Genomic DNA, 72,089 nt, shown 5'->3' with positions numbered 1-72,089 from the left:
TCGGCCCGTCTATGGGCTGCCAAACATGGTCTTCTCACCTGCCTGATTTGGAAATGGTTCGCAAGATACCGAAACATGAATGCTCCCAATTTTGCTGAACGCCTAAAAGTGACAAAAACATCAAGAACGGCTTCAGCCATCCCAGCTCAGAAACAGAGAAGATATGGAGAGAGCGAGCCCAAATGTCGTAAATTGAATTATTCGGTATTTGGCTAATTGGCTTATTTTCCGATGAATGCGGGTTTTCGCTGGAATTTGAATGGAAAAAGCGCTAACCGGAGCGAATGCGTAAGTACGATGACAAACTGAACAAGAACGTTTTGCAAACTGCTTCTCGTATTGAGTCTGCTTTGTTTCACAATCTCACTTCACCCAGTTCCAGATCCAGTTCGGACCACCGTTCAGACCCCCAGACAGTTGTTTTTGTTTTAGTCTTATGTGTCCGTCCGTACATCCCACGACCGGACGAACTCCATTTTGATTTGTCCAATTTCCGTGGAAGATGCTCTGCCGGTTTGTACTGTGGAAGCCTTATAGGTTATTATAGTCCTGACGTTGCTATCTAACAATTATGTAAATATGTGCAAAAAAAATACAGCCGAAACAAAGGGCATCCTGACTGGACAAAAAAACGAAAGACACACGGATTGGGGAACTCAGCGTTAAATCCGTGTGTAATCTTCATTTGTTCTCTCGGCTTTCGGCCTTTCCCCGGGTTTCTTCATGGCGGTTTCCCGAAACGTGAAGCAAAATCGTGTGTACGGGTAGATGAGATATCGTGAGTTGTGCCTCTGTTTTTTTTTGCTCAAGGAACACAGGAACGGATAGCGCGAAATTTTTGGCTGCTACAGGATGCGATAATAAAATCTAAGCCATAGTAAATTTTAAATAGTAGGGGAACAGACGGCTTTGGCAGCTTTTGTTCTATTATTGGCTGGGGGGTTTTTGTCGACCGAATTTTATTAAATTTGGCCACAATATTCTTTGATATGCAAAGAATGTTTGGGCCAAATTTGAGCATAATCAGTCATAAAAAACCCTCTGCCAATAATAGAACAAAACCTGCCAAAGCCGTCATTACCCCTACCTAACTTGTGCAACTAATTGCAAAAATATGATTTTTTCAGCACGAGTTTTACGTGATAAAAAATTGAATTACACGTTGCACATACTATTTCTTGCAATTACGAAAAATGAGCTTTATTTCGTGCTTACCATTATCCGATTTTCTCGCAACAGGTTGCATTCAACGTGGAACGCGACCTAGTTTTTTGCTTTTAAAAATTGGCCACATTGCAATCGGGTCGGAAGTTTTTAAAAAACAATTCCGAAATCGATTTTGTTTTTTTTCATAATTTGCTACAAGACATTCAAATGGACGCAAATGGATGTATATTGATAGGATAAGTGAAATCTATCCTCCTAAAGAATATGTTGACCTCTCCAATCTGTTTTTCCTTCTCATTTTTTAATAACGTGTGAGTGGATTAATCTGTTTTTTTCCTACAGCAACCATTTTGTCTAGCCATTGTACTTATTGTCCTTAAACATAATGTAACTGGTTTCAACAAAACATATTTTATTTACAAGATAAAGATTGTCGCTGTCGTTGCTGTCCGGAACATCTTTTGCTGGCGAAGACAGGGCACTAAATATAAATATTTCGGACAGCAGAACAAAGTGAACCGTATCGACAATCTTTATCTTGTAACTAAAATATCTTTTGTTTCAACAAATAAATATTAGAATTCTTAATGACGCACTCTGTACGATGGAGCCAATCTTCAATATTGACTGCATTTATAAGGAAGGAAGCATTTTCGAACCAACGTGGCTGGGATACCCATAATTCTCTATTGTCTGGAAATTCGTGGGCATGTTATTGTTGTTGGGTTGGAAAAGGCTGCTGTTAGTTTTACCCGATAGGAAGTTTATTTGGCAAGAAGGGCCCGAACCAGCCCCAAATATTCCTTAATTGGATGCAAATTCCATTTTGAATTTTTAGGCACGAGGGATACTTGGCTCTTGGTAATCGATCGATTCAGTTATGACGATAACAGTAGCACAATCCGAAGTTTTTTTCGCGGCTTTGCCTGGGTGAGATGTATGTAACATTCTTTTCCTGGAAGGGCAAGCCGTTGCAGTAGAACGTTTCCCATGCATTCAGTAGGATAATTTGAAATTGTTTATGATGCATGCTACCTTGTGACATTTTTAAAGGTAAATGGGAGAATAACACTTTCTGAGAGTCCCCAGTTAGCCTTGCAAGCAAAGCGTAGGATTGCCAATCGGGAGTTCCTTAAGTGACGTAAATATTATTTATGTAAGTTACAACGGACACCAACGTCAAGAATTACGCCACCATCATCAAGTTTCCTCGCAGCCTAAGTCTCCACCAGAACGCATAGCATGAGTCCAAAGTACGATAACCCGAATGATGAGACCAGCAAATAGAGGACGTTAGCAACAACCTACCAATCGGACGACGGAAGTGCGGACATAAACAAAACTTACTTTTAGCTAGGTCAGGCAATCAGTGCAACTCATTAAGGTTTGATGTAAGCAATTAATAAATAAAATTCATTCTGTGTTCAATCGTGTTAGGTGAAGGTAGTTATCTTTTTTAAAAACGCTGCTCCGAAGCCCCGTAACTTAACTGGCGCAGTCGGTAGGATTAGGGAATTCAAAAGTAATAAGTGCAGTGCAAAGGTGCTAGTAGTGCAGCGATCAACCCCGGCAGAATACCGAGGAGGACCTGGAGGAAACCAACACGAACGCAGGATCCCCGAGAGGATATCGGGCCAAAATTTAAAAGTAAGTAAACATTTTTTATCAAACAAATACTAAAGAAATAAAGTGCAATTATAAGTGAATTTTTCAAAGTAGCGAATTAGTGAGATACATAGCAAATTGAGTAATTTAAAAGTGAATTTTATAGTGACTATAGAAATATAATAAAATGAGCCAACAGGACGAAGCAGCCATCGCTCAACAGGAGCAAATGATGGCCAATGCGGAAAAAATTGTTAAAACCCTACAAACGCCACAAGGAATCAATATTTTACAACCTTTCGACGGCAATCCCGTCAAATTGCACTCCTTCATACGGAGTGTAGAAAATGTAATTCCATTCATTGATGCATTAGAGAACACACCGTATCATAGTGTGTGGCTCCAAGCAATTAGAAACAAAATTGTCGGTGACGCCGATACCGTTTTAGAGGTATACGGCACCGAACTGAAATGGGAAACCATAAAAGCAAACTTGATCGCGCATTACAATGACAAACGCGATTCAACAACATTAACCCGAGAACTGTTTATGGCTCATCAAATTTCATCCATTGAAGATTTTTACGCTAGGGTACAACATTTATTGTCGTTGTTAGTCAACCATGCCAATATTCAAATTACAGATTCTGCAATTAGAACGGATAGAATTAAAACATACAACGATAACGCCCTGCAAGTGTTTTTAGCCGGTTTGAAAGAACCGATTGGCGGAAATATTAGAGCACGTCAACCAAAAACTCTTAAAGAGGCTTTCGATGCTTGTATTGAGGAACAGAACTTTTTAAGCAAAACAGGATGGGTGAGAGATGTCCCACAAAAACATCAAAAGAATACCTTTATACTTCCGGAAAAACCAAATTATGCATTTCCTAGAATGCCGTTTGCTAATCGCATTCCACTACCTCCCAGACAACCGGCCTTTTACCCTCCAAATATTCCCTTTAGAAACCATGCGTACAGACCACCTAATCCAAATTTTCAAAAGCCCACTCCAATGGAAGTTGATAAATCATTAATAAGCAAACGAATTAATTACATGAATAGGCCTCAACCCAGTCGTTTTTCACATTTCGGGAACCAACAACCACCGCGACAATTTGGAAACCAATCGTTTGTTCCTCGGCAACCTTTCCTGCAGCGTATCCTAGACCTTTCGGAAATCCCGCGTTTCCACCACAGCAATTCAGGCAAACTCAACCTCCCAAATTTCTTGTAGAAGAATTGACGAACTTAGAACACGATCCACACTACCAGTTTTATCCAGAATGCAATCAATTTTATGCCGATTACTATCATTACTATCCACCCTATGATTACAGTGATACCCAGGAAGCAGTGGGTAAACCAGAAATAGTAGAATCTGCTGAATCAGAAACGCAAGAAGAAACTTCTCATGACGAGATAAATTTTCCGATGGATTCAGAAACCAATCCAGAAACATAGAATCTAATAATTACATACCATACATTGAAGTGAACACGACCTTTGGTAATCTGAAGCTCCTTATTGACACAGGGCCAACAAAAACTATTTAAACCCCGAAGTAATAAAAATCATTCCATGGTTATTCATGAAACTCCTTCAATTGTCAAAAAACGTATCTGGTATGCACAAAGTTCAACATTCAATCAGTTTCTCTCCTTTTAAAGGCAAACCATCGATAACATTTTTCCTTTTCAAATTTCATTCCTTTTTCGACGGATTGATAGGATATGAGTCTCTATCTCAACTTCAAGCCAATATCATCACCTCATCCAACACACTAGAACTCTCCAATGAAATTTTTCCCATGAAAAGGCTATATCCAGAATCCTTCTCAGTCCAAATCAACGCACATGAACAAGTGAAAATTGAATTACCCACAACCGTTAGCAATGGTGACTTTTTAATTGAAGATAGGTTCCCACTGACCGAAGATGTAGTTGTTTTTCCCGTAACTTAACTGGCGCAGTCGGAATATATAAAGCAGAAAATAATAAAGCAGTCATACTCACTTCCAATACTTCGAACACATCCGTCAAAATGAACCCCAATAGGCAGCTTATCGCTGAAATGAATAATTTCGAAGTAAAATCGCCAAATGTAGTGAAAGCGCGTAGTAATAAATGCAAATTACGAAAACATTTAAGATTGGAACACCTTAACGAGGAAGAACGTCCAAAATTATTGAAAATTATTGATAAATATGAATCTATTTTCCATCAAGAAAAAACCCCTTTAACATTTACTAGCGCAATCAAACATCAAATTAAAACCAAGGATGATAATCCTGTTTATTCTAAATCTTATAGGTATCCTTTCTGTCACAAGGAAGAGGTACAAAGACAAATTTTCGATATGTTGGAACAGGGAATTATCAGACACTCCGACAGCCCATGGTCGTCACCTGTTTGGGTGGTACCAAAAAAAAATAGACGCATCAGGAAAGCAAAAGTGGAGACTTGTCATAGACTATAGAAAGTTGAATGACAAGACTGTCGAAGATCGCTATCCAATACCTAATATATCAGATATTTTAGACAAGTTAGGAAGGTGCATGTATTTTTCTACATTGGATCTCGCCTCTGGATTTCACCAGATCGAGGTCAATAATGAAGATATTCCCAAAACTGCATTTAGTGTCGAGCATGGACACTACGAGTTTGTGAGAATGCCGTTTGGCTTAAAAAACGCTCCATCAACCTTTCAAAGAGTGATGGACAATATTTTAAGAGAGCACATTGGGGTCCGTTGTCTTGTGTACATGGACGATATAATTGTGTATTCAACAAGTTTGCAAGAGCACATAGAGAATCTCGCAAAAATTTTTGAATGCCTTCGTAAATACAATATGAAAGTACAACTCGACAAATGCGAATTCTTGAAGAAAGAAGTCGCTTTCTTAGGACATATCGTTACACCGGATGGTGTCAAACCGAATCCTAACAAAATAGAAGCCATACGTGAATGGCCGATTCCCAAAACAGAAAAGGAGCTACGAAGCTTCCTTGGTGTACTAGGCTACTACAGGAAGTTTATTAAAGATTTCGCGAGAATCGCAAAACCTTTAACAAACTGTCTCAGAAAGGGGGAGAGGATCCATCACTCGAAAGAGTTCATAGATGCTTTTAATAAATTCAAAAATATTCTAACTAGCAGCAGCATATTGCAATATCCGGATTTCACCCAACAGTTCATTGTCACTACAGACGCATCCAACCATGCAATTGGTGCGGTACTGTCTCAAGGGATTGTTGGCAGCGATAAACCAGTAGCATATGCATCTCGGACACTCACAAAACATGAAGAACGACTGCCAGCAATTGAAAAAGAATTGCTCGCAATACACTGGGGATGTAAATATTTCAGGCCTTACATATTTGGCCGGAAGTTTGTTCTTTATACTGACCACAAGCCTTTGACGTATGGTCTACATTTGAAGAACCCTAACAATAAAGTTTTGAAATGGATGGTAGATCTCCGTGAATTTGATTTTGAGGTGAGATATAAACCAGGCAAGCAGAACGTAGTCGCTGATGCATTGTCTCGTATCCCCCACGAGATTAATGTAAATGAAGTTGACAGCGATGATAGTTCATCCGATTCGACCAGACACTCTGCCGAAAATGACGATAGTGAGTACATTCCAATGACTCTAAAACCTATCAATCATTTTTCAAATCAAATAATTTTAAAGATAGGAGAAATCGATGATGAACAACTTGAAGAGGTTTTTCCACGCGTATTTAGGAGAACTATTACACGATTACATTTTGGAATAGGATTGATAACTCGCATCTTGAAAGAATATTGTAACCCGGTAAAAATTAATTGCATACATTGCCCAGAGCCACTTATTATGAGTTTACAGACAGTTTATAGGAACCATTTTGGTCACACCAAAAGTTTGAAGGTTCGAATCTCGCAAATAATTTTACAAGATCTTAGAACGGAAGAAGATCAAAATTTAATTATTCGAAAGATCCACGAGGCTTCCCATAGAGGTATTTGGGAGAATCATAAGCAAATTTCACGCAAATACTTCTTCCCAAAAATGAAAATCAAAATTAGGCAGTTTATCAAGTTATGCGAAACATGTAGTAAAAACAAATACGAGAGGAAACCTTATCAAATCAAACTAGGAGAAACTCCAATTCCAAAACGGCCCTTAGAGATTATCCATGTAGATTAGACTGGCCCAGATTACTATGGGGAGAAAAAAATGTTGTCGAATTCCACGGGGCACCCCCCAGAATTGTGTCTTTGGGTGAGAAAATCAATCTCTGAAAATTTCAGCTCAATCGCTTGTTGCATAAGCTGGCGCATTTGATTTTAAGTTTGTATGGGGATTTCAGCCAAAATGTATAGGAAAATACACCTCCGTCACTCATTCGATCTGGAAATTGGTTCTGATTGCTCGATTGACCTCAGAATTGCAAAAACGGCAGTTGGTATGTTACAGAACAATTTCACAGAACATTGCAAGATGATCAAATGAACTTTTATATAATTTTCGGCTTATTTATTAGGAGCGGATTTGTGTTGTTTTGGGTGTGTTGATCTAAGCGCAGCAGCCGAAACCTATATAAAAGTTCTTTTAATCATCATACAATGTTCTGTGAAATTGTTCTGTAGCATACCAACTGCCCTTTTTGCAATTCTGAGGTCAATCGAGCAATCAGAACCAATTTCCAGATCGAATGAGTGACGGAGGTGTATTTTTCTATACATTTTGGCAGAAATCCCCATACAAACTTCAAATCAAATGCGCCAGCTTATGCAACAAGCGATTGAGCTGAAATTTTCAGAGATTGATTTTCTCACCCAAAGACACAATCCTGGGGGGTGCCCCGTTGAATTAGACAACTTTTTGTTTCCTGGGCCAGTCTAATGTAGATATCTTTATTGCACAACCAGACCTTTTCCTGACAATCGTAGACAAATTATCAAGATTTGGAGTAATCATCCCGATTAAATCAAGAACAATCCAAGACGTTCGAAAGGCGTTATTGAAGTTTATCAGTTTGCACGGAAAACCACAACTGATCGTCTGTGATAACGAACCCGCGTTAAAGTCTATAGAGGTAAGAGGACTTATGGATGATCTAGAAATTCAAATGTATTTTACCCCTTCCAACCACAGCGAAACGAACGGAATAGTCGAAAGATTTCATTCGACACTAGCTGAAATATTCAGATGTATTAAAGGTCGACACGAAGACCTCTCACAAAAAGAAAAATTCATGATAGCTTGTACTCAATACAATGAAACCATTCACTCGGCAACAAAACTCAAACCTAGAGAAATTTTCTTCGGCGTTAAAGATCAAGACGTTAGACCTCTTAACATTGAAGAAATGATCGTAAAAAAGGAATAAACTATATGATGACGTAACGTTAGAGCTTACGAAAACTCAGAAAGCCAATTTAGACCAAAGAAACAAACACCGCGAAAACGAACCTAAACTAGACGAAAATGATAGAGTTTTTCATAGAGTACAAGGTATCAAGGATAAGACAAATGTGAGATACTCTGCAGTACATGTCGCAAATGATAATAACAAAACATTTAACGACGACATGAACCGCAAGTTACATAAAACCAACATAAGAAGAATTTTGAACTAACATTTCTTTATATTTTAGGCGAACATGGAATCTACCTTGCTTGTGATGATTGGCCTTGTCCTTACTGCTAATTCCCAGCAGCATACGCTTCACATACAGGACTTATCGACAAACCCAGGACTGCTGACAATAACAACAGGACATTGTTTCATAACCAAAGGACAAGACAGACTATATCATGAAATAGATCTCGACCAATACCAAAAGTTGTTGGATAACATCGACAAGATTATACGAGGACTCACGCATTTCGACACCTTCAAAGATTTGACTATTTTGCTATCCAACAAATTTGATGACATTTTAAGGATCTATGAAAACTTACTGCCCATAGGAGATTAAAAGAGGAGCATTTAACTTGCTAGGGTCAAGTATTAAATTGTTAACAGGTAACCTTGATGATAATGACCTTGTAAAAATAGACCAAGAAATCCAGAATCTGAAAGTTAGTGGAAATAGTTTAATATCTCAAAACAATCTTCAGATTAGGTTAAACAGGAAATTCGAGAATCAGATAAATAAAATGATAAAACATTTAATGACCAACAAACTATTATAACCAGAGAACTTATAAATATTAAACGGGGCATCAATAATAACACAGGAATTAATCACGTATCTTTTCTCATCCAAACATTCAAAACAACTTACCAATTAGAAGGAGCAAATAGAAAAAGAGCTAGAGTCTATTTTGAAACTTCTCAATTAGCAAACCTTAACGTAATTTCTAAAAACATTTTAGGAAAATCAGAACTCAGCCTTATTAGAGAAAAACTCGAGAGTCATAACATTACCTTTCAAAGCACTGATCAAATTTATGAAATGTTAGGGATTAGCTCAGTATTTAGGAACCAAAAGTTATACTTCATAATCTTTATTCCACAGTTAGAATCTACTGTTTTCAATCGAATCCTTATGGAGCCTATACCAATCGACGGAAGAATCATCGAATTGCCCTCATCATCTGCACTCATCGGACTCAACAAGACTTTTCTACTCAAATCGGAATGCCGTACTGTAGGACAAAACGCTTTATGCGATAAGGATAACTTAGCGGATGTATCTCAAGATGATTGCTTTTCCAAGATACTCAGAGGAATCCCAGGTAATTGCTCATTTACCAAAAACTACAAGGATCTTAAAAGGCTTACTGAAAACTACATTGTTGTGAAAAACTCATCGTTAACCGAAAAGTCAACCAATTGCAACGGTTCCAAACGAACCTTGAAGGGCACATTTTGATATATTTCTCCAACTGCTCAGTGACCCTAAATAACTGTACATACAGCAATTCAGCGTACAGCTATAAACCACACCAAACTATTATCCCATTGGATGGAATCAAAATCGAGCAATTTACCCTCGAGCCAGATATGACTATCAAAAAACTACATGAACTGCATCTTCACAGCCGACAACAGATTGCAAATCTCCAACACAAGAGTTTAATTCACACCTACACTAGTGTGGGTTTTTCAACTATCAGTTTCATTTCAGTAATAGCCACCATCATTTTCATCCTTATCAAAATGCTGGGCAGAACAACTTCAAACCCAGACAAACATTCTGCACCTCGAATCCTTGACACATCAAATGTGGACACCATTACCAATTCGGGACGAATCGGTCTTGAAGGGGGAGTAGTTACAACGGACACCAACGTCAAGAATTACGCCACCATCATCAAGTTTCCTCGCAGCCTAAGTTTCCACCCACAGAACGCATAGCATGAGTCCAAAGTACGATAACCCGAATGATGAGACCAGCAAATAGAGGACGTTAGCAACAACCTACCAATCGGACGACGGAAGTGCGGACATAAACAAAACTTACTTTTAGCTAGGTCAGGCAATCAGTGCAACTCATTAAGGTTTGATGTAAGCTTAATTAATAAATAAAATTCATTCTGTGTTCAATCGTGTTAGGTGAAGGTAGTTATCTTTTTTTAAAAACGCTGCTCCGAAGCCCCGTAACTTAACTTGTATATCTACACTACAGATGCTAATACATATGTGCACGGCTACACGTGATCGTACAAGTTTTACACTAAGGACTCTAAAGAGAACCAATTTCAAGCTCCAATATATCCCAATTATTCCTGTACATTTTTTTTTTTCAATTAAGCAGATTTTCATGAGATGAACTGTACATGTACTACTTTACTACTACACTGCTGTGAGAAATGCTTCATTTGTCCATAAAGGCGATAGAGACTCATTTACACAGAAATCATCGAGAATGTTTATTAATAAAGAGTCCAACTATCAATTTTGTCGATTTTTCCCATGATTAGTTTTGAAAAATCTCATTTTTACCGCCAACTGGCAGCAAAATACTTTCATTCTCAGAATCTGGAATAAAGTCACCTTAGGCTGGTTGAAATCGCCATAAATGTGAACTTTGAATTGGAGGTAATTAGAAAATAATTTTATCGGCATTTTGGAAGAACTTTTCATATGATGATTTACAAGCTTTGCACTCTTGCACAGATGTGAGTTCCACCATCAATTTGCGTTTTTACCCTTGATGGGCTACAGCTCTTCGATGAACCTACGCCGAATGGAGTATCCTTCTCCACTGGACTCGATCCTGGGCCAATCGCTTCCAGTCGCCCTGAACATTGAGCGCCCTCAGGTCCTCTTCAACTGCAAAAAGCCATCGTGTACGCGGCCTTCCACGAAGCCTGCGGCCTCTTCCGGGTTCTCTACTAAATATTATCTCCGCTTGACGTTCTTCCGGCATACGAACAACGAGACCAGCCCACCGTAGTCTGCCGTGTTGTATAAGCTTAATAATATCCAGCCCTTTATACACCTGGTACAATTCGTGATTCATGCGACGCCGCCAGATACCGTTCTCCTGTTTACCGCCGAGTATTGTCCGCAGCACCTTACGCTGAAACACTCCGAGAGCTCTCCGATCAGCCTTCTTTAACGTCCATGTCTCAAGGCCGTATAAAGCCACCGGAAGAATCAGAGTAGTATACAGCGCGAGTTTTGTTTTCGTTTGCAGACTACGGGACTTAAGCTGAATACGAAGTCCATAATAAGCCCTATTTGCAGCTGCAATACGCCTTTTCACCTCGCGGGTAACATCATTATCGCACGTCACTAATGTTCCAAGATACACAAATTCTTCTACGACTTCAAATTTTTCACCATCCAGCACCATTTCGCTACCACCACCACTAATGAACCCACGTTGATTGTCAGCTACCATATACTTCGTTTTGCTGGTATTGATCGTGAATCCAATCCTCGCTGTCTCCCTCTTAAAAGGCACAAAAGCCTCTTCCACGGCACGGCGATCAATTCCGATAATATCGATATCGTCCGCAAATCCCAGGATTTCATTTTTCATTTATTTAGTTAACATCTAAACAGATAACACTGAATCAACAATTTGACGCCACAATGCACGATTCGAGGCCGCATCTCTCCATCCTCGGATACGTCCCACGCTCGCCAAGTCGTTCTGCACCTGGTCTGCCCATCTCGCTCGCTGCGCTCCACGCCGTCTCGTACCTGCCGGATCGGAAGCGAACACCATCTTTGCAGGGTTGCTGTCCGGCATTCTTGCAACATGTCCTGCCCATCGTGCCCTTCCGGCTTTAGCTACCTTCTGGATACAGGGTTCGCCGTAGAGTTGGGCGAGCTCATGGTTCATTCTTCGCCGCCACACCGTCTTCTTGCACACCGCCAAAGATGGTCCTAAGCACCCGTCTCTCGAATACTCCGATTGCTTCAAGTCCTCCTCGAGCATTGTCCATGTTTCATGTCCGTAGAGGACAACCGGTCTTATAAGCGTCTTGTACATGACACATATGGTGCGGTGGCGAATCTTTTTTGATCGCAGTTTCTACGGGCTGTAGTAGGCCCGACTTCCACAGATGATGCGCCTTCGTATTTCACGACTAACGTTGTTGTCAGCCATTAGCAAGGATCCGAGGTAGACGAATTCCTCGACCACCTCGAAGGTATCCCCGTCTATCGTAACACTGCTTCCCAGGCGGGTCCTGTCGCGCTCGGTTCCGCCCACAAGCATGTACTTTGTCTTTGACGCATTCACCACCAGTCCAACTTTTGTTGCTTCACGTTTCAGGCGGGTGTACAGTTCTGCCACCTTTGCAAATGTTCGGCCGACAATGTCCATATCATCCGCGAAGCAAATAAATTGACTGGATCTGTTGAAAATCGTACCCCGGTTGTTACACCCGGCTCTCCGCATGACACCTTCTAGCGCAATGTTGAACAACAGGCACGAAAGTCCATCACCTTGTCTTAGTCCCCGGCGCGATTCGAACGAACTGGAGTGTTCGCCCGAAATCTTCACACAGTTTTGCACACCATCCACCGTTGCTTTGATCAATCTGGTAAGCTTCCCAGGGAAGCTGTTCTCGTCCATAATTTTCCATAGCTCTACGCGGTCTATACTGTCGTATGCCGCCTTGAAATCAACGAACAGATGGTGCGTTGGGACCAGGTATTCACGGCATTTTTGAAGGATTTGCCGTACAGTAAAGATCTGGTCCGTTGTCGAGCGGCCGTCAACGAAGCCGGCTTGATAACTTCCCACGAACTCGTTCACTAATGGTGACAGACGACGGAAGATGATCTGGGATATCACTTTGTAGGCGGCATTAAGGATGGTGATCGCTCGAAAGTTCTCACACTCCAGCTTGTCGCCTTTCTTGTAGATGGGGCAAATAACCCCTTCCTTCCACTCCTCCGGTAGCTGTTCAGTTTCCCAGATTCTGACTATCAGTTTGTGCAGGCAAGTGGCCAGCTTTTCCGGGCCCATCTTGATGAGCTCAGCTCCGATACCATCCTTACCAGCTGCTTTATTGGTCTTTAGCTGTTGAATTGCATACTTAACTTCCCTCAAGGTGGGGGCTGATTGGCTTCCATCGTCCGCTGAACTGACGTAGTCATCTCCTCCGCTGCCTTGACTTTCACTGCCTGTACTCTCAGCGCCATTCAGATGTTCCTCGTAGTGCTGCTTCCACCTTTCGATCACCACACGTTTGTCCGTCAAGATGCTCCCATCCTTATCCCGGCACATTTCGGCTCGCGGCACGAAGCCTTTGCGGGATGCGTTGAGCTTCTGATAGAACTTGCGTGTATCTTGAGAACGGCACAGCTGTTCCATCTCCTCGCACTCCGCTTCTTCCAGGCGGCGTTTCTTCTCCTGAAAAAGGCGGGTCTGCTGTCTCCGCTTCCGTCCATAACGTTCCACGTTCTGCCGAGTACCTTGCTGCAGCGCGACCGCCCGCGCTGCGTCCTTCTCCTCCAGAATCTGTCTGCACTCTTCGTCGAACCAATCGTTCCGTCGACTTCGACCCATATACCCGACGTTGTTCTCCGCTGCGTCGTTAATGGCTGCTTTGACTGTATTCCAGCAGTCCTCAAGAGGGGCCCCATCGAGCTCACCCTCTTCCGGCAACGCTGCCTCGAGATGCTGCGCGTATGCAGTGGCGACATCAGGTTGCTTCAGTCGCTCTAGGTCGTACCGTGGCGGTCGTCGGTACCGAACATTTTTGATGACGGATAGTTTTGGGCGCAGTTTAACCATCACCAGATAGTGGTCAGAGTCGATGTTAGCGCCACGATATGTCCTGACGTCGATAATGTCGGAGAAGTGCTGTCCATCAATAAGAACGTGGTCGATTTGTGATTCTGTCTGCAGTGATGATCTCCAGGTGTACCGATACGGGAGGCTGTGTTGGAAGTAGGTGCTGCGAATGGCCATATTCTTGGAGGCGGCGAAATCAATTAGTCGTAGGCCGTTTTCGTTCGTCAGCCGGTGAGCGCTGAACTTTCCAATAGTCGGTCTACACCTACACCTCCTCTTGGCCAACCTGAGCGTTCAAATCTCCTATGATGATTTTGACGTCGTGGCTTGGGCAGCTGTCGTACTCACGTTCCAGCTGCGCGTAGAATGCGTCCTTATCATCATCAGTGCTTCCGGAGTGTGGGCTATGGACGTTGATTATGCTGAAGTTGAAGAACCGGCCTTTGATCCTCAACCTGCACATTCTTTCATTGATCGGCCACCACCCGATCACGCGCCTTTGCATATCGCCCATCACTATGAAAGCTGTTCCCAGCTCGTGTGTGTTGCCGCAGCTCTGGTAGATGGTATGATTACCTCTAAACGTTCGCACCATTGATCCCTTCCAACAAACCTCCTGCAGCGCTACGAGGACGAATCCACGGTCCTTAAGCACATCGGCGAGTATCCCGAGCACAGTGTTGTAAAATGTCATTTGCATTCGTTTGTATAATTTTCCCAGAACTTTTTTCAGAAGGTAGCTATCAATTCATGTTGTATGACGAACTTATAGCGGTTAAATGGGCCTATAACTTTGTCTAACGAGACTTTGCTGTAAATATGTAATCTGGGGCGTGGGAGGCAAAATGTCATTCAAATGACATTATGTCAAATGACACGTGACATTTTGGAGAGTTTTCACTCTCCAGCCTTTGATGTTATACTTAGAGCAATGTACCCTTGGACAAAAATATAACCCTACTCAAGCGTTATGAGTACATTAAAAATTATGGAAGAAATTTTGCTTCTAAAGAAAGTTATGAACAAATTAGTCAAATGACATGCAGATGACATTTTACAAGCATGCCCGAGCAAAGTCCAAAAACATAATGAGAGCATATAGAAAACATATTTTGATATTGATATCAAATCAGAAATCATAATTTGTTTTCAAATATGAATCATCATGACTGATTATATATTTTAATCTCATTTTGCTGTTGATTTCTAAATTGTATGATCTGACATCAAACTGTGTACTTATTTTGTTATCGGAACCAATATCAAAATTAGTTTTCAATTTGCTCTCATCGATAGCAGGAATAGTTTTCGATTTGATAGCACAGTAAGATTTTTCTGCTGTAGATTTTGATCTTTTAACCGTTAAAACGACCAAAAGGATATCAACCTGAGTTATCAAAATTAGGCGATTTCACTACAACAAAATTAGTTATCGATTTGCTTGCTCGGGATGCGTGTGCTCCCGATGAAGTTGAGAGATTTGCAGTTCCACGAACCGAGTTTCCAATCGCTAGTCCCTTTTCGTCGCGGTGGTCTTCGCCGATGGTTCCGGTCCGTACTCTCTTGTTGATTGTTCGTTGCTTATGATTTTTTAAAGGCTGGCTTGCAGGGCCTGACACCAAACCCCCTAAATTTCCGGAGGACCATTCCTCCTCATTTCCGGTGGACCATGGTGCACAGTTTCACTTAGAGTCCCTCGCTGGCACTCGGACGATGATCAGCCGCCCCTAACATGGAGAACAGACGCTGTTGTGAGCCGATCCTGACATGGAGAACAGACGCTCAATAAGATTTGCACCTCCGGAGAGGAGCAAACCCCCCCTTCCCTGTCCCTGTCCCCTGTCCCTGTCAGCATACGACCATAGTTCCCACCGGGGTTGGTTACCCGATCTTCCCTAAGGTTGCTCGTATCCCGGCCAGCACCGCGGGGAGGTAGGGATAGGAGTTGCTGGGTAAGAGACTAAGGACCGCGAGATGGGGTCTATTTTATTCCTTCAGGTACGCGAAGTACCAATGGTACGCTTTACCCAGCATTTGCCGTGCAAATCCCAGGAGTATATGCGATTTTGTGATAATGGTACCGCTTCTTTGCACACCAGCACTCCTAATCGCTCCTTCGAGCGCTACATTGAACAGTAGATTCGAGAGTGCATCACCCTGCTTTAATCCATCTAAGGTAACAAATGACGTCTTTATTTTTATTTCTTTATTAGAGTGATTTTTTAATATTTGATTAAGTTCATCACTGATACAAATGACGTCGATATTTCATCCGCAACCCTTACACTTGATTTCGATCCGTCCAACGTTATACGAATCAGCCGTATCAGTTTCGCCGGAAAACCATGTTCAAGCATAATTTGCTATAATTCATTTCGTTTCACTGAATCGTACGCCGCCTTGAAATCAATAAACAGATGATGTGTCTGCAAGTTGTACTCCCACTCCCGGAATTTATCAAGGATTTGTCTCAGGGTAAACATTTGATCCGTCGTTGATCGGCCCTCACGAAAACCTGCTTGGTATTCACCGACGAAGGACTCTTCAAGCGGTCTCAATCTGTTGAACAGAATACGGGACATAATTTTGTACGCCGAATTAAGGAGGGTTATTCCTCGATAAGGTTCTATTCTATTGATATCTATTGATATTTAAATCTCAAAATCCATCGAAAGATAAAGTCGCTATTAACGTTTGAAATCTAACATGATTTCGTAACGGTCCCAAATTTAGAAATTTTCATTTGACACCCTGTATCCGAGGCTTCCCCTTAGACCTAGTTTACGTCAAAAACCAGATTAATCCACCTAGCGGCGATGATATCTTTCTCGTGCATCGTAGAGAATGTATTGAAAAAGTTATTTTCAAGGCAGTGACCCAATCCAGTTGGACGCTTGCTAGTCACATTAACCAAATTGCAAAAGGAACCAAAAGCAGTAAGTCTCTTTTGGTTCCTCTTGCAGCTTCAAATTGTTTTTTTATTGCTTGTGTCCTCAAATTTCTGATGGTCAACTTATTGTTGCTTGCAAAACACCGTGCCAGTGAATAGGAAACCAGAACCAGCAGCCACTGGCTTTGCTTAATTTCAAAAGATTGATTGTGAAAGCTTGAAAGCTCACTTTTTCTATGGCACAGGCTTGTTGATCCATTTCGCCTAAATTTATGCAGTATCTATGCAGCTATTAGCTATCAGCTGATTTTGTTTGTGTTCGAATTCTTATTAGAATTATATATACATTTGTTACTCATGTCGCCTGATTATATGCAACCAACTAAACATGAATAAATTAATTTTTGGTCAGAAGTAACAAGCTTACCTAATTGGTACGCCATAGTTGGTCATTCGATTATTGATTTACAGGGCATGGCCAAAATTACTGGGAAAGGCAAATTTTGGGAACAATATTGGATGCGTTATAAATATTTTTGTCAATTATCATCCGATTTTGAACATTCATGGATGCCTGTAGTACCATGATATGTTCATGCAACCGACAATGGTCATAGGATTCTAGAGTTATTCCTGGTTTTTCGAAGTTATGTTAAAAATGTCTATTTGTGATAGATATTAGAATAAGCTGGGGTTAAGAAAAGAATGATAATAGTAACCACGAATGAAGTCTGGCTCTTGTTGATTGGGACCATATATATTGGGATTTGGAATCGGATCAGAATCAAGTGAGATATGGCCATTTCTTTATAATCGACTCGAGTGCGACTAAGGAACGTCCACAAATTACGTAACGCTTAGAGGGGAGGGGGTTGAGTGAAGTGTGACGACCCATACAAAATTTTCAGAAGTTTCATACAAAAGTGTGTGACATAGGGGGAGGGGGTTGAAAAAGTCCAATTTTTGCGTTACGTAATTAATGGATCTTCCCTAATGTGTCGAGAAGGAAAAACCAATCGAAAAGAAGAATCCTGAAGTCGCTATAGAGTGCCCCTAGGAAACCTGTAGAAGGGGACATTTCAGTTTTAGCACTAAATTCAGTCATTCGACGGCTCTTTTTTTTTTCGTGATTTTTTATTAGAAAGCGAAGTATGATTATGGAATGGATCATTAAAGCTGCTGTCTGCTTCCAGGACCTTCGGATTGCTCAAAGGAAACCTGTGGAAAGGGTCATTTCAATTGTTGGGTTGAAACCAGTCATTCGACGGCTCTTTTATCGTGTTTTTCGATCAGTAAGCAAGGTATGAAAAATAACCAGACCCAGATTTTTCTTGGGCTAATCCGGGGCACCCCATGCATATTTTATCAGTTTATTGTGTGTGTAATTGTATATTAAGAGGATAAGCGAAACATTCTTCACTGCTCTACTGGGTATTATTCGTTATATTATGCAAGTGTTCACTGTTCAGTCGAAATAACCATCCGTTGATGAGAGTGAAATTGTCTTTCGAATGTTTCAGGCGTTTGCCTGATTTAAGATTTTTGCCTTTCTCGTACAACAAAGTTATACCTAAAGGCTACAGAATTACTCCAAAAAACAAAAAATCGTACGGTGTTTCTATTGGGAATTGTCCATTATAGAAGTATTCTTTTGTGTTTTGTTTCCAGGAACTGATGTAAGAAATAAGGCAGTTCCACCCAAGTTTTTTTTAGTTAAACATCCCAAAAAGATCAAACCATTTTCAAGGACTATTCGGATATGTAACACAAAACCATAATAGACAATCAGATTCTTCATGACTTATACCATTTTTTATTTGCGTTAATCAGACTGTTTTGGATTGGACATAACAAGAATTTGCAGAAAGGTAAAACATTATTTGAATTTCCAACTGCTTTTTTTTCACATGCCCCAGTTTCGTGCGTTCTTCATCTAGAGCAATATCAAACTTTCGAACAAAAATAGACTAATCTGAACATTTCCTAAATCGTATATTTTTGTTTTCGATTCCAGATGTCAACAATGGAGCAATATCACAAATAGGAAGGTTTACATACATGAAATTCACACATAACATTGAAAAAGAAAACGAAAACTATCAAAATGGAATTTGTGGTTGTATAGGAATCACATTAAATGCACGCTGTAAATACTTGATGGTTCTGAACCCATCAGCAGTTTGTGACTTTGTTTGGTTGTACATAGAAAATAATATCCGAATTAGCTTTTTTTTATGTTTGAGGTTCTCAAACATCTCATATATTGTGTACTTTAAATTTTACTTCTGTCTTCATTCTTTAAGAGTGGCATAATTTTTGTCCCCTTAATTAGTGTTAATAATTTAGTATTGTGTATATGCTGTTTTTAATTTTAATATTTGTTATTCAATCTAAGAGTTCATTAAATATATTGGAAGATTTGACACTGCTAGCAGCAATAGGTGTGCAGCTTTGGGGAACGAAAGCTTTCCATGTTTTATTTTATATTATTTTTAGCTTAAAATGCAATAGATTTTGTCAAACGACTAAACTATACGATAAAATTATACTAGGGTAAAATGCCCAAAAGTGGACTCCCTAGAAGCGGAATTTTGCTCTTCTTGCCATAAGGAGTAGAAATTTTCAACATATTAATTCCGTTTGATATCTAATAACAAGTTCTGTTCGTTGAAATTAACATTTCAATGTTTGACTGAATTCGTCCTATAGCAGACCCCCTGGGGGTCCATGATAGGAAATTGCTTCCCTGTAGTCGACACTTCATTTGATTTTGATATTCCGTTTCGGGACGTTCTTCTTCCCTATTATGGACCTCCCAAAATAATCCTATAATTGACACTCTCGTGTGTTTTTTTTTACAAAATTGTAAAAAATCATCTACACCCAGGTTTTTTTTTACACGGTTTGGTTTTCGTCGTTTGAGACCTTCGTCAACAAAACAATGAGTTAGCCCCACGAAAAAAATCACAAAAAATCAAAGAAAATTCATGGGGTATTTAAAAAGCTGCAAAAGTTTAGGTTAACCAGGAAATTAACGAATTTCAACCGCGTAAAAAAAAACCTGGGTGTAATTTAACTTTCCATAGCATTTCCAATGCATGTAGTTAAATAATAGGACTGTAAGGTAGGTTCTCCCGATGAAATTTCATAGCAAAATGTTTACATTGTGCTGTAATCATGCAAAAATGTATGAAGGGCTATTGGTTGGGGGTCCACTATTAGTCATTTTACCCAATGATGCAGGTTTTGCTATGAATATTATTAGTCGAAAATAAGTCCCACTGGAATGCTTAGGATCTGATCAATAACCTATATGAAAAATTGCGGAACAAAAATTCCAACCCTGCTTGCTGGTCATGATTTGAATAATAACAAATTTTTAAAGTGCAAATAAAGAAAATATCAAATTTATTGTTTCTATTCATTGAGTACATTTCAATTGTCACCAACATGTGTTTATATTACGCCTAAACCATTATTTGCTATTTTGAAGCACATAATGGCGATGATCTCGTATGAATGCACTTTTAAACGAATGCTATTTGAATAGAGGTAATAATTAAGCTACACAGGAAGATTTTCGCTGGGAATTCTATTGCACATATTCGCAAACATCTTGGTTACACAAATGAGGGGGTTAGAAGCAGAGGGGTGTAAGTGACATTTTGGTCGAATTTGAGTTGATTAGGGGCAGTAGGGGCAATATGAGCCACTCTCTTTTTGAGCTTATTGACAAGTTTTACCATGTAAAAGTTATATGATCTTTAGGAGAATGCTCCACATATGCCTCAACGTGAAAACCGCATTAAAATTCAATTCAAACATGAAAATACACTTGAAAATGTACATTTTCGCAGCATGTGCAAAATTATTATAAGATTTGAAGTTTATAAATAAGGTTTCGACACAAAACTAATTGAAATACAGGTCAAAAATACATCACAATCAAAAGATCTATTATAATTGAATATTGTGCACACATGTTTGTCCTGATACAAATATGAATTAATCAAATTTTTTTTTTTCCAAACCAGTCTCTATGGGGCAATATGGGCATACCTGCACAGAGCAAGGTATCAGGCCTGAATAAGCGAACAAGTTCAAATTTCAGTTGCCAAATACAAGAATATTATCATCTATATAAGCTTCATTACGGAAAAAATACAACACCGCATTACTGCGATCGAAACAGAAAAATGACTATTGATCAATGGAAATATGGCTATTCAAACGGTGAAGAGTGGCAAATCGGTTCGGCCCGCTGTTGTGCGGTTTATTATTTTTATTTGGTATGGAATACTCTAAACTGTTGTAGGAATATCATATTCTTCCAGATTACCACACTTTTCTCTCTAAAAAAACGATTTGGATGGGTGGCCCATACTGCCCCAAATGGTGGCTCATATTGCCCCGTATAGTCGGGAACACACATTGAAATCAATACATTTTCAAAAGTGCATTACAACAATTTCCAAACACATTTTTCACCATTCATCGACGTACTATGAAAGGTAACACTCCCTAGTATAAGTCAACTACATTTGAATCATGATTTGTTGAGGTTTTCAGCGCTTTTTGGAACGATTTCCTTAGGTGGCCCATATTGCCCCGATCACCCCTATAGCAAAAATGTTTTGCGGCAATATGTAGTTTGTACGTTGTTTATAAAAAATGTGAAAATTCGCTGAAAATTAGTATTTTTTGAACTTTCATACAAGTTGTATGAAATGAAAAAATATAGAAAAACTTTGCACTTATTTTTCTCGAAACTAGGTTTTTGTCACTTACACTCCTTTGCTTTGACCCCCTCAACTGTCAAAACTTAGGGTTTATGCTTCGGCGTCGTCAGCAAATGTTCCACCACCTACCAGTGAGAACAGCGACAATACTCCTCAATAGCTCATTGCCTCTACTTCTGGTAGGCATTCCCATTTAAACAAGTAGAATCAAGTAGGAAATCGACGAGTTCAATGAATATTATTCGCTCAAATGTTCTACAAAAAACATTTCAAGGGGTGGTCTATATAGTCCGTCACACTTCTTCTGTTTATCTACAGAATCGCAAGCGAGTTTGTCGCGCATAAAAACTCGATGATTTAGAGCATATCATAGACAAATTAGCAAACGACAATACAGTTCATACTGCTGTAAAGTCAGGCGATGCAAGGGGGGGGGGCATCCATCGTACTTTGTGGATCTTCCCCAATAATAGTATATAATATTTCCATCTGCTGAGATTTAAGAATTGGTATGATAACATATGCAGTACCTACACTTTTCAAAAATAGCAAATTATGTCGTAAAAATTACGTGAATTATACTATTGGAATGCGAAAAAAAAAGTTTAGTCAAACCATCACCACAAAACATTTTTGTTGTTGTAAATAACAAGAGACAAAATCAAAAATAAAATCGGCAAAGCTCCCATTTTTTTATCACTTGAATAAATGTCTAATTTTTCATATTCTAAGCATATTTTAAATTTTAGCAATATTTATCATATTCATGGAAATTCCAGCTTTATCGCTGTTTATTTAATAGTAATTTTGGTCATTCTAGTTATTTGTTTAGATTCATGATGAAACTGGTTGAAGTCAATCCGTTGGAAAATTCATTTAAAAAGCTAATTTAAAAAATAGCCTCAATTTCGACGACCAGTACCACCATCTAACATTCAGGATGGGAAAAAGTATTAGTATGATGCATTCTCAAAAAACTATCAAGAGGTTGATTTGAGTCTTACGTTTTGTATTTGTTCGATTCTTCTATTGTTAAAAGATTCACCGTAAAATAATTCGATGTATGTATAGAAAAATAAATCTCGGTAAAAAATATATATAGAAGACGATATCTATTTGGGGACTAAAATATTACTATTTACAAAAGGTCTGAAATTGCATGCGACGAATGTATATTAAAAATCTAGTAGAAATATTCACAAATTCACATCGGAGGGATACTCTCGCTTTAGCTGCAGTTCAACTTAGCACAAAATCACTAGAACAAACATATTGTTTCGAGGAAACAAACACACGCACACACAAACATTCAGAGTGCAGAAGTGACAGAAAATATGGCGCGGATCGATTTCTAAGTATCGCTTTTTGATATCGACGTGGTGTGTATCCCTAGTCTTAATTGTAGATTGTATATAGCCTACCGCTAATATAATATTGTAAGCACACATCCTGTTCCTCAAGGAGTGCTTCAACTCCTGCTACAAAGGTTCTAGCTGAGAGGAAGCACACTAAAACGGATTCCGGTAAGCGCGATTGCTTCAGGTTCAGCTTTTCATACACAATAATTATCAACAACTCACAATCGAAGCCGTGAACTTACATATCTAAGGAGTAAAATCATTTGAGTCCCTTCCCTCCGCCATTTGAACTTTGGTTTTGACTATTGTTCGAATTGGATCCATTACTACTACTGCTGGAGCTACTATTGCTGCTTCCGCCCCCAACAGCCCCGGCCACACTACCGTTGTTATTATTACTATTGTTGTGGTTTTGATTGTTGTTGTTGATGCGACTGTTGTTATTGTTATTATGCAAAGGTACCGTAGCTCGTTGGTCTTCCATTCGGCCACCCTGGAGGCGCATGATCAGCGAGAAGAAATCTTCATCCGGAACTGTAGCTCCGCTATTGGGATTGCCAACCGCAGGCGCCCTTCGGTCTCCACCAGCTTCAGCGTCCATGGTGATGTTCGGCGTCGGCAGCTCCGAGCGCTGTTCTTCGATTCTCGAACCCTACGGAAATAACAGAAAAAAATGTTTTACTCCAAAATAAAAAAAATAACTAGGAAAATATAATCTACCTGACATCGCATCAGCATATCAAGGAATGCATCGTCCGGTGGTGTGCCGATTCCGTCCGATGACGGCGGGAGTTGGGGCGGCTGCTGCGCTGATGGTAGACCGTCAGCACCGGCATTCGTACCCGGACGGTTCGTTGCGTTGTTAAGTGATATTCGTTTCAGCCCCGGTAACAAAGCTCGTTGTTCGTCCATGCGTTCCGATTGGAAATCGGCTATCATCTCCAGCAGGGCGTTTCTGTAAATTAGGTAACAATCATGAAATTGATGCATGATTAGTCATCAAACATCGGACAAAGATTGGATGCAATTACCATCCACAGCTATGCCTTGCTATGCAAAGAAAAGCTTGCGGGGATCAGGACACTCTTCATCAATGGATCACCTACTTTGAACCATAATCATATTCTATTTTGTTGGTTGTCAGATAATGAAGGAGGACGAGTTCGTACAATTCCATTCAATTCCATCACTTGATTGTACCTTGACAGACACTGTAAATGGCCTTATTGAGGTCGAAATACGTATCTGTCAAGGTACAATCAAGTGGTGGAATTAAATGGAATTGTATTTACAAAGTCGTCTTATGACAAGTAAAGACATTCCCTTAAAAGCTCAAAATAATTTTCTTATAAAAATAAATGATTAAATTGAATTAATTGCAAAACTCATAATTATTTTTCTTAAAGAAAGTTCAATATTTTATTATTTCTCCATTACAATTATTGATTCCACCTCAAATAATAAAACCTGACCACAAAAATCAAGTGATAAGAAGATAACATTTTTCTCGCTCTTCAAAAATTATTTGCAATTTCATCTTAGAATACTGATACCATTTTAATTCCCTATGATCCCCAAACAAATATCACCGTGTTCTTAGCACAAATGACAAGTGACGGTCTACCCGAAAAACTGTATTTTTTGTAAATTTTTACAATCGCTGACAACTGATTACACATGGACCCAATAATTATAATATTGTTGAAGCCATCTCATGAGAATTTGGTTTGTTATTTACATTTTTTGTTAAAATATATGATGCGCAATGTTAGGAACAATTTTTCAATACAGTGTACCTAATTTTGCGCACAACTCGTATTTCTTCGATATTTTCAACATTTATGATATACCTCGTCGGAATAGGGTTTACGTAAAAAAGAACTTTTGTTAGCTGTGGCCAATGTACATAAATGAGGCTGTACATACACCAACAGACGTGAAAACATACTAAGTATGTCGAATCATAAGAAAATAATGCTGGGCATCCTCATATTCTCAAATATGCTCAAATATGCCTACAAATGGAATGAACATGAATTGTAATAGTAGTATTAGCTGAAAAAATAAAATTTGGATGAAAAATTGTATGGTAGACGCTTGCTTCGTTTTGGAAATTTTCCAAGTTATGTGCGCAAAGTTAGGCATATAATAAGGGGTCTGCTTTGAAGTTCAATTTACTATTTATTTCAAATTTTTGTACCAAATTTAGTTCTCAAACAATAATATGATAATAATACTACAGTATGGAAACTATTTCAGGCAAATAGCTGCTTTCTGTAAGTTGTACGAGTTGATTCAATTTTGCATTTCCTTAACTGCGCAAAGTATGGTGCGTGCACGGTAGCAGATTAAGAATTGCATTTAACGATTTTGAAGGAGTGCTACGCATCGTTTCCGTTATAGCAACGGACACTAACCTTTGCAGTTTTATCAGCTTCTTCTGTGCAGTAGCCTCTTTTGTTTTTGGCCACCATACAAGAGCAGCATATGTCAGTTTTGGACGAATAATGGAAGTATAAATCCACTTTATCATTTTTGGTCTTAAGCCCCATTTTCTTTCAAATGTTTTAGAGTATATCCAGAAGGCACTAGTTGCCTTTCCGATCACATACTCAATATGAGCATTCCAGTTTAGTTTAGAATCCTCAATGACTCCCAGGTATTTGACCTGTTCACTAAGCTGCATTTCTAGTCCTCCAAGCTTTAGAGCTTTTAGATCAAGTTTCCTTTTCCTAGTGAATGGTACAATTACAATTTTTGACGGATTAATGCTAAGGCCTTCCTGAATACACCACGATTGGGTAAAATTTAGAGCCCATTGCATTCTTTCAGAAATGATATTGTCGAATTTCCCCCTCACTATGATGACAATATCGTCAGCAAAGCCTACAACCTCGAAATCTTTTTCTTCTAAGCTTCCTAGAAGATCGTCTACAACTAAGGACTACATTAGTGGTGAGAGGACCGAGAGTACGAAATTTAATATTCCTCGACAGATCACGGCAGCAATCGTATATCCAGAAAATGTTTGTATGCATACAAGCTTCCACCTTGTCGTACGAAAGGCCAACACAGTCGGCGTGAAACCGATTACTGTTTTCACAAAAACCTCCACATTGAACGACTGTGGCGATGAGAGCGATCGGTCTTTCGCATTTTTCGCAGACTGTAGACATCATATACGGGTCGAAATAAAGCGATGTAGGAAGTGCAGCAGATGTAATAGTTGAAGCGTGGGGAACAATATATACGAACGGCAGCGCTACTAATGAAGATTGTCTATTACGTTCAATACAGCGCACTGTTTGTCCAATGCCACGGGAATTCAAAACTTTTTTATGAAATGAACGGATGTAGATTAAATCTTCGAATGTTCAGCAAAATGTTGACTTCACAGGACCGAATCGAATACACCACAGTTTAACAAAGTATAAAACGTATTCCATCTACTAAATCAACGAAATTCGTGACTACAGTAAGAGACACAACAATGCAACGACGCAACGACAACGACCATTGTGGGCGTGAATGCGTCACTTCTCCGGGTTCATTGGTGTTGCGTTTTAGTACAAAACGCTGACTTCAACGCCCGACGCGACGAGCAAAGCGCTATTGTGATCCAGCCACTGTTGGTAGTGAATTTGGTTTCAATATTTTTTGAACTTAGAAGGAAATAGTGCCAAGTACTAATATTCATGTCTTTTTTTCAAATGGAATAAAACTACGATTCAGAAGACCTAAAAAAGTTGCCCCCCCTAGTCGAAATCCTGGCTACGCCCATGGTTCCAGGTGACTTCCTTGTGGTATATTGGATATTGCATGTGTAGTATCCTGTATTTGAATTTGAATGTACTAAAAAAAATCATAACCCATAATAAGATCAAACTTTATTCTGAGTGTATTATATACTTGTTACCAACACATTTGTCTTGTATTCGTTAACCATGATCGGAGAAATAAATGATCAGTCGAACGTGATCCCTAAGTGAAAACGAACGTTAAGCTAAACCAGTTATTATTCCCTAGATCTTTAAAACCGAAAATTCTTAAACTAATAATTATTGCTAGTAATAAATTATAATTAGAAAGGTAGAGTCCTCGATATATTAAGTGGCGACGAGGAAAACGGGTGTCTGTAGTTTAGTGATATTTTGTGGAAGCGTGGTGAAAACTCAGTTGAGCCTCAAACGGAGACATTGTTTCTAGCGTGAGTAGACTGGGTCTTAAGCAGAGTTGATTTGAAGCTTGGTAAGACTTCAAAAAGATACTTGAGCAGCAGACATTCGCTACTGGCCAGAGCGATTGTTGAGCAAAATCATTTCTATCAGTATTATACTGGAATCAAATTTATTAAATTTAACATTGTAATACTGTGAAAATTAATTAAAAACCACCATTTGCTTTTTCTTTTATAATATAGGATATCATTACACGCGGGTTCTTTTGTGTCGGGGCGTGAGAGAAAGCTTTGGACTACCTTTCTCACACTATCAGCTCGAAAGCAGGGAAGCTTCGCACAGCGGAGACGACTAGAGAAGGCATCGCTGGTTGAGTATACCATTCCATTGCAAGTGCGGTTAAGCCATTCGGCGGTGGAGAGCGAAAAGTTCAAAGAGCAAGTGCGAGATTTTGAGTTCCATCTTCAGGTATAAGAGCGCAGTAGGAAGAGATATCCGGTGGTTAAGAGAAACTGCAAAGTGAGTGCAATCGGACAAATAGAACATCCATAATCCGGCGGACTGTTACGTATCTGCTGAAATATTTCATTGAAACACGTCTGTCGTGGGAGGTACATCGAGCTCCGGCCGTTGTTTGATTGAATTTCTGGACATCGATCAGCGTTTGCAGTAAGCAGCCAGCAGTGGAAGTTGGATTACACTACAGCTAGTGAGTTTATTTTTATAAGTCGAGACGAATAGCGGAGTAGGTCTATCCTACTGTACCTTGGAAAACAACCGTGAGTAACTAGCTTTGTTTTGTTTGAATATCGTAGAATCGAAAAGCAGCATTATGGCGACTGCATCTTCTTCATCCGCGCCGTTAGTACAAGCGGCGGCACCGACCATGATTGGTTCCATTGATGTGTATCATGTAGGAAAATCATTTGGTAACTGGGTTGAACGTTTTGAAATCCTTTGTGCCTTGCACAATGTAACAGTTGACACGAAGAGATCGTGGTTTATTTCTTTAAGTGGCGAAGAAGTTTTTGATGAGATCAAACTTCTTTTTCCAAAACAAGACGTTAATCAATTATCTTATGACGATATTATCAAAAAACTTAAGGCTCGTTTCGACCGGACAGAGCCAGCTTTGATGCACAGGTACAAATTTTACAATCGTTCGCAAGGTGTTTCTGAAAGTTCGGAAAATTTCGTGCTAGCCGTGAAGCTTTTGGCTGAGAATTGTAATTTTAAAGGGTTCAAAGATGAAGCTGTAAGGGATAAACTGATTCTCGGTTTGCGTGACAAGGTTCTACAACAGAAGCTTCTAATGGAAGATGACGTAGCGTTGGATGCAGTCGAAAAGACAATTATCAGCACAGAATTAGCAGGGAAAAGAGCCAAAGATATATTAGAACAAAACGATTCGGATGTTTTATCAATCAAGCATAGGCTAGGTAGAAAATTTCAAGGGCAACGCTTTGAAAACAATGTGAGATTTAGATCGCGTAGCATTAGCAGTGAACGTGGTAATAATTGGGATAGGCAAGCTTATAAGTTGCGGCGTGATGGAAAACAGTGGGGATCCCACAGCACAGCAGTGTGTGTCCATTTTGGAAAAACGCTTTCGCCGAGCTAGGAAACATTAAAAATTTACAAATTGATCATGATCGAGAAAAAGCAATAGGTATGATAAAAAAAAAGTATGCAGAGGTTTTCACGAATGATTTATCTACACCAATTTCAGGTTTTGAAGCGGATTTAATATTTAAAGCAGAACAGCCAATTTTCCGCAAACCTTACCAAGTGCCATACAAAATAAAAGAAAAATTTATACAACATTTGGATAATCTAGAAAAACAAGGCATTATTACGCCCATTAAAGCAAGCGAATGGGCCGCACCAGTGATAGCTATCCTAAAGAAGGACAATGAATTGCGTATGATAGCGCTGGGATCACATGTACTGACGGCGCACAGACATCAGCTTAAGATGTTTGAAGGAAGGAAGGAAAGAGTGAAAATCATGAGCACTGACCAGCTCAAGGCCAGACGACGTTCCATAGATGAGCAAGAAATCTTTCGCGGGTTCCCCGAAGAGGAGTCATCAATGAAAAGTCATGCTGAATTACAAAAAATGGACAGAGTTGAGAATTCGAGTCCGGTCGAAAATAAGACCGAAGCGGTTCTAATTAACAGAAAAAGAAAGTTTATCGAAAGGAGTCCCATAGAGACTCGATCGAAGCAGCGACGTGTAGTTCTGTCAAAAGAAAATTAAATATATTTTTTTTAATTTAGTTTAAAATATAATAGGCATGAAGTGCTATCAAAATATATAAATTCTCGTAAGAATTTGCTAAATAAGGGAGAATTGTAGTATCCTGTATTTGAATTTGAATGTACTAAAAAAATCATAACCCATAATAAGGGGCCATCCAGAAACCACGTGGTCATATTTTTGAAGATTTTCAACCCCTCCCCCATGTGGTCTATCGTGGTCATTTACAGACCCCCTCCCCTTTGACCACGTGGTTTTTTATTTCAAGCACAAAAATTGTAATGTAACTAAAACATATGGTTAATCCAATCAATTTTGAAGATGGACAATTTCAACTGATTCAAAATCAAACTAAAACCCAGCATGGAAATTATGAATTTTCATTATTTCGAAGATTTTTATGATGTTATCATGTTGTAATGTGTATCAGGTATTAGGTTATCTAGAACTCGCATACCTTCGATGCATCAGGAGGATACCAAAAAATGCGGACTCGCGAATATGTTATAAAAATTTCGAGAAAAATTTGTAATGGTTTAGAAATTTTCGAAAATATCCCTATATTTTTTAATTTCTTTATTGGTGATTTTTTTAAATACATAATTGCAATTTTTGCTTTTACAAGTGCTAATTTATTATTGTTTTGTGGAAAATTTTCAACTGTGCATGGAAAATTTTGCATTATTTGCAGTAATTCTATATTTATTTAATACTCATACCCTGATTTCTTTATTGGCAATTTCCAATTCTATTATGGAAAATTTCTATTTTTTCTCTAATAAATAATCTAGAGCTGGCTCATCTATCAAAATTTCTAATTCTTCATTGAAATTTTATTTTGATATTGACTCGTGGAATCCAATGATGCCATACTAAACATATTTTCTCGGTCACTCTGATGTCTTTCGAATAATTTCCCAAGGAACTTATATTCCATATCTCGAATATGCTTCAGTCAATGGTCTTTTCATAAGCGACTCATAGAAGAATGAATGTATTATAGATCAATTATCATTTTGGAGTTCGTATCATTCGATTTATCCAATTAACCAAATTATGAATGATGTATGATATAATATCCCATTAGGGCCATTTGGTTGATATGACAAGTGTTATTTGTACAAGCGACTACAGACTTTTTAGTTAAAAAAATTATGTTGAGCTTTTTAATGGAATGTTTTTACTTGTCATACGACGAGTTTGTACCTTACCATTTAATTCCCCCAATTGCTTGTACCTTGACAGATAAGTATTTAGACCTCAACAGTAAGGCCGTCTTCAGTGTTTCGTACTTGGTTAGGTTATGCAAAACTTTTAGGTTTTAAAAAACGTCCTGGAAGTCGTAATGTTTGAACTACTTAATCATTCAAATGCGTGAACCCAGTGCTTCTAACGCCCTACAAAAAGGCATAGTCATTGTGCAGCTTGATGTTGACTCAAGATAATTTTGGGTACCTTGTCTCTTAGATCTCATGTTAATGGAAATTAGGATCATATGCTTATTTCATCGGATTGGGTACATACCGATGATGAGGACATTACAAATGTCATGATTGATCACCTGAGAAGTCGTGGGCTGAACTTGAGAGCAATCACTGGCTTAACGTTCAGGATGACCCATCTTATCTGAGTGTTCAGAATGATTCAAACATTTCAACTTCATTTGCATGCTCTTAGAATCGAAATCTTCCCAAAGTTTCAGATAACTGAGTTTTCAGAGTCAGTCAAATTTGAGCTCCCATATTTTTTCTGTACAACCAATATCTAGATGAACAATTTTACTGAAGAAAATGATGGTCTAGCTCTCTTTTGTGATTTAATAGACAATCTAAAACGCTGGGCATGTATGACCCATTCGTCCTGAAAGGGTTGAGATTTGTTTTGGAATTCAATTTCAATTGTTATTATTATAACACTATTTATTACCCTAGATTGTTTTAGGAATTGGAGTGTTTTTCTGGAACACTTCCACTTTTTTCATATCGCCGGACTCTTCTTAGTTTAGACCCTTTTATGAATTTAAAAAGCATTTTATTAGAATTTCATGTTGATTTTTTAAATGCAAACTTCTCTATGTCATAACCTTTTTCATACGCACTACTAGAATTTTGTGCATTATTGATCGAAAAATTTAAAAATGCACCTAAATGTTCTAATTAGGTGCATTATTAAATTTTTCGATCAATTAGCCTAATTATTCAATATCATAAGAACTAGGGTTCTTAATCCTAAATAATTGCCTAAATTTTAAATTCCAAGATCTTCCTAATTTTCAAGAATAATTATTCTGGAGTTGCAAGGGAAACCCTTCAGAATAGTTAGAAGAAATTCTTCGGAGTCTCCACGGAAAAATCTTCAGTATTTCATTTTTTCGAAATTCTGTGGAAAAGTTCCTAAAAAAGGTTCGGTAGAAATTTTGAAGAACTAGAAGAATCCGTAGAAGGATCCTAAATGCATATTTACGATGAAAATTCCAATAAACATCAAATTCCGAAGAGCTTCCGGTATAAATTAGAAAAAAAATCCAGCTTACTTTTTTTACAGAATCTCTAAAGATTTTTTTCAAAATCCTGGGCAAATTTAATGAATGTTCAAAGGAAATTCTTCTAAATTTCCAATGGAAATTTTTTTCGTTTTTCAAAAAAAAATCTTAAAAATTTTCAGCAGTTTTTTTAATTTCCAAAAGAAATTATTTGGAGTATACCAATATATTTCCGATGGAAATTCCTAAGATTTTCCAGTAGAAAATCGAAAAAAAGTTCATCTAAAACACCAATAATGAATTTCCCGAGGATATTTCGATGTTTTTACAAGTGGAAATAACGAAAAAAATTGCACTTTTGTAGTACTTGTGAAGGTTGTACTTTAGAAGCAATTCCAATAGGAATTCCTTAGAAAATTAAATCAAAATTTTAAAGATTTTCTGATGTGAAAATTCCTTAAAATTTTTAAACCATTTCTTGTGCTTCTTTGCATGGTAAAGATTTAAAGCAATGTTTAGCTGAACCTATAAAGAAATCAAAATGACTTTCCGAAGAAGAATGAATTTCCCATGAAATTTTGGAAGAATTTATGGTGCGAATTAAAAAAAAACACCAACCTTGAGAATTCTAAAGATTTATTCTTTGAAAATCCAAAGTATTTTTTGAAGATAATCCATAGACTCTTCCGTGGAAATTCTAAATAATGCCTCGAATAAAAAAAATATTTGGAAAATTTGAAAAATGTGATAGAATTCACAAAGAGCGTAAAAAATTTCATTTCAAAATTCCAAATTTGAAAACAAAAATCCAAAAACAAAAAATCAACGGTAATATCAAAGTGTTTCATGTGGCATTGGCTATTTAATTTCTCATGAAAATTCAGAAGATTTTTTCTTGAAAAATTTAGAAGTCTTCTTCTTCTTCTATGGCTCCATATTCCAACTGGAAGTTGGTCTGCTTTTCAACTTAGTTTATTCTATTAGCATTTCCTCAGTTATTGAAAGTTTTAAATGCCAGCAATTCTACGATTATATATCTTGTGTAGCAAGTATGAAGGATACATTATACCTAGGGTGTCGACAATGTTTGACACCCGAAAACATCCTAGACAGGAACGAGAATCGAACTCGTCATCTCCGGATTGGCAATCCTATGCCTTTGCTCGTAAAGGCTAACTGGAGACTAAACATTTTGAAGTGCACTCCTAAAATGTTCGAAAAACTTATTTTGGAAATTAAATAGAATTTCTGGTGAAGATTCGGAAGAACTTGTCGAAGAAATTCATTAGAATGTAAAAAATATGAAAATATGAACATTTTTTCCACCGAAAATTATATGTATTTCCCACGAGACTGTTTTGAATTTTCAGACAGAATTCACATGGAATTTTTTCGGCATTTACACTGGCGATATTTTGTTTTTTTCATGACCAATTTGTAGCAAAATTTACAAGCAAAATTTTCCAGAGAGAATTGTTCAAAAACATTCTGAATGCTAGCACTTTATCAGGATTGTATGAAGTAAGGTCAAAGTTTTTACAGGAAATTTTTTTACTGGATTTTTCCTGAATATCCACAAGAAATTCTTTTGAAGATTTTTCTTGAATTATTGTAAAAACATGAACAGTTTTCAAAATTGTAGCTGTAGTCCGCTGATGCAAAAGTGTCGGCGGCGTGATGCCAAAAACCATATGCGGCGGAATTTTTAAAAAAATATTTTTTCATTTTTCTTTACCAATTTGTTTTGTGGAAATTGAGACTGAAACGCAACCTGTTTTTTCGTTTATTTTTTTTATGGAAATAGGATCTAAAGCTGAGTTGGCCAAATAACTCAGATATGCATCGGCGTTGCGACCGACGCTGCGTTACCGGGTTTTCTCGATGCTTAATGCTAAATTCTTTTTAACACTGAGTTGAAAAGACGCTACGTGGGCATCGGCCCTAAGATGCGCTTTGTGTTTAATGATTAAATCATTAAATTTCGATGATTTGTATTTTTTACACCGCTATTGTTATTTACCAAAAAAATTCGTGTTAAAAAAACCACGTGGTTCAAGAGCAACACCCCTCCCCATGTGGCCTATCGTGGTCATTTTCCAAACCCCCTCCCCCTATATGTCCACGTGGTTTCTGGACGGCCCCTAAGATCAAACTTTATTCTGAGTGTATTATATACTTGTTACCAACACATTTGTCTTGTATTCGTTAACCATGATCGGAGAAATAAATGATCAGTCGAACGTGATCCCTAAGTGAAAACGAACGTTAAGCTAAACCAGTTATTATTCCTTAGATCTTTAAAACCGAAAATTCTTAAACTAATAATTATTGCTAGTAATAAATTATAATTAGAAAGGTAGAGTCCTCGATATATTAGCATGAAAAGTTTTACATGTGCATTCCCCATAACTATACCGTCACACCATGGCCTGTGAGATACGAAAGTTTAGAAAACTGTAGCTAATTCGGAGTCGGCCCAATTATGCAATGGCAAATGAGTGATTTACTTAATCGAAAGCTCAGATAGGTCAGTATAAGTACCGTGATGTGCTCTAATTTCGCGCGCGCCCTAACTTCGCGCATTATAAAATCATTTATTTTTTTCAATTTTTAGGTACCAGTCAAAATTGAAAAATCTGGAGGATTACAAAATATCATTGTTGTTGAATGTTTTTCACGAAAGAACTTGAAAAACAAACTTGGTTTAGTACACCAAATAAAATTATTTCAATTCGGTCCTCCCATCGACCGCCATATTTGCTTGTGCTTAGCACAGAGACGACGAATATGACCCAAGTAAACAAATGATTTAACTGTACAAAACTGGCTAATTTTTGGAAATATTTGTATCCATTATGCTCTGTTGGATATGTTTATTCGTCATTACTATTGAAAAGTGTGAAACTGATATGTATTTTGTATTTTGAGATTAATATATGTTCAGTGAGATGGAAAACAGAACAGTTCCCCTACGTATCTGCTTGTTGATACATAAAAGTGAATAGTGGAAGTAAATGGAAGAATAATAGTCTTTTAACCTTTTAACCATAATATTGAAGATGTCTTATATGAAACACATATCTGAAGATTGTCTAAGTAAGAGATAGCGGAATTAAAGACTTTCATACATGATGTCTCGAAAATTATTTTTTTAATGCACATTGCTTAATAAACATTGCTGATACAATGTCTTATTTCCTAAAATACGATTTATATTTCAGAAGAAAACGATATATTGGGAATTATGACTTGTGTCAACTAAAATTCATGAAGTAAAATCTAAGCAAAGCTCCAGAGGGTCGAAATATAGGGGCATACCATTTCGACTAAAGAATGGGTCACTGACGGCTGTCTGATACCGTTATCTGTATATTTTGAACAATGGATGCATGCTTCTATTGGTCAATTGATTATATTTCATCAAACCAATAACGATATTCCATTCCAAACATGAGCGAAGTTAGGAACACTTTTGCGCGAAATTAGGAACTATCCTATTTTCATGCGCGAAATAAGGAGCATACAACGGTCTCAAATTCATACCGCAATTTTTTTTAAATAGCAGCAAAGTTTGCAAGTAACATTTTTTTGAGAACCTAGAATCCTTCTACTACGTGATGCAGTAGCAAATGTTCCCAAATGGCCACTACATGTTTTTCAATGAACGTTTTAACTTTGTCAGATCTTAAGTGCGCGAAATTAGGGTACTTCACGGTAACATCCGTCTGATCCTGTTTTGTCAGACTGTGAGACACAGTAAATCGGTGGATGTTGAGCGACTTATGATAAAATCGTACTGATCATCCTTAAAAATCCCCTATATTGCACCTATAGCCTATTCAGATTACGCCATTTATTATATTAATTATCGAAATACATATAAACGAAAAATGAATGTATTGGGATTGGCATCAAGTTAATCTTTATCATTATATTTATTATCATAAAAAATGAAGTACCTACTCTGAATATGCCTTTAGATGCCTTTTGCCATATATGTACTCTTTTCAAAAAGTTAACTCTCAGTGTGCCGTTTAAAGCGCGCTCAAAGTGGTTCATTATTAGCGAAACTTTTGAAACAATGCAATTTAGTAATCCATTCAAATGCCGTTTAACATTTTATTCGAATGATCGCGTCAATAATTTCGAGCACTAACTATTATCGATCCCCTCCTTCACTCACCTATTGTCCTTGGCTGCTGCTGTAGCTGCATTGCTGTTATGCTGCGTCAACGGTTTCCTAGCCGAGTCGACACTTTCGGCGTGAGTCAACTGTGAAAATATGCACAACTTAGCACACAGGGTTTTTCATTCCAAATGATTACACCGACACCTACCTTCAAAGTGCAGCGCTGATCGTCCATCCGTTTGCTTTGGGATCGCGTCAGCAGTTCAAAGAAATCTTCGTCGTTGTTTTTGAAAATGTTCTCGTTCTGCTTGTGGCTCACCTTATGGGCCTGTTGCTGCTGTGGCTGTTGTCCAATCAAGTGTTGCTTTTCGTGTGCAGCATTTACCATTTTCTTCCCATCCGGCGTCAGCTGTGGATACATGAACCGTAGAGCATGTAAATTAATTAATACAACGGGGAAATACCGATGTGTTTTCGTACCATTGGCACACACCAAAAGAACTAATTTATGATACCACGCAGTTGACTGTTTGCCGAGCGAGATAAAAATGATGTCACTAAATCAATGCACGATTCGCGACTAATATTCCGTTGACGGAAAACAAACTTCAAATGGCCGACCGCGAGTGAGAGTGATTATGATTTGCCTACACACTTCCAAATTGAAATCACTGTTCGATGTGCAATGCATCGTTCACACGGGGTTATCATTGTTTGTCGGTTAATTACCACGTTGGATGAGGTACGGCAGGGTTTAGCATCCAACGAGCGCGACTGATTACAATTAACGTATTTACAGTGTAGGTACCTAATAATCGACTAGCTGATAACGATCGCACATACTGCGTGGAAGGATTTAATAGTGATAGATAATGGATGTGGCCTATATATAATAGTTCTATAACATACCTTGATCAAATCTAGCTGTTCCATGCTTTGCCGCCGCACCCGATACTGTTTGGACAGTAAACTAGATCCAGATTTCAAAGCAACGGCCCCGCCGTGCTGAGTATTTTGGTTGCTAGGCAGCTCCTGGAGAGTATCATTCTCAATTGGCATCCCCGAGCTGCCCTCCATGGGCAGTTCCGTGAGTCCGAGTATCTTCCTAAGGTCCGATATGTTCATTTTAGCCGTATTTTCACCGACCACATCTCCGAGCTCTTTGGCCAATATGTAGTGAGAGTTGGCGTAGTGAAGAGCTTTTTCGTGGTTCCCAATGGACGAGTGAGCATTGCCAAGGCTCCAACAAGCGCGAGCTTCCCCGATGCGATCTCCCAGCTCTTGAGCTATCGCCAAATGCCGCTGATGATAGTCGATGGCGGTGGGGAAGTCCCTTAGTAAAGTGTAAGTGTTTCCCAGACTATAGCATGCCTGTGCTTCCACGGCTCGTTCGCCCAATTCCATTGCCAGCGATAGGGTGCGCCTGAAGGATGATAAGTGAAATACAATTAGATAACTGAAAAGTAGTATAGTATAGAAGCCACTATCTTAAGATTTGTTAGATTTCTGCTGAGATATTAGATAAAATGATAAGAATTTCACAAAGAAAGTATAAAAAATGTTACATAACATAAGACGGAGGAGGACAGAATGCATTATTGAAACGAACCTGTAGTTAGAATACCTACGTCCTACATTCATTGAAATGTATAGATAGTAAAATATTTTAAAAAGCCAATGTTTTCAAAAAAATTTATTCAAATATTTAAATAAGCCTAACAATTTCAATGATTTGGAATATTTAAAAGCATTCCATGAGCTGCTCATGGAATAACGATCAAAATCCGAGATATCAAAATTAAGAACAAAAATCGCAGCAAGCTGCATTTTTTTCTTGTCGAGGTTGTCATTTTACGTTTTTTCTCCAACAAAGCTTGTGGGCTTTCAATTGTGGACCATCGAAGGCTTCAGCAGAATGTCCAACGAAGAAGTTCCGAAAAAAATCTATAGATATGTTTTCCAAGGAGTGTCATATTATACGCGAGGACAAAATAGAGGTATCATTTTTGACATTCTATTATCAACTTTTGAACTGCAGCTTTTTCATTCATATTAGCTTGCAAACTCGAAGAATTGGTGGCATACGCCTACCTGAAAAACGGACGGGTGCTTCCGACAAACCGCCTGGAAGGCATCGTGAAGAACGCTCTCGATGCCTTGCGCGCGACGGGGATTATCAAACAATCCCGAGGTTTCTACCAACTATCTGCTGATCTCACCAATGACCTGCAGGATACAACAGTGGCTGGCCCAAGTGGATCAGCATCCAGACGGGTTCAGCGTAAACCTTCCCGCACAAGGAAGCCACAATCGACAAACAAGCGATCCAAGACTCGGAGAGGACCCGTCGACGCCGAAGGATCTGATTCGGAAGCAATAGATGATCAGGATATGAGTGATGCAAGCGACGACGAAAACGAACCAGAACGGAGAGTAGAGCAGCGACAGCATTGTGTTGTGCATGGTCCGTTTAAGACGGAGATTACTGATGAAGCCCCAGTAACACCGTCGAAATCGGGCGAAAAATCACTCGATTCATCCGGCGAAGCAAACTCGTAAATAGTATGATACTAGCGCAGAGGTAACAAACAAGTTGATATGATAATAATTCTATTCTTTCACAGATGGTTTCCTTGGTTCAAAATTTGGGGAAGGCGATAATATTTATTTGTAGTATTTTATTAATAAAACAATTTGTCGGCATCACATGCAACATAGTTGCTTATTTAAACCGCCTCAGACCTAGGGCATCTTGTCCACACAATTTTTCTGCTCGGATTATTCTACGAGTAGCGTTGTGGCGATACTCAAATGAAGTGAGAACTTTGGTCGAATTAATTTAACGGTCGATTCAAGTAAGTCGAAATCAGTGATTTGTAAGGAACACCACTTTTAGAACAAGCCAGTTTTCCAAAATAGTTCCTAATGTGTTCTTATTAACTAATGAGTACCCTATAATAAGCAGTTCAAATGTACACTTACTTGTAGTGATTGGCAGCTTGTTCGAACTGTCCGAGAAAAATGTGCGAATTCCCTAGATTGCTGTTTGCCCGCCGTTCGGCTGCTTTGTCGCCAAATTCCCGTGCAATCCGTAGTCTCTCCTGATGATGTTCGATGGCAGTTTCAAAGTTTCCCAAAAGGTAGTAAGTATTTCCTAGGTTTCCGCAGGCCCGACCCTGCGCTCCTCGGTCACCCAGCTCCTTCATGAGTGTCAGATTTTGCTGGTAGTATTCGACGGCCTGCATGAGCGATTCCTTCACCTTGTCAGAAACATCTCCGGGATCTTTCTGTCCCAACTGTTTGCCTTTGGCGTGGTACACATTTCCTAAATTATAGAGAGCGCGGCCCTCTGAAAGACGATCGCCAAGCGATTGTGCAATAGCCAAGTGTCGCTGGCAGAATATGGCGGCCTCGTCGAATCGGCCCATCACCTTGAGTGTATTGCCCAGATTACCGGAGGACTTTGCCTCGCCCAATTTATCGTTCATCGACCGTGCCAGTGTGAGGTCATGTTTGTGGTATTGCATCGCTTTGGTGTAGTCGCCCAGATAAAAATATGCATTCCCCAACTGACTGTATATGGCACTGAGCGTTCGCAGGTCATCGGTCCCGGCCTGGATAGCAGCCTGGAAGAAGGCCACCCCTGCACGGCAATCGCCGGATTTGCACAATCGTTCACCCTCCAGAGCCAGTTCCAGGCACATGGATGATCCATCGTTATTCTGAAAATAATTTACAGAAAGATAAGAAAGTGTTATTTTAACGCCCTCACCATGTTCAATATCAGTTTCAATGAAAATCAAAACAAATATGTGATCAGTACTGATTAAACAGTAGAAGCAATGTTCATTTAAACTTGAAGCTCAACAACAGAGGTCGGAGAAAAGCGGATGCACAGCCAAAATTAGTAAATTAAATAATAACTGTAATTGCCCAGACAATAACAGACTGCGCTGCGCACCCACTTGGTAAAGTGTAATAAAACCAACATCCGTTCGCTGGTGGAATACCAAGTGAATTCACTTATGCAGTGGGTATCGGACGCCGGAGCTAGAGTGTGTTTGAGAAAATAAGCGAGCAGCTGTTGGTATGATGGAAGACGAGTCGGTCGGTCATCTTTTAATTGAAAGATTCAAGAGTAAGGCGTATTACATCAACGCTAGATTATCATCCTAGCCGCTAAACGGAGGGTGTAATAATTGATTTACATTGAGTTATGATTCCAATAAGTTTATAGAAAAATGTTTACGATTTTCATGTTTATTTACCAGATATGTTTCTTATATAATTCTGCGATTATTATTTTTGAAGCCAAAGATACGACCTAAATAATTATTGATTTAAATGCTTAAATAATTATTGAACATTTATTATAATTATAATTAACACCAGTATTTAACTCTAGTACCAATGTTTTGAAATAATAAACCATAAAATATGTTCAAAGTGGAGGCTTCAGCTACCTACTGATGGTATTGGTTGGCGTGGGAGTACTATCAGATTCGTCAAATCGACGTTTGAATCTGTGTTTACACAAACAGATAAGTCGTTTTGAAAATTTGATATTGTGTTATGATTAGGGTGGACTAACCGGTAGTTCCGAAACCAGTAATACCGGTATTTTCCGGCCATTTTGAGTATCGAAAATACCGGCATTCTCGGTACTTAAAAAAAAAATTGTCGGTGTAGAAAATTTCGAAAAAAATTTCTTCTATGGACATTGTTTACATCGTCGAGAATGTTTGTTCAAGTAACTGCGTCTGCAATCTACGGAGAAAAAATAAACATAAATTTGAAGAGAAAATATACTAGGTATGTCCGCTGCTTCTGTGTGATTTCTACGTGGAAAGCAAAGTGCGTTAAGTAATTCAAAAGTAATTAAGTATGAAGGCTCCAGCACAAGCGGACAAAGGATTGCCTAACATTATTCTGAAACGTGCAGTTTTTCCAGATGGACTGGTGATCAATCGTCATCACATTTCCAAAAAGAGGTACAAAAATCACGCAATATTTCGACGGTCTCCTTTCTTGAACAAACTGCTCTAGCCCGAATGGCTTCGAAGGATGGCATATAAAACAGCATTCTTGCCCAATCTGAGGTCATCCGCTTGGGTTTAGTCACTCGGGGATTTAGTTGAATTTCAAATCTCATGAACTGCCGTTGGACGCATAAATGTCACATGTTACATTTTAACATTTTTGAGGTTTTGATGTCTAACGTTATAATTTAATACGTATTTTTGAAATATTTTGTCAAAACAGAGGTTTTATTCTAGAAAACTCGAAAAAAATCTGAAGTCAATTTGTCACATTCGAACAAATGGACGCATACTTGTCACACCGGGATGAATGGACGCATATTTGTCACACTAAAAAAAGAGATATGTATAACAATCTCACAAAAAGACACATAGCACTGCGTGATGTGTTCTGAGGACCGTTCATAAAATATACCATGATTTTAGGGTCATCTACAGTCGACGTGGATAGTTTAGAAGAGTGGCTGGTAATTATGCAAGGTCTTTTCCCTACTTTCAGAATTTATATGGACGGTTGTCCATGAAAAAAGAGAGGAGGTATTATATTGTCTAGATTCTAGAACCTCTCCAAGTATAACGTGAACGGCCTCTTGGGAGAAGGCGATATGAAACTGTGATAAAGAGGAACCCTTTAGCAAACCCTTTTTTGTAAAACTCATAACTATTATGAAATGTTATGACGATAAAATTCATTCAAAGTATGAAACAAAGTACAAAGATTAATCAGAAGCTTCTTAAGCAACCGCTTCGTCGGAAGATCAATGAAAAACGATTTTTCCCCTTCGGTAACAACAGGTTGAACCACTTTCATTAGAGAACTTTTCTTTTCTTCTTCAATTCCTTGAGGAGTATTTTGCCAACGTACATTTGTATCAAAAGAGGGAAACAACTTGCAACAAACAACATGGTCTTTACTGTTGATATTGTCTGCGTATGTAAGTTCATAATGGCCTTTTTCAAACACGTACGGGTGAGGCTTGCAGTGGTTTATCGTATACTCCAAAACGGTGAGCTTTGAAGAAGTCAGTTGCTTGCATATCAAATCCAGTATTTTGCGTTCGCTAATGGCGGCGTGAGTACCTCTCGATTTGACATTAGAGAGGTAGAAAACATTAGAACTCATCTAGTCAGCTTTGACAAAATTAAATTTTAATCGTAAATAAACAGGTGTCAAAAATATTATCTGCTACATCTAGGCCTGAGATTTCTAGAATAGATTTTCTTATAACTTCAAGACTTAAATAAATACATTCAACATTATCTAATATTTCTAGGGTTACTGAAAAGACTTTAAACGTAATTGGGATTATGAAGCAGGGACTTAAATTTATGAGGTAACAAGATGATGCATGACGAAAGGTGTTTAACTTTTATCTCTGGAAATGACAATGATTGCTTCCATTGGTAAGGTGATTGGAAAGCGATTCAACTTTGCAGTAATTCTGATCAATACTAGTAACATAGAATACTCGCGCGACAGCACAGCAATATGCTTCCAAGGAATACAATTATATAACTACCATGTACACTTTAGTTTAAATTAGAAGCTGAACTAACAATTAAAAAATAAAGGAAGCAAGTTAATAAGTGTGTACTGCCGTGCTAAGCATAATTTTGTCCCATATCGTTTTTTAACGGTGCCATTCCCATTGTGCTGGCGGTGGCCCGTTTGCCTAAACAAGTTATTTCTTAGAAAGACATCATATCTAGACTTGCCAGTATTCCATTCTTCCTCTTGAATCCATTGATGGTTACTTCAGGTGACCGTCAGCATAGTAAATAAGGCATTCCTTGAAAATAACATGGGACAATTATGCTTGGGACGGCAGTGTACTACCTAATAAATACATAGTACAAATTACATTTTTTTTTTCAATGTTTCTGGCTGGTTATACTGCCGTCCCAAGCATATCTGTCCCATGTCGATTTTTATCATTTTTGAGTTTTATGCACCAAACGTTCTAAATTAATGTATATTTTATTGTGAACAAATAAATACATATAGTTTGTTCGAAAACTTGGCGAAAAAACATCGGGTCATTTTGTCCCATTATAGAATTTCCAAGCATAACTGTCCCATTGAAACAAATTCATATAACATGTATTAAATTACTTCGAAGAGGCCAATTTTCATTATCAAATCATTCAGAGAAAGAATATGGGTTGTGGTATAGTTTCAATGGGTAAAAAGGTTAATCCACCTAACATCGTTGATGCCTTTCTTGTGCATTATGAAAATTGAAAAGTAATAATTGAAGCATATTAAGATTATTTATATTAAAATTTGAGTGAGAATAGTCTCTCATTTTTATTCGCATTCTTTGTATTCATTTAGACTTTTTCTTCTTTTCTTGTTGGCATTACCATTTTTGCATTCGTATATGATGAGGCTAACACGATAATACTTTTATGCCTAATTGAACCCGAAAATTCCTTTGATCGTGAGTCCAACCAAGCCACCTAAGCATCATCGCTTTGTAGTCGTGCTTCTAATCGCATGGCTATAAGGTAGGCCCAATTAATTTACATATATACAAGATTTTTCCAATAGCTTCGAAAGTGACTAATCGATTTTCAATAGCAAACAATGGGGCCGAATTTCCCGTCGAGTACAACTTATTACGAATAAATGGTCCTTAACATGTGTTTACAAATGTTCACACACGCACCACACACAGGTGGAAGTTTCCACTCGACACATCAGATGCTAATCTGAAATAAATTTTATAGGAATCATCAAACACCTTCGCAGTATTGCGGTATTGAGTTACCACGTAATCTGATTTTGATGCTTCTTCCAAAAATCCATCTGCGCTGAAACATAATTCACCTGAACCAGTGGCGTTGCCAGAAAATGGGGGGGGGGGAGTTTTCTGAACTTTTTCTTCGAAAAAATTCTTCTAAAATTTTGTCTCTAAGGGGGGGGTTCATGTCCAAAACCACCCCCATGGCTACGCCACTGACCAGAACTTATTTCAGGATTAAATTATGTATAGGAACCAATTCTCACTGTCCTTCCTTATACTTATGTAAGATATAATATCTCTGGGATTTTCAGACACACTCGTCCCCATGTCAGCTTTTTAATACATATTTTTTTTCTATGGAGCGTAAGCCCCCTCCCCCAAAAGCTTACGTTATTAGTGTACGGCCCTTTACTACAATACGCTTTGAAAAGATTTAATGCATCTAATTTGAAACAGGTTGTTATCCAGACCCAACTAAACTTTTGCTAAGCGCAAAGTAATCTGATGATACTTTAGCACTGGGACAAATATGCTTGGAATTATCAATTTTGTCTTCAATTTCGCAGCATAAATGTCCCACTGAATAAATTCCACTAAAAAACAGTGTTTATCTTTTGAAACATACTAAGTCATTAGAAATACACTATTTTCATCGATATACGTTTATTAATCAAAATTTCATGGGGCAATTTAGCTACAAACTAAAAATATGTTTCCAACTTCAATCGCATTTTTCTCAGTTGCATATTTTTGACATGGGACAGATATGCTTGACACGGTAGTATAGCTGTGAAAATACTGTGAACAGAAATACAATTTATTTGAAAGAAATTTGAAGAAATACATTTATTTGATTTCTTAATAGCTTCACTGATATTGCTATTTGCAGCTTCCTAAAAAATTACCTTTATAGGATGATTAATGCATTTTACTTAACCGAAGATAAGTATGTTGCATTCTGTAATCAGAGTTTCAAAACCATTACACCAGCGTCAATGATGTTTTAAATATATCCGCTGTATTACAAATAACAAAATTGATTTGCTGGTCCAGAATTTGAATTTTTGACGTTGTTTTTGTTTGGAGAATCATAATGAGTGCCAATGTTTTTTAATATATCGAGGCCTACATTGATTAAAATAGGTAAATATTTTCTACCTCTTGAATGTCAAAAGTACACTCATTAGAACTCACTTGGCCGCCATTATCGAGCGCAAAATACTGGATACGTCAACACTGTTCTTTGCATTGCCAACCACAAACTAGAAGTTTTCATAACTGAAGACACGTTCATGGCGCATTTTGGAATCAAACGTCGCATGGGAAGAATCAGCGGCCATTAACATATGTCCCGATTCAAAGTTCTCCAACAGTATGCGCTCGACCTGAATTTCATTACTGTTTATCAGTAGGGTAATGTGATGGAATAAATTCCAGTTCTTATTTTGCGAACTACAATTATCCAACCAAAAGATAATTGTCTTCAGGGCAGCGTACTTTATAATAACTTTGCAAAAACAGCTAAGGAATTTGTTGGTGGTGGCTGGCCCAATTATTACTTCCGGTCTTTTACCATACTTAGTATAGTAATAGTCAAGCATTCGTTCTACATATTACTAATATGGGGGGTAAGCGTGATTAATTGTTATAAAATTTAAAAAAAAACGAATGCTAAGACCAAGTGCCACCGGATGACTCCAAGCGGGCCAGTGTAATGTGGGGTAGTTAGGGTTTAACAAAATTAACTAATAATATAACTTATTTTACCACGCACAATTTTAGGATTGTTTCTACGCATCATATTATTAGAAGGTTTGTTTTCAGTATTACTTAGCGCAAGAGAGGGTTTAAACTCTGCGTGACATTGCATTTATTCCCCGATTCAGTGAGTAATGGTAGTTTCGGGGCGGTAAGGATATCATTTTGATTACCAAAGCAAATCAACTTTATTTTCAACATTATTTTCCACTGATGATGCTAAACTGATAAGCGGAAACAACATCTGTCTCCCTCTATTTTAGTCACGATCTTTCGGTGTCATAAGTGATCAGCACTCATAATATTACTTAATGTGGAGGGCACGCATGGAACATATTTTTGACGCGTGTCAGCCGGCTGACTCGGGATCGATAAGGAGTTTTTTAGGTTTGGTGTGGTTGTTTTGGTTCAGTTTGATTAGTTATATACTTAGGCAGCAAATGATAGGGAGCTTGTTTTTCAGCATGACGCGACGCAGGAGATATATTATTTTGTTTAGTTGTATGATTCAAATCTTCATTGTTTTATTCATTAAATAAATATGAGCAATGTAGCAACTTGATGTACACTTGAGATTCGAAACGGGTAAAACTGGGATTAAAAATCAAATATTCTAATAGAAGTGAAAGAAGTCGGTTCAAAATACATATCTATTCTCCATTTAATATCGTAAAAACGGTCTAAAGAACAATCACTAATTCTTTGGGGCCAATGATGGAGGCCCCCTCATTATTTTTTTTTTGTTACAGACGACCGGCTTTTGAAGAACAGCAACATCCAACATGGAGTTAGAGTTGACAGAGAGGCATGGAGTTGAACTCATGGATCTAAGAGATAATCGTTATTCGTCTACGTGGAGTTACTATACTAATCATAAAATCATTGTCTCGTTTCAGCAATCGTAAATCTTCTCAACTACATTTCCCTTTCCTATCAACTCTCTTTTCTTTTAATGTATCCGATACTTGTGGGACTGGTTAAACCCAGCGCCTGCTTGTGGTTGGAAGCCGGTGTACTATACGGTCTAGCGCATGATAACGGTGAAGGCTTGGTAGGTCTTCACCTAACTTAAGTGTAGATGGGCGAACGCTGTTGGCCAGGGTGAAGGCTGATAAATTACAAATTACAATTACAATTACAAAAACAGCTAAGGATTTTGTTGGCTGTGCGACCATTAACTGACTTGGGCCAAATGCACGCAGACAATGGGAATGTTCGTATGTAGAGGCCAACAGGCGCAGAGCTCTCATTGAAGACCAGCACCCTTTACGAGAAAATAATGCTCTTGAAGCAATCCAACCGTGGAAGCCGTATGATCTAGAAAATAAGTTCATGAGCTATAAATAATTGAGAACTTTTTGCAAATCCACAGAAAAACTGCTTCACCTGCTAGCACTTTGTAAGCATCATCTCGAAAAGACAGTCGTGATTCCTTTTGACGTTGAAGATGTAGTGCATGTCCTTGTCCTTGAAACTACGCCACTGCCGCTAAGAACCGGTTAGTCAACCTCTGGGACCAACTGGCTCCGCAAACGGAAAACGATCACCTGTGTCATTTTTTAAATCGAACCCGAGGAAGTACTGTTCCGAGTTCGTGCCACTGGATTATCTGTATTGGATATTCCATTTCCGGTTCCACTTCTAGCGACAGGGAAAAATCACACCAAAGAAATACAATTGTCGCTCGCGAAATGTAAAAACAAATTAACAACAACCATCTCTCAGTTCACGGTGTGACAAATATGCGTACATTTTTCGCCTGACCAGTGAATTTCGCGGCATAAGTGTCACATTCGGGTTTTGATTGAAAAAACGTGGACAAAATTGTTATTTTTAGCAATGTTTAAGTCCGGATCAATGAATATGAATATTCTTCTATAGTTTATTACAGTGTTGTAAAATGTCATTTGCATTCGGTTATATAATTTTCCTAGAACTTTTTTTCTTTTATTACGTTAAAGTCAATAAAAAACCGAAATTTTGCGATAATAGGTTGAATGCATTTTGAAACTTCAAATGCGTTTTTCTCATTTTGCGCGTATGTAACATGTGACATTTATGCGTCCGACGGCAGTATACGAGAAAGACAAAAATGTGAAAAATAAAAGAGCAGATTTTTTGCCAACTGTGTAGGACATCTCTGGTGGAGGACCAACGCTGAGAGTTGGAACGGAAAGTGCAGCGTACCATCTATGGTGGGGTGTAGGTAACGGACGGTACGTGGAGGAGGCTGTTTCAAAAAGGCAAGTCACAAACGTAAACATTGACTTTTTTCGCTGATTCCAAGAAGATTAGAGTCTGCTCACGGTATTTTCCACTTCCATTCAGTAGAAGGCGCGGAGCTCTACCAGTTCCCAGTGATAGTTAGCTGAGAGCGTTCCAAATTAATAAGAAATTTGCGAAAAAAACAATGTTTACGTTTACGACTTTCGCCATTATGAAACAACCATGTCGAGTTTATCGTTAAAAGTTTATTTTTTTTTGCAGAAAATCTCGTTTTGAGAAGTTTTCCTTTTTATCGTTTCTATTTTTGCGGTAAGTTTGGGTTCTCTATCTGGCTACATGGATTCCTGGACATCTGTACATCCATAGTTGGCCACTCGGACAAGGTTTGTGGATGAGAAATCCCATTCGTAAAACACGACTACCCCCAACCAAGATAGATGTCTTTTTTCCTGTACATATTTTCGTCCAGCTTTCACTTTCCAACAAAATGTTAATATTTTAAGTTCTAACTCGCTTTGTTAATTATTATGTACTGTATTTTTTGCTTCCGGTTGATCCTGAGGGTTGTTCCTTTGAGTCTCATCCCCTGCCAGTTGCTCCCTTAGCACTGGCGATACCATGACAAGTGGATAACTACAAAATTTACGGAAATAAAAACTGTAGGGTAAATGACCCAATAGTGGAGGAACTAAGCACTTCCCCTCACTGTTTTAGCTCTGAAAACTGATACATATTTTGTTTCGCTTACCTTGTGGGTGTATCCAAAAGCGTTTGGACTAACTTTTCTTGCAGTCGGGAAATCATCGCAACAATATTCATAATTGTGCTCTAAAATTAAACCACCAATTATTGGTACAGTGTTCCAATAGTTGCGGTATTTTTTAATTTGTGTTCCTATAGTTGCGAATCCCATTGTTTTTCTATGGGACTCGCAACTATAGGAGCACTACCGCAACTATTGGTGCAAAGACGGAAAATATTAAAGTGTTTTAATGATAATTACCTATTTTGGATGAATTCCGTGGATGTTTCTCTTTGAATAGTGTGTTGATATGTCAAGCAAACGATAGATCATGTAGACTACTGCGATTAATTCGTAGATTTGACATAACATGGACTACCGCAACTATTGGTACACCCACAACCATCGGATCAATTGCCCTATAACTTTTGCTGATAATTCCAATCTAGAGCACTATGTAAGCCGGTTAAATCGAGTCAACCGCACAAAATGTTTTTTTCACGTTATTTGCACATTATACTACTTGACCCATATTGAATAATAAAATTGAATAATAATCTACTTTATGTACACGCATAAAAATCCCTCGAATAATCTGGTAGAAAACGTTGTCTTGGAACTCTCAAGTTAAATTCCGGAAACAATTTAAACGAAATTGTAAAATTACTTTTGTATAGCAATTCCCGACATTGAATCTATAGAGACTTAATGTCAACTACATGAGATCCTAGCTATTAATTATGCATAAGAAACTTTGCACTTAATAAGCTGCGAGATATTTAGTAAGTTTTGAGTTTTTGCAATTTTTTCAAAAATTTTCAGTTGTATATCAAACAGTTGTATATCAAAAAATAGGTTTGACCACAATAAGGGTGAAGCCAGAGTGAACGCGACGGCGCGACAGTGCAATTTGAGTAATAATACTTAAAACTTATACTTAAAAATACTAATACTTAAAAAAAAACTCTTAGCAGCAAATTTTCTCTATGCCACCAGTTCCCCTATTCGGAAGGCTGAAGATGAACAAAGTACTTACACCTATCAAGCAAAACTGTATACGAGCTGGTGAGTAACTTCATTCGCTAGATGGGATAGGCTTTCAAAGATAGGAAACTTAGTAGATACCACAATAATGATTCATCAAGCCAGTTCATGGAATTGACGCACCTCGACCATAATTTTGATTCTTATAAACCTAATTTATGATCAATTTTACATTATTTAACAAATAACTATAACTCAATTGTATTTACCTGATCGCTGGACAGATTTTCAGCGCTAGCTGAAAGAGAAGACATTATGCTCCCTTCAAGGTATTGTCGGATGTTTAGCAGGCTGATGAACAAAAACTCCCTGTTTTCACTATTGCGACAAGCCAAACAGACAGCGTTACGTTTCCTAATTAATATCGGATAGCATTAAGCACTAAACATTGCACTCTTCTTGAGACGGCACACGAGAGAACAATAATTTTCAATTAATGCTACACACGAACCAATGACAGAAGGAACTTCTCCCCCCTCAGCAGCACTTCTTAATATCCGTAGCCCCAGCGCTCCACAGCAGCGCCAGACCAAATCCGCTAGCAATGAAGTGAAGAAAAACAAAAATGGGTGACGCACAAAACGGCTCGAGAATTGAATTATCGCTTCCAAAGCACCGTACACCAAACCGAATTTCGAGTGCACTACCCCTTTTTGGCACTTAATTCTTGATCGAAAAGCCACTTCGGATATCGACCGTTTCGCAGACGGGCACGGCGTTTTGATTCTGCGAATAATCTGAAGATTAAACACGGGCAAACACAGCGACGGAAAGGAAAAAAAAACGCTTACACTTCGATAATGTTTGAGATGTTCTCCGCGACGCACCCGTTTTCGTATGTTTTGCTTCCACTTCCAGCCACAGTTAGCTCACTCTTGTTGCCACCGCCGCGACCATTCCTCCGCTTGCAGCGAACGAATCAAGGAGAAAAAAGCGTTGATTTTTTCACTTCTGCAGCAGTTTTGCTGACGGTTGAAGTTTTTATTTACACTATTTTTACAGAAGTATGAGTGAGATCTGATGACGTTGGTGCGATTCAACCTGACGTTTGGATGACAGTAATATCCCCTTCAGTATTGTCGCCATTATCACGCTGGTCCAGATGAACCTAAATTTTGATTCAAGAAAGAAAATTAATTCGTCAAGAAAATTAATTCGCACGATCAATTCTTTATTTTATTCCCGCATAGAAATAAATCGTATGCTGAATATTTATTGCCTGATTTTCTCAAAATTCCACGCGGCGAACCCTTCATGAAAGGTACCGCCGCGCTTTCTGCACCCCGTTTACTTGATTCTTATGGGCATTGCGGTGTATCGTTTGGCGCGGCCGTACCTTTCGACAGTCATTCGCCGCGTGAAGTATTGTGCAAGTACCCATTTGGGAACATTACAAACGCCGCGCAGTGTATCATATCCAGAAAATCTGACAATAATATTATTTATTCCATTCCGCTTGTAATTATCTTAGATGAGATAAGACAACTCGAGGCTGAATGCCCTCACACAATTTTCACCACGATTCTTGTGACGAGCAATGCAGTGTGACCATCCCTTTTTGAATGAATAAAAACGAACAAGACGAATAAACGTCAACAATTAATCATCAAATCTCGGGAACTTTTTCAAATCGGCGTATGTAACATTTTGATCAAGCTGAGAAAATGAGCTTGAAAGTTTTCAGATTTTATTTTTATTCCTATTTAGAAACTAATCATTTTTATTGCAATTGAATACACCTCAACGATACATTATGAAAAGGTTCATCGTCACTGACTCTGAAATCTGCACTGCGTGTGAACATTCCAGTTATTTTGATAAAAATATATGTTACAACGTTCTGCATTAGATAAATCACATACGTCGTTTTGATACGTCAGCATGACCGAGGTCATGCTACTTTCGTCGAAATGTTACGCTGCTCCGTACGCTGCATTGTTGATACGTCGAAATGTTGCGTCAAGTTGAAACGTTTCACGCACATGCGACAAAAAAATTGCAACACTTACAACACGACGTAACAACATTTGCTGCAGAAAAACAACGTAAAATGTTTTTCTTAACGAAAATCAGAGTATTCAAGCAACATGCTTAATTTTGAAATCAGTGATGAAAAAGTACAAGCAGACGCACGTTTTAAACTATTTAGTTGTTTGAAAAAACTTTTTAAAGTACATTTTCTGCTAAGCGGTGTATGTGCAATATTTTCAACAATGGTGTTACACCGTTTTGCAATAAATTGATTTCCATTTTTAAAAACACATTTTCATGTAGCTTTGAAGATATACACATTTTTAGATGAATTTGATGCCATATGCTGTTGAAAACGGGTTTGTTTACAATTTGCGACATACGCCGTTTTGAAAAAGTACCCGAGAAATACTTACCTTTAAACGGTAGTCCATGATTGCAATTGTTTATATATTTTTATCAGGTATTTTGTATTTATAATTCACATTCACAAAAGCGAAATAATTAGTTTGACCGAGTTTATTTGTTTAAGACAATACCGATGTTGAAAATTGCCGGACTACTAGCAACACGGCGAAACCAAAAACAAAATACCCGTCTGGAAAAGAACGCGACGCTGTGCTTGCCGGCGTTTGTCAAATCAGCGAATCAAAAGTGGTCTTTTCTGACAGCAAAGTGGTTGCAAAAAAAGCCAACTAGATGTCTTATCTCATCTCAGGTAATTATCATTAGTTGTACCACAGACAAACAGACGTAACACTAGAGAGATTACCATCGACCATGACTTCAACGATCAATTTGAATTTGATTGATTGCGCGTTTCACAACTAGAGGCGTCAGCGTCGTTATCCTTCGAGTATGACAATGTCATGGTACACATAACACTCTAGCGCCTTCTGGTGACAATGTCATACGAAACATTGTTTCGTGTAACATGCTCGCAAGATGGTAGTAGAGAAGTTGGGCGATGGATTTTTCAGAAAAATGTTCAAGCTGTTACGTCTGTTTGTCTGTGGTTGTACGATACACGTGAAATCATATGATTAAGCTTTTTACCGTCTGGATCATACCAAATATTATTAGTCAGCTTCGAAGTAAAATTTTAACCACGATGGGAAAATAACCATCGAACTGTCAAATTTCAACTAAAAGTTAAACGAATCGCTGGAATGGTTCACAGCTTAGAGGCATACATAATATGGGTTCTTTCGAAAAGTTGGCCTTAAATAAGCCAAAGAATCGATTGAGACAATTGAAAGAAATACACGGGAAAGGTCAAGATTGAATACATACTTTAAAAGAGCATACAGTAGACTGCAAGTCATTTAACTGCAATGCTTTTTAACTGCAATTCGATGTCAAACTGACTGATGTCAAACTCAATGACAGCTGCATTACGCTGCATATTCAGATGCACTTTTATTGCATCTGACGTCAATTGACAACCGTTTGACGTCTATAATGCGCTGCAGTTATCGAACGGCATTCGTTAACTGAAAAGTAAACATTTTGCAGTTATCGAACCGCTACTGTACAAGATCGGAGACTAAAACTTTTTTTAAAATTACAAAGGGTCTGTCTCATTTGGAGAATTAAACTGAAATTAAACTTAAAAGTGACATTTCAATAATTATCGAATAAACCTGCTCGCAGAGCAAGATTACTTTTGACAGATATCGAATCATTTTGCATCTACGTCTTATTGGAATTGCTGGGTAGCACCTGCCATTTTTATGATTGGGTTATTTGCTAATTTTCGAACTGTCACTTTTAAGTTTAATTCTCCAAATGAGATAGACCCTAAATATAATAAAGTTAAAAAAATCGGAGACAGATTCAAAATTAAATTCGATCAGATCATAAATTGCTCCTGTAAGAGTTTTTCAAATTTTCTGAAGGGTTCGTTCGAAATCGCTTGTTTTATAGGTTTTTGTTTTGCTCGCGTTGTTCGTGATGGATGAAGAATCGCGAGAAGAGCTTGTTTTGTTCAGGTATGTGTTCTATTTAATTTTATAAATAAATTTTAAATAATTAATACCACTGTGACTGTTGTGCGATAATGCAGTGATAATCACCATTCAACGTTTGAACCTGTACAATGGCTTCCGAGGAGCAGCTTGCCCTGTCAGGACTTATTAAATCCGTTCACCAGCAGCTGCGGGACTCTTCGAAGGATGCCTCGCCGGATGAAATTTGGCGAGAACATCTGCAAAACGGGGACCTTCTGAAGCGGTATGCGGAGGCAATGCACAAACTGGCCACCTGTTACTGGGACAAAACGATGCAAGTGTCCTGCAAAAAGGACAACAGTCGCATTGAGTGGGTAGTCAAATCGTGCCGGGATTACTTTTTTCGGGAGTGCCTGCTGAACTTATTCCGAGAGAAAGATGATAAGGTAAGGGTTTTTTGAACTATTTGAAATGATATTTTTCCATCCTGTCTGTTGTAGGTGATGAAAATCCTGAATGAAAATTATAATTATTCGCATGAACCGTACGAAATTTCTCGAATAAGACTGCTCGATGTCGGAAGTTGTTATAACCCGTTTAGCGCTTTCTCTGATTTTGATGTAACAGCAATCGATATCGCACCAGCCCAAGAGTCGGTTAAATATTGCGACTTTCTGGAGGTTTCTGTGGGTCAAAACCTGACACAAGATTCCGCGTCTTTAATTAGTAGTCTTCCACAATCGTATTTTGATGCCGTTGTGTTCAGTTTATTGCTTGAGTACATGCCATCTTCCCACCAGCGAATTCTTTGCTGCCGAAAGGCGTACGATGTGCTTAAACCAGAAGGAATCCTTCTGGTTATTACACCAGACTCGCGGCACCAAGGTGCAAATGCTAGACTTATGAAAAATTGGCGATTCACTTTTGGTTTGATGGGTTTCACCCGCATAAAAATTGAGAAGTTGGAACACGTTACTTGTATGGTTTTTAGGAAATCCTTGTTTAAAGAGATTTCAGAACGGTGGTGTAGGATTCACAAGGAAGATTACATGGAACCATTATTGAACATACCGCAAGATTTCAAAACTGATCCTCTACCAAACGATGATGAATGTCAGAGTAAACCGGTTGAGAGAACGGTCGATGCATTAGTTGAAATCAAAGAAATGTTCGGAGGACTACCATTTGAATACAATGAAATTGATTAATAGATACCTTTAAAGACTTTTTCAATTACGAAAGAAAACCGTACAGTATTTAGTAAATACTATTTACTCTTATTCATGTTAACATTTGAAGCACTCCAACACACTTGTTAACTTAAAATGATGAACAGAATTGCATTGTTCTCAAAGTAATTCTAAATCGGGCACGAGAGAAGTTAGCCAAGATACTGTTGCGTCAGCACACATGATTTCGTGTCGGAAGATTATGCGTGGACCATATTTTCACCATGCTAGAGAAAATCCATGAATTGCAAGAGTTCCTGCTAACTGAATACGACAAAGGTTTCGACCGTTTGAATCACGAAAAGTGTTCAATAAGCACTTCCACAGATGTTAACTGTGAGGTTTCTAAGCCGAGTTACCATTTTTGTGCATTCGTATACTGCCGTGAATCGTATATCTGTCCCATCTTTGCTGGGTTTCCTATTCATATGGGACAAATATGCGATTCATGGCAGTATAGACTAATATGATGAGGCTAAACCGATGATACGAAATTTTCCGAAAATTTCCTAAACCGGTCACCTTCAGCGTGGTCTGGCTTTGTAGCCGCGCATTTTACTGCACTGCTATAGGGAAGGTCCCACATTGAGAAGCTACAAGATCCCGAACACTACCATAAGATTACGCGCAGCAGCTGGAAGTGGTACTTCAAACGGAAGAGCAGCTAGGTGCTGCTTCTCATGAAGATGGCTGGATAATGGAGATACACCGGGGTCAGTTTTTACACGTAAAAAAAAATGTAAATCCTGAGAACCGCGTAAATTCCAAAACTCGCGAAAAAAAAGAGCGGCGCAGAAGAAAACGACGTTTAAAGCGATCGCAGTTTATTTTTCAATCCACCAATATGGTAGCACCGCTGGTATGACGGCGAATGTATACAGTTAGTGGAGCGGAATGTAGCATGAATGATTGGAAATTGCGTCAAAAATATACAAACGGGCGCTAAACAAACAAACTCGATCTTCCGGAGGAAAAAAAAGCGCTACCAGAAAGATCGAGACCGTAAAGAAACAGAAGAACTGTAATGCGCTGATAGCAATGCTATGTGCGGAAGGGCACAAGGCGCAGGAATGCGATAAGGCACCAAAGTGCCTCATCTGCGCCAGCAATAAGCAAGCCTGTAACCACGTTATGGGTGGATCTTTTTTCCCATCGGAAAGACAGCCAAGAAAAAGCCGTGCAAGTAACACAGCTGAATCTTAACCACTGTGCAACTGCCCTGTTGCGGCAGTTGGTCTCGGAGTCGAGGACCGATGTCGCCCTTTAGTCCAACCCGTACAACGTCCCTGTCGATAACGGCAATTGGGTGGCGGACGAGTCTAGGATGGCGGCTATTTGCTCCTCTGCTGAGGGTATCGCGATAGCCAATATCAATGGTGTGTTCTATTGTAGCTGGTATGCCCCACCAAGGTGGCCATTAGAACAGTTCAACCATATGATCGATAGGCTATTGTCCGACCTAAGCGGAAAACGTACTCTTAACGGAACTTTTTGTTACTTGGGTTACATCCATAGTAATCATCTAACAATTCGCTTTGAGATCAACTATGGCGTGCAACATCCGAGGTCCGGGGATCCCTGTCAGGTCCGCGGGTGGAGAACCAATCACTTCGACAGCGAAGTTTTCACCGCGGCCCTGGGACTGGAAGCCAACACTGAAGGTCTAAGCGGAGATGCGTTGGTAGCTGTCCTATCACGCGCGTGCGACGCCACCATGCCGAGGAAAGCCCTGCCGAGAAATGGCAGACGCCCGGTATACTGGTGGAGTGCCGAGATTGCGGCCCTTCGATCAACCTGCCTCAAGGCTAGGATGCAACGTGCCCGCACCGAGGATGAAAGAGCGGACCGCCGTGAAGTGTTTCGAGCTGCGAAACTGGCCATCAAAAGCAGTAAGAGAGCGTGTTTTGACAACCTATGCGATGGAGCCAACGCGAATCAGTGGGATGATACAGGATAGTGATGGCCAAGACCAAAGGGAGCTCTTCACCCCCCGAATGGTCCCCGGATAGGTTGGCGAGGATTATCGAGATACTCTTCCCGTCCCGAACCACAAGTCCCTGGCATCCTGCACCGCAAGGCAATATGGGTGCGACCGAAATGGTGACTCCGGTGACGAACGAAGAGTTACTCACGATGTCCAAATTCCTGATAACGAACAAAGCTCCAGGGCCTGATGGAGTTCCGAACAGCGCTCTCAAGGCAGCAATCATAGCGAACCAGAACTATGCAGAGATGCCTTGATGAGGGTAGATTCTCCGAAAGATGAAAAAGGCAGAAATTGGTGTTGTTGCCGAAGGCCTGGAAGCCGCCGGGCGACCCATCGGCGCATAGACCAATCTGTCTTATAGGCCTCCTTAGCCGTGGTAAGACGCGCGGCTACAAAGCAAGACCATGCTGAGAGTGGCTGGGTTCGATTCCCGGTGCCGGTCTAGGCAATTTTCGGATTGGAAATTGTCTCGACTTCCCTGGGCATTGAAAAGGTTGATACTTTCGGCTAAAATAAGAATAAAACATGCGTTCGTGTTCACAGTCTAAGAACTTCTGATCTCGTGTATTCAGTCCTATTTCGTTACATGTTGTGACTTCTAGCTCACTCTCTACTCTCTCGACTCTCATCATATTCAATGATATATTATTATTAATATTATTCATTCGAGGTAACTGTCCCTGTTACTGATCTTTATGAATCTGAAAGGTGGATTACACCGCTACAACTTCTTCACCGTTTAGTTGAGAGACCAATAAATATATATTCGACAGATCAAATTCAAAACAAAACAACTTACGTCTAAAACTGAGAATTCGATAACAGTTAATTTCAATAGTATACATAATCTTCTTTCTTTTTCTTCACACATCTTCTTTTCGAACGCCGAAACTCTTCAGCCGGTTGCGCAGTTCGATTCCGACTGACATATTCGAAATCCTCACCAGAGAAGATAAATGAATCGGCAGCAAAGCCATAAAAATCGGTGCTCGAATTCGAATCGTCATCCTCCTCTCTTCTACGTTTACTGGTGCTTGCAACCGCTGGCATTTCAACACAATTTTCCGTTGACAACTGTTCTGCTGTAGCATTCCCAGCTTGTAATGAAGCACTCTCTCCTTGGAAAGCAAAAGTCCTTGAGGCCTTCCGGCGAGAGGCAGGAACTACTTTTAGTTGACGTTTATGAGCTGAAATCACTCTTCCCCCTAGCGACACCTGTAAAATATTTGTGGAGATCCGTTTCAGAATTTTGGCAGGTAACCATCGTCTTATGTCAGTTGGATTAACATTTTTATAATAAATCAGATCCCCGCTTTTAAGGTCAGTAAAATGGTCAGATGACTTATCTTATAGATGACTTGTACTTATAATTATGTTTTGGGTTTATTAAATCTAGTAAAATTTTTGGTTTATAAGACAGCATACGCTCCGAAGGGAACTTCCCATCATCTTCAAGGCATATATTTCTATAATTAATCAGAAAATAGGCAACTTGCTCATCGGTTTCTAGTTTTCTTATTTTTGGATCAATCAGGAATTTTTTAAAAACGTTTTTAATCAGTCTCACCATACGCTCCGCTTGCCCATTGCTTTCTGGATGGTATGGCGGGCTTTTCAATACCATAATGCCTTGATTTTTAAAAAATCTGGAAAACAAATCAGAATTAAAAGGCGGACCTCCGTCAGTTACCAAAACATCCGGTAAACCAAAACGGGCAAAAATATTAAGGAAAACCTTTATTACTTTTTTGTGATCTGTTCCGTATTTCATGTGTTCAATCTCTATCCATTTTGTAAAACTGTCTACAACGACTAGAAAAACTTTTTTTTCAAAATGGAAAAAATCAGCATGTATTCTACTGAAGGGCTTTTTAGTTGCTTTCCATTGAGAATAAGGTGGTTTCTTAGATGGTGTTGTTGTCTCATTACAAGTTCTACAGCATTTTACAAACTTTTCGATATCGTTATTCATACCAAACCAATAGACAGTTTTACGAGCCAATTGCTTAATTTTATTTATTCCACAGTGATTCATGTGAAGCATTTCAAGAACTTTCACTTTCATAACACTAGGAATAACAACTCTGTCTTGAAATAGGATACAACCATCGACAATCTCTAAATCCTGATGATGTGAATAAATATTTAAAAAACTTTTATCGAGTAGTTTAGGCCATCCTTTGTCAACAAAGCACATGATTTTCAGTAAGTATTCGTCCCTGGAAGTTTCCTTCGCCACTTCCTTATAATTAGGCGGAAATTCGTCAGTGAAGTTTAAACTTTTAATATATTCTCGAGCTAGTTCACGTGGCACTTCATGAGCAACCGGAAACCTGGAACAAAAATCTGCGTTCCCCATCTTTGATGACTGCCGGTATACAATTTCATAATCGTATATAGACAATTCCATCACATAACGCTGTAGCCGCGTTACAGATAGTGACTGTCTTCCCTCCTTTCCAAAGATTCCAATGAGAGGTTTGTGGTCGGTGAAAATTGTAATTTTTTTCCATACAAGAATTTGTGAAACTTCTTGACAGTACACACAACTGCAAGAGCTTTAAGGTGTAAAATGGGATACTTTCGCTGAGCATCATTCAAAGTAAAAGATGTGAAACTTACAGGACGTTCCTCACTTCCAATTATGTGTGCCATAACTCCGCCAAGACCATAGGAACAGGCATCCGTGACAACAACCACAGGTTTTTCGGGATCATAGTACATACTCTAAAACATTTGGCTTTATTAGAAAATGTTTACACTCATTAAAAACTGTATCACATTCACTGCTCCATACATATTTGACATTTTTTTAGCAAGGTATACAAACATTTGATCCTTGTAGACAAATGTGGAATGAACTTAGCGTAATATGTGACTAAACCCAAGAAAGCCTTAAGTTCTGAAACATTTTTTGGAGCCTTTGCTTCGCGTATAGTTTCAATCTTATTTGGACAAGGCTGCAAACCCTTCTCGGTTAATACATGGCCAAGATATGGCAACTGTTTAACAAAAAAATTGCACTTATTAAAGTTCACCTTAATATTAGCTTTCGCTAAACGTTCCAAAACTAAATAAAGCTTCTTTTGGCAATCTTCGTAGTCTATTCCCGCAATTAAAACGTCGTCTAAATAGCACGACACACCTTCCAAACCTTGAAGTACTTGATCCATAACTTTTTGGAATATTGAGGCGCTCGATGAAGCTCCTTGTGGGAGTCTATTGTAGGCGTAAATACCCTTAATTGTATTAATGATCATAAATTTCCTTGATCTTTTAGAAAGTAAAAGTTGTGTGTATGCACCTGTCAAGTCTAAAGAACAAAAAACTTTAGATCCTGCTAATGTAGCGAAAAGATCTTGCGCTAAAGGCAAAGGGTATGAATTCGGAACTATCACCTTATTAATTGAAACTTTACAATCAATTACTAAACGTATGTCTTGATTTTTTTTTATCACCACAACAACAGGCGACGCCCATTCACTAGCGTCCACTGGCGTTATTATACCGTTCTTCTCCAAATTATCTAAATGTTTTAGAACCTGTGGTCGTAAACGGAGCGGAACTTCATATGCTTTTCTGAAAATGGGTTTGTTATCTTTTAAAACTAAATCGCCTTCAAATCCAACTATAGGATTAGATAAATCGTTGTCAAAAACTATCGGAAACTTACGCTTTATTTCAAAAAATTTTTCTTCGTCATTTATCGCATTGATCCTTTCCATAGCCGCAATCGATTTCCCAAAAACATTCCTCCAACCTTCGTAAACAACATCGAGCCAGGTACGTCCCATTAACGGTACAAAATCATTCTTGTGTGGCAGTCTATAACCATGGAGCACCTAAATGACTTCGAATTGGCGGATGATGTTGCACTCCTCGCTCAACGGCGCTCTGACATGCAGAGTATGCTCAACGACCTTGCCGAGCGCTCCTCTTCGGCAGGTTTAGTCATGAACGTCAACAAAACCAAATCGTTGGATGTAAACACGGTAACTCCTTCCAGTTTCACAGTAGCCAGGCAACCAGTTGTTGAATGCTTCCAATATCTTGGTAGCCAAATGGCGTCAGATGGCGGTATAAAGCTCGACATAAGCGCACGGCTCAAGAAAGCAAGACCTGCCTTTGCGAGTTTAAGAAATATCTGGAAAAACAGGCAGATAAGTGAACGCACCAAAAGACGAATTTTCAACTCTAACGTGAAATCTGTGCTATTACACGCATGCGAAACATGGTGTGTATCAGTGGAGAAAACTCAACGGCTGCAGGTGTTCATTAACAGATGCCTGCTGTATATGATTCTGACCTGATGGCCTCACAACTGGATCTCAAACAACGAGCTCCATCGTCGTTGTTACCAACAACAGAAATTCGCGATCGGAAGTGGGGCTGGGTCGGCCACACTCTACGTAGGGGCGGAAACGAAATCTGTAAACAAGCATTAGACTGGAACCCAGAGGGACATCGCAGCAGAGGCAGACCCAGAGGCTCTTGGCGGCGAAGCCTCAATAAAGAAATAAAAGAAGTCGACCGAAATCTAACCTGGCAACAGGTTAAACCGATAGCCGTGCAACGCTCAGGATGGAGATCTTTCAAGTCGGCCCTTTACACCACCATAAATAAGTTAGTAAGCAGCTGCTGGAGGAAGTATTACTAAACAGCCCGACATGGAGTAAAGGGAACTCTAGTTTTGTTTGTTATGTTTGAGAGTGCTCTCTTTTCTCCAATATTTTCATGACTGGTGCAAGGTATAAAAAATGTAATGGATTCATTAGTTTTGATTGCTTGCCGGGCGACAAACCTCCTCAGCGCCGAGATGAAGGCTTGAGTTGTGAGGTCTCCAACGATCTCCAGATGGAGGTTCTTCACTACTAGGCATACAAATGCTGCTACGAAGAGCATTATTAGACTACCCTTGCGAAAGGGGTTCTAGATGTAGAACGGGCCACAGCAACGTTTGCATTAAAAAAAAATGACTTTTTTGAGATGGTGATTTAAAAAAAAGCTAAGACAAATAATTGCATTTGATAAATTTCCCATGTTCACGTTCGCCAGTTACTTTTTCACTAAATGCGATGTGCTTTACTACAGGTGTGGCCCAAACCCCAAAGTAGTATTTGTTTAACGAAAATTCGCTCTTTTGAGAGAGCAACTCTCAGCTGGGTTGCCGAAGATGGCCGAAGGTGGCCGAATGTGACGTCACGTCTGGCATACTCAGTACAATTTTTATAACAGACGTGACGTTTCATTTCGCCCACCCACTGTGGGTGGCAATGTTTACGTTATTTTTTCGACTACTACAGACATAGAGGACTTTGGCCCACACCTTTACTGAAGCACATCGCACTAAATGGCTGGATGTAACGACCTCCTGTTCTTCCTCTTCAGCTTGCTTTGGATAATGTGACCAGACGTCGACTTCGTTTTACAAATTCATTTCAATTTAAACAGCGTTACAAATATTTTTATATTTTTTTGGGCCAAAATCTATGCGAAATGCACTTTTGGAGGATTCATTTTCGAGCCAGTGACACAATAGGCGTCCCGCGTTTCGCATAAAGTGTCGCACGATGTCCGTTTTCGACGCGACGGGGTGCCGTTCTTTAACGCACACACTTCTGAATAGAGTTGCTTCGCTGTTTTTACCATTACTGTTAGAGTTTGACTGGTATACCTGTCAAATTTTGTCTGCTGATTCATGGGTTACTATGATTGATGCTGCGTGGGTGGTTTCGTCAGTGCGTGTTGTGGAGTTCATCCTGATTGTTGGCAAGCGGGAGCCACTTGGAACGTCTTATCGCACTTTTTGTTCACTGAATATGACGGACGACACATTCTCCGATTGCTGTGATTGCTGATGATGTGACTCTAAGTTGTGGTTCACATTAGGCCTAGTTCGATGGTTTCAAAGCAATTGAATATATGATTTATTTAGTAAACGGCAAGTACTGTTTCACTGCCACACAATTCTCACAGCGCAAAATCACCAAAAATAGTTTCCTACGGGTGCCTGCTAACTGCACAGAGACTTCAACTTTTCCCAATATCTTCAGCTTTTTTCCATCAATAACTACTAAACGCTTATTGCATGATTCTAGAGGCAGATTTTTAAAGCACCGCATGTACATATTCTCGGAGATAACGCTTTCAGCCGATCCACTATCAATTTCCATAGTTATTCTCTTCTTTTCAATTATTGTTTCTACATAACAAGGTTCACTGATTTTATTCACAGATGCAATCATCATACACGGCAGTTCATCGTCAGAATCTGACTCCATATCTTCCTTTAAACGCTTGAATAATCCATCAGTTCCCGAACTTGACGGTTTGGGAGAATCTAAAAACTTTACACTTGTCTGAGATTTGCGAGGGCTTTTGTTTCTTAGTCGGTAACAATATTTTCTAACATGCCCTTTTTTCTTACAATAAGAACACAAAATTGTTTTTCGGAATAATGGTTCTTATTGTTATATCTGCCATTTCTGCGACTATCACTGGGCCAACTTCTGCTGTCACTTCTACTTCTGCTGCTGAATCTAGATTGGCGATAAGGTTTATCATCTTTACGACCTAAACGAGCTACTATACCAGGGTTTTTATCATCATCGGTACTTAAAATCAGTGTTCTATCAGAAGCAAGCTTCTGATTAACAATTATTTTTTCGGCTTTGGCCGCAGTTAAATCATCCTCATCAAAAAGTCTCTTTTGTAAACCTCGATCATTCAAGCCGATAACTAGCACATCTCTTATTGCTCTGCTTTTAAAATCGCCAAACTCACACTGTTCTGCTAAATGCTTAACGTCTAAAACAAAATCTACTGCCTTCTCATATTGCCCCTGCCGACGTGTCCAAAATCGGTAACTATGGATAACATCTGAGTCCTTTTTATCATAGCGTTGCTTCAATTTATCCGTGATTTGTTTATATGTTAATTCTCTCAAGCTTTGTCCTGGAAACAGAAGCTTTAACTGAGAAAACACCTCGGTACCGCAAACAGCCAAAAACGAGGTTTTATATCTATCTTCCGTATAGTTATTATGCTCAAACATCCACTCTAATTGCTCTTGATATTGAGAAAAGGGATTAGTACCGGGGATAAAAGGCTCAGATGTAGGATCAATAGACATCTTGTCTTTGTTTTTATTAGGCGAGGCACTAAAAAATACTATAAATAACAAAATACTTGCGTTGCATAGAACTACGTTGGGGTATTGAGGTAAAATTGCATTCAATATAAGAAATAAAACCACATACCTGATGACAACGATGTCAATTATATGTATAACCACCCTACTCAGAATGAGTCGACGTCGATATATTTGCAACAAGGGTCCCACGAAGCAAAAGATAAATACAGCAGCAACAACACCTTCAACACGGAAGCAGGTCCACAGCAACAACAGCAAACAAACAGCAGCAGCAGCAACACCCCTTTTTTTGGTTGCAAATGCGTATACGACCTCACAGAACAAACCTTCGATAGCACTTGCGGATGCACTTGCATGCATACAATGCACCGCACCTGTCTTCCCACCGTCACACTTTTAGGTAAGATAGGAACCGTGGAAACGGAACACCACCGGTGCTATTACAATCGTACTCACTGGTACTCACTGGAAAACCGTTCAATGTGTGACTCTCACGGTGTACTCGGTATACTTTTGTAAGGTAAAGTATCCAAAGGATGACACTCAGATTTGCGGTAGAAATGGCGTTGACGCTCTATAGGTGCTCACTATAAACAAAAGTAAAATACAAAATGGTGAGAAACACACCAGAAATAAAAACGGCCAAACAATGGAAAGGAATCCTATTGTTAGATCCAAAATGGCGTTTTCGTGAAAGATATTTTCTCAAAAGCTTTCTATTTTAACCGAATTAAATATGCTTTTTGAATCTGCTCACAGATAAATTGCTTTGCGGCTCGTTAGGAAAAATGAATTTTATGTTATTCAACCACCTTAACGGCAAAACAAGTCTGGAGTAAAATTTCAAACTGCAAACAGCCTTACGATGTAATGTACCTTACGCTGACATGTGGTGTGATTCACGATAAAAACAACTTACGCGAAAGAACTTTCAACGCGAATACGGAATATTCCTCCCAAACACCCACTTCACTTCTCACGCGCGATAAAGTTAACTAAGATTTTTCACTTTTTTTTGTCCTCGTCGCCACTGAAAAGGTTGGTACTTTCGGCTAAAATAAGAATAAAACATGCGCTCGTGTTCACAGTCTAAGATCTTCTGATCTCGTGTATTCAGTCCTATTTCGTTACATGTTATGACTTCTAGCTCACTCTCTACTCTCTCGACTCTCATCATATTCATTCGAGGTAACTGTCCCTGTTACTGATCTTTATGAATCTGAAAGGTGGATTACACCGCTACAGGCATAAAAGTATCATCGTGTTAGCCTCATGATATACGAAAGCAAAAATGGTAAAATGGTAACCTCGCAGTTAATAACTGTGGAAGTGTTTAATAAACACTAAGCTGCGAGGCGGCTCTGTCGCAGTGTGGGGATGTAATGCTAATAAGAAGAAGAGAAGAAGACACGACAGGCAAGTTGCTAGAGAGGATCATTCTCAACGGGCTGACCCCATACTCAGAGGATACGTACGGCCTGTCAAGCAATTAGTTCGGTTTTCGCAAGGGTAAGTTCACGTTGGACTCTATTAACTCGGTGGTAAAGACCGCCGAGATAGCGATCCAACAGAAAAGGCGAGGTATTCGATACTGTGCGTTAGTGACACTTGATGTGAAGAACGCATTCAACAGCACAAGCTGGGATGCCATCGCGCTCTCGTTACACCGGCTGAGCATGCCGGTGGGCCTGTACCGGACTTTGGAAAGCTATTTCCAGAACCGTGTACTATTATACGAGACCGATGCCGGTCAGAGAAGCGTTACTATTACCGCAGGAGTTCCACAAGGTCCAATACTGGGCCCGTTATTATGGAACCTTATGTATGACGGGGTTTTTAAGCTAAAGTTCCCTCCTGGTGTTAAGATCGTCGGCTTCGTAGACGACGTAACCTTGGAGGTCTATGGGGGTCGATTCCCGAGGTAGAACTGACCGCAGCACACGCGATCAGCACGGCGGAGGATTGGATGAGCGCTAGAGGCCTGGAGCTCGCTCAACATAAGACGGAGGTGGTTATCGTCAACAACCGCAAGTCGGTTCAACATGCAGTGATTCACGTCGCGATCGCACCAAAGCGGAGTTTGAAGCTCTTCGGGGTCGAAATAGACGACAAGCTGACTTTCGCCAGCCATGTCGACTATGCGTGCAAGAGGGCTTCGACTGCTGTTGCGGCATTATCGAGGATGATGTCCAACAGTTCCAAGGTGTGTGCCAGTAGACGTAGGCTACTGGCAGGCGTTGCCGTATCTATTCTTAGGTACGACGGCCTGTCCTGGGCGAGAGCTCTGGGGGTAAACAGTTACCTGTGGAAGCTGGAGAGCATGTACCGCCTAATGTGTCTTTGAGTGATATCTGCCTACCGCACGATATCACATGATGCAGCCTGCGTGATTGCGAGCATGATGCCAGTCGGGCTGGTCATCTGGGAAGACGAGGAGTGTTTCGAGCTACTTAGCATCAGAGGAGCCCGCGAACGCATCAGGGTGACTTCGGTTGCCAGATGGCAGCGCAAGTGGGCTAACTCTTCTAAAGGTGGGTGGACCCACCGGCTGATACCTAACATATCGAGCTGGGTGGGGAGACCCCATGGGGAAGTTCACTTTCATCTGACACAATTCCTGTCAGGCCATGGCTGCTTCCGGCAGTACCTCCACAGGCTTGGGCACACGGAGAGCCCCGTCTGCCCAAGTGTTGATGAAACTGCAAAGCACATACTGTTCGTATGTCCTCGTGCCGACCTCGTGCCAAGCGGTGGAGAAAAGGAACGTAGTTTCGACTGCAACCACTCAATTGCCTGCAGCTTGCAGAGAATCTGGCGCGCCGAGCAGCAGTCGACTAACTTGTGATTGGTTAGTTAGAGCGAAAACAAGCTGAGCGTGGGGAAGTGATGAGAGGTTTGCACATGTCGAGGTGTCTATTAAAAAAATACACACATAACAGATAGCACCTCAATTCGTCGAGCTGAGTCGATTCGTATATAACACTATGGGTCTCCAAGTCTTCTATCAAAAGTTTGGTTTTTGAGCCTTTACTACTTAGTATACGAGAAAGGCAAAAAGGGTTTTTCACATTATCTATAAACCCTGTTCAAGTGAAAAGTTTTATAATAATCTTAGACTAATCGATCCGTACAATAATATTCAAATTCATTAGAAGAAAATGATTTCGGATAACTCAATTTCAAAGGCTTGTTATTTTTGTATAATTCAGGTTATATTTTATAACAAATATATACTTCCATAAGTGTATAATATATAAATTTCTTATTCTTACTTGCTATACATACATTTATTACACATTTAACTATATCTACAATGTTACACATTTTAACTACAGGCTTAGCTTTATCTAATTACATCATGCACTTCACTATTCGGTTTGATTACTACAAACAAGCAGTGTTCAACTCAACTCCGTTATTTTGCTTATGCTCTCAAACTAGTTTGTGTAACTTTCCTTATTTCCTTAGAATGCTAATGGGTATCCACACATGTTCACCGTTTGCAGTATTTAATTCCATTTTGCTGTGTTTTAAATTATTTTCGTTTCATAAATGCACAGTACTATTGTTTCTAATTTTGCGGTCACTACTGATTAATGGCTTTATACCGGCTAATTATTTTATTGTTTCCGGCCAGCTAGACATTGTCGGCGACGCTAAACAAATCGTTACGCATGGTTGAAATCAAACCCCGATTCGTGCTGATTATGCATTTATTTATTGGAATCTGTGGCGACACAGATATTTCAGGGGCGATGTATTGAGAAGTGGAGTGGAATGCGAAGGGAGCCGGATGTCGCTGTACGCAACATTTTTTTGTTCATCAAACAGGAAATACGTTCTCGAGCCTACAACGCAAGCCAGTTATAATTAAACAACATTCAAATTCGCTCTCATTATGCCACGCTATTATTTACAAAACTGTTGACCAACATAAATTTCGAAATTTATTGACAACGTCGCGCCTGGTAGTGCAACCGTTTTGGTTTTGCATTTTATTGGTGTTTCAAATTTCGGATATTTTTATCCATTTATGATAAAATGAGACTCCAGAAGAACAGACTTATCACTCCTCGTCCTCGTATTAGTATGGCATCAGACCCAAAGCAGCGACTACAAATGAAATAAAAAAGTTCTATTGAGAAGCTGACTATTATCAAACGACGAATCATGGATATCTTCAAATTCATCCAAAAATGACGATAGAGGTGTTAAGTCTGTTTGCCTCTGATGCAGTCCTTCACCGGAGGTTGAAAATGTTACGAACAGGATCCGGAAGCACTAATTGTTTGCTGATCTCGATTATTTCCGCGTTCGCAAAGCGAATCTCTGCTGACAGGTTTTAATGTATGGCTTTAATAATAAACGGCAGTGGCTCACGGCTCTAGTTTGGGATTTTCCAAACCATTGACTGTTTTTCGGGTATTTTGGCAGTGTGCTTCATCGTTGACCCTTCCCAACAATTTATCACACAATGGACTGGTTGGTGCTTGGAACTAAACCTGCTTGAACTTATTTGCTAGTTTACTGCAGAAAACGGACACATAGTTAAAAAGGGATAGTTTTTTCTAAGTATAGCTTAAACAGTTACAACCATATAATAGTAGTACGATTGAGTTAAGGTAATTTCAAGTTGCGACAGCAATAGTAGGGTCTAGAATCAAAGAACATTTAAGTAGATTTTTACATAAACAATTCACATAACTTATAGTGGGTACGATTTGAAGTAGAAGGCATTTTCGTAAGTTCGGTTAATTATTTTTGAAATAATTTTCAAATTCTTTCAGTAGTAATCCCTCGCGGGCTTTAGCTTATGTTGCTAAATTAAATTTTGCAGTGTATCACCTTGGGATCTACAAACTATTAAACATAACGGCTAAAGTAAAAAGTGATATATTTACAAATACGAGGGGAGAAAACAACTAATGGAATATTTGAGCCTAAGGATGCTTTGCTCAGGATTTCAGAAACACAAATTGAATAGCTTGAATAGTAGTTCTTGGTTCGCTTCAATATTCGATGTCGTAATTTGGTATGCGTTCAACTTTTTTTTCTCTCGCTAAAATAGCTAAACTTCTCACTTTGTTGCTACGCATTTTTTTTGTAGTCATATGTGTATAAATGTGTATTACTTTAGAATTATTTCTTTTTGCTTTATTTACATTGTTCAGTCTTGATAATTCATCTCATTTTTATTCTGTTTTATATGTTAGACATTCTCTTTTTCATATGATGTATTTATAACCTTTGAAAGCTGTAGATCCTGCTTCGATGGTTGGCATAGGCTTATATCTTCATGTAGTAGGACATTGGCAAAGAAAATAAGATGCAAATTGCGGTTTTTTTTACATATAAATCTAAGTATTTTCGTATTGTATGACAGAAATTGTGTAGTTTCAAATATTATAAAAATATCTGTGTTTAGACAGAAGACAGAAGTAAAATTGGTTCAAGCTTGGGAGAACAGAGGAAAGGCAAAATCATATTCAAATACAAATAATTATACAAATACAAAACTAGGAAAATATGTATTATAACTGAACGATCGGATGAGGAGTATAAACAAGAATGGCGTGCGAAGGTTTTAGTTCACAAGAATGCATTCATTGCTTAGTCGATTACAAGCCTACAAATAGTCCACCTCGTTTTAATGGGAAACCTGAATACAAAACATTCATTTCGAATTAATTAAAACCATACGGAGCTACGCACATGTGAATTCTAAAAATTCCACATGGAAACCAATGCTGTATCCATAATCATGAAATCTGGCAATTCATGAAATCATGATTATGATTCATGGTTCCAAAATCATTATACATGGTACTGTGCAATGCTTATCAATCGTTAACATGTTTAATCGGTTATTCTTTGAACACTTCGCTCCCTAGTTGAGAAGTATAGTGTGCGAGACTCTGACAGTTGTTAAGAAATATTGGATTCTAACGCGGTTCACCTTACAACATGCAACTGAACAATCGCAATCAATGGATTTGCTTAGAAGGTTTGTTACCCGAAATAGGCGTGTGTTCAGTGACGATCTTTTTGCACTTGCTGATGATAATGAGAACGACCTTTCATGCAGCAACCCGATTGCCGACAACGGTACAAGTGATCAAGATGCAACGTTGAAGCTTACGGATACCTATTTTTTTTCCTTGTTGGGTATTTTAATCACTGCGACCATTTGTTAGATCTATTGTGATATACGGATACCTATAGGTATACCCTGACAAAAAACAGGTTTAAAACCTGGCGGCATTCAGCACCTAGGAACCTGTGGATTAGCTGTGCGCCGGGAACCTCGCGAGCTTAACACGAAGGGTTTGCAGTTTCTCCAGACACACCTTCCACAGACACGAGTACAAATGGTGACGCGAAAGAGGAAAGTGAAGGCAATAGTGCTCACATCAAGTTCGTACCAGACGGCTTTGAAGGAGGTTCAGGCACCGAAAGATATAGAAAATATCAAGAAAGCCAGTAAGAGACGGCAGGAACGCAATACAAAACAGTCCGCGAAGCGCAAACGTGTACCTAGTTGATGACGACTCACTTGAAGACTTCCTATGTGATCTGTGCAGAAATTTTTTCCTGCAATCTGAACATCGCAAGATGTGAAACAAGTGTGGTGATGCCATGCTTGGTTTCTCGAAGGTTACAAAGATGAATGTTCAATGTTTGATTCGAAGGTGGCTTGATCTTTCTTTAAAATAAATACATATGAAGTTTGGAATCGTGAAATGTTATTGTTGTTAAACGACTTCAACGCTTTTGTTTTACCTTTTTTTTGTGTCTTTATTGGGGAGACTTTCAGCCCTAGGCTGGCTCGTCTCCGGATAGGTTGTTTTACCTTTTTTTTGCCTTTTTCGTACAACTTAAAGTCGAAATCCGTTTTTTCTGGAATTTTGTATGTAGTTTTAAATGAAGTTAAACCGGTACTGTTGTCTAGAATAAGAACAAAAATTAAATTAATTTGAAAAAATGTTTGGGACGTTATCCAGAAGTTCATTCATGATTTTCTTCACATATTGTGTCAGAATTAGATCGGTGGATGGAATTAGGAATTTGATCTTTCCCGTCAAAAATTTCTATTCACTCCATCGATTATTTGGCTCATTTAAAGCCAACTTTCGCAAAGAATACATATTTTTCGACGCCTGTAAGTATTTTTAAAATTTAAAACAAAAATCGAAAAAGTGCTGTTTTTTTAAGATTGGCCAGATTTTGAACGAACATTAGGTGAAGTTTTTAGGCCGGTTCACACGTGCAGCACTTTTTCGGTTTTTGTTTTCGATTTTAAAAATAGTTAGAGGCTTCAAAAATTTGGGTTCTTTGGGAAAGTTGACCTTAAATAAGGCAAAGAATCGACTGAGACAATAATGCTGTCCAATGAGCAGCTCGAAGTAGCTCGAAGTTGTTCCCGTCCTGCTTGTTCTTTTTTGTCAACAAATGGGCATGAGCAGGACGGGGAGAAACTTCGAGCTACTTCAAGCTCTCATTGGACAGCACTAATAAAACGGCATACAATTTTTGACGGGAGTCAATTCTCCATAAAACCCGTACAGAAAATCCGAATTGTCAGAAAAGTATATGCGAGGAATACCGAATAGATAATATCTAGTACTTCTTTTAAAATTTATCTTCATTTGGATTTTTTAAAAGAACTCCTTATACATTTTTTCTAGTATCCCTTAGGAGTATTTATGGGCCTTGATTATTAAAGGACTTCTTCCAAAAAACCCCTTCATGCGTTTTTCAGGGTTTCCTTCGGGAATTCAGACTGAAATTCCTTCAGTAATTTTTCCAAAATTATTTCTTGAATTCTTTTATGCCTTCCGATATCTTCCAGGAATTCCTTAGTGAAATCTTTCAGGCATTCCTGCCTAATGCTTTTTCAAGGAATTTCTTCGTGAAGAATTCCTTTGGTAATTTTTCTAGAAATATTTTGAGCACTCTAGGAATATTTTGAGCACTTTCTCTGGAAGTTACTCCATGAATTTTTTTTTGAAAATTCCTCCAGACAATCCCTCTGGAATATTTACTGAAGCTCCTTCAGGAAGTAGATTGAGAGTTCGACTGCTAATGAGTATTTTTGAGGTTTTGGCTTTTCAGTCTGTGGGTTTTTTAGAACAACCGTTGAAGATCTGTCCCAACGTTTCGGCAAATTGTTGTTGCCTTCATCAGGGGACAGACGTTAGACGTAGAACTACATTCATGATTTTTCCCCTGATGAAGGCA

The 72,089-nt window shown here is 38.9% G+C and overlaps 3 protein-coding genes and 1 long non-coding RNA gene across 6 annotated transcripts; 2 read left to right on the top strand and 2 right to left on the bottom strand.

The window, feature by feature from the left end:
• Positions 1 to 18,651: 18,651 nt before the first annotated feature.
• On the bottom strand, positions 18,652 to 50,554 carry LOC134212639 (G-protein-signaling modulator 2). 3 transcript variants are annotated; one of them, XM_062690664.1, is made up of 8 exons: positions 50,014 to 50,554; positions 49,772 to 49,916; positions 38,989 to 39,728; positions 36,916 to 37,429; positions 36,215 to 36,415; positions 36,061 to 36,149; positions 23,679 to 23,913; positions 18,652 to 23,610 (listed from the first exon to the last, which is right to left on the bottom strand). In XM_062690664.1, exons 2-8 carry the CDS (start codon positions 49,814 to 49,816, stop codon positions 23,218 to 23,220), a joined length of 2,217 nt encoding a protein of 738 aa, XP_062546648.1. In that variant the 5' UTR covers positions 49,817 to 49,916; positions 50,014 to 50,554; the 3' UTR covers positions 18,652 to 23,217. The 3 variants fall into 3 exon arrangements, with proteins under 3 accessions (XP_062546648.1, XP_062546647.1, XP_062546649.1); XM_062690663.1 differs by having other exon boundaries at positions 49,772 to 50,288; positions 50,354 to 50,554; XM_062690665.1 differs by having other exon boundaries at positions 50,354 to 50,472.
• LOC134216777 (uncharacterized) lies at positions 37,804 to 38,714 on the top strand. The gene is made up of 3 exons (XM_062695582.1): positions 37,804 to 38,003; positions 38,063 to 38,568; positions 38,631 to 38,714. Exons 1-2 carry the CDS (start codon positions 37,922 to 37,924, stop codon positions 38,563 to 38,565), a joined length of 585 nt encoding a protein of 194 aa, XP_062551566.1. The 5' UTR covers positions 37,804 to 37,921; the 3' UTR covers positions 38,566 to 38,568; positions 38,631 to 38,714.
• Positions 50,555 to 53,437: 2,883 nt separating the features above from the next.
• On the top strand, positions 53,438 to 54,696 carry LOC134216776 (S-adenosylmethionine sensor upstream of mTORC1). Its single transcript, XM_062695581.1, has 3 exons — positions 53,438 to 53,524; positions 53,599 to 53,928; positions 53,983 to 54,696. The coding sequence occupies exons 2-3, from the start codon at positions 53,632 to 53,634 to the stop codon at positions 54,688 to 54,690; spliced, it is 1,005 nt and encodes a 334-aa protein (XP_062551565.1). The 5' UTR covers positions 53,438 to 53,524; positions 53,599 to 53,631; the 3' UTR covers positions 54,691 to 54,696.
• A 2,599-nt stretch (positions 54,697 to 57,295) lies between these two features.
• On the bottom strand, positions 57,296 to 64,866 carry LOC134216775 (uncharacterized). Its single transcript, XR_009980821.1, has 3 exons — positions 64,771 to 64,866; positions 63,958 to 64,438; positions 57,296 to 57,913 (listed from the first exon to the last, which is right to left on the bottom strand). It is a non-coding gene; the product is annotated as an uncharacterized LOC134216775 (long non-coding RNA).
• Positions 64,867 to 72,089: the final 7,223 nt, after the last annotated feature.

Source organism: Armigeres subalbatus, chromosome 2 (genome assembly GCF_024139115.2).
Source record: "Armigeres subalbatus isolate Guangzhou_Male chromosome 2, GZ_Asu_2, whole genome shotgun sequence".
NCBI classification, from domain to species: domain Eukaryota; kingdom Metazoa; phylum Arthropoda; class Insecta; order Diptera; family Culicidae; genus Armigeres; species Armigeres subalbatus.
This window is presented reverse-complemented; position numbering and strand designations above follow the sequence as displayed.

Bases quoted from the DNA above. Each gene is read 5' to 3' on its own strand.
- LOC134216776 (XM_062695581.1), top strand. From the start codon at position 53,632: ATGGCTTCCGAGGAGCAGCTTGCCCTGTCAGGACTTATTAAATCCGTT. The intron at 53,929-53,982 runs GTAAGGGTTTTT...TGTCTGTTGTAG, and splicing joins TCCGAGAGAAAGATGATAAG to GTGATGAAAATCCTGAATGA.
- LOC134216777 (XM_062695582.1), top strand. From the start codon at position 37,922: ATGTCCAACGAAGAAGTTCCGAAAAAAATCTATAGATATGTTTTCCAA. The intron at 38,004-38,062 runs GTATCATTTTTG...CATTCATATTAG, and splicing joins TACGCGAGGACAAAATAGAG to CTTGCAAACTCGAAGAATTG.
- LOC134212639 (XM_062690664.1), bottom strand. From the start codon at position 49,816: ATGTCTTCTCTTTCAGCTAGCGCTGAAAATCTGTCCAGCGATCAG. The intron at 36,416-36,915 runs GTATGTTATAGA...ATGTATCCACAG, and splicing joins AACAGCTAGATTTGATCAAG to CTGACGCCGGATGGGAAGAA. The intron at 23,914-36,060 runs GTGAGTGAAGGA...CCTAATTTACAG, and splicing joins GCAGCAGCCAAGGACAATAG to AAACGCCCTGCTGGAGATGA.